Source organism: Crinia signifera, chromosome 4, assembly GCF_055691185.1.
Source record: "Crinia signifera chromosome 4, ASM5569118v1, whole genome shotgun sequence".
Classification (NCBI taxonomy): domain Eukaryota; kingdom Metazoa; phylum Chordata; class Amphibia; order Anura; family Myobatrachidae; genus Crinia; species Crinia signifera.
Window position 1 is genome coordinate 260,870,152 of NC_139220.1, and position 72,089 is coordinate 260,942,240.

Genomic DNA, 72,089 nt, shown 5'->3' on the forward strand with positions numbered 1-72,089 from the left:
CAGCACAGCCAGCCCCCCCCCCCCCCCCTTCCCCCTCCATAGATAGTAAGAAAGTAGTAACTTTAATTTATATAGCGCACTTTCTCCAACAGGACTCAAGGCGCTTTACAGACATTATAACAATGCACACCATACAGAGTACAGTAACAGACAAGTCACAGACAAAATAAAGCCTTTAGCACACAGTCAGCATAATGCAGGAGTGGTGCAGCATTTTGGATAATAACTTCCATGGGTTGTGTACTCCACCCTGACAAGGTACCAGGTGCGGCAGCCATTTTAGGCGCTCTGCGTAGGATTACCCTGGGTGGAATAGATTAACCCTAAAAGAAATTACTCAAAAGGGGCATGGCCTGATCAAATGAGGCATGGCCTTTAGTGGGAAGGTGTGACCTTAAGAAACAGCCCCCATTTTCTTAAATTTGTAGACTCTGGGCAGCCATTGGCTCTTGACCTATTGCCATCAATGGTTATATTGAAAATACCATCGATGGTAGCATTATATGTAATGTATGACCATTTATGGATTTACCTATTGATGGCCATCCCTTTTATATGACTGACTGCCCGGAGGGTCAATCAGAACCTGATGGCGGGGCTTTACAGGTGTCAGTGGCTGAGCGATGCTTTCGTGTCCCAGCCCATTGGGTAAAAAAAAAAAAAAAACCTATTCGATTAAGCTGTGCCATCAATGGAGGAAAACTACCTGGTTCTGCCAATCCATGGCAAAACAATTATACATCGGTCATAAACCATTGATGATTGTGAATCATTGATGGTCATCCCTACTGGGTGCATTTGCACAGCATCTATTCAGGTATCACCAGCTGAAATAGGGAGGTATACATATATACATAGGAAGCAGCAGGCATACAGTAATCTACAAGCAAATAAAATGGTAAGTTATTATTTTTTACGTATATGGTGCCAAAATTGTTCCGCAGAGCCTTACAAAGTAAATAAGCAAGACAAGAATAACAAGGGCCTACACAGGACAATGGGGGTCAAGCCAATTTCACATGAAGGATGGGGTATAAGTGAGCAATAAGAGGTTAGGATGAGCGTTGGTTGGGTTTGATGACGTTAAATGACGTGTGACTTTAGAGCCCATTTAAAGTTTTGTAGAGAGGTAGAGTCTGACGTGGAGAGGCAAAAAAACTCCATAGCCAAGCTGAACCAAGGCCACAAACAGGTTGAATCCCATTTATTGTTTATTAACATTACTTATACCGCGTCAGCATGTTCCTGTGATTTTTGCAATCGTTACAATCTCTATATATTCCTGTGTTGGAAATGTAGATGTGGCACTAGAGCGATTTGACAGCCTCCTGCTGCCTACAGCGATTTTGATCACCTGCCGTCTGCAGCTGCTAGTGATAGCTACCGGCTACCGCACGGAAAATCACAGCTCTACCTCTGTATTACACAGTGATGATGTACGGTCTGAAGCACCGCCCAATTTTGCGGCTCATGCCTCACTCTGGAAGCACTTCCAGCAACTGAGGGGTGGGACTTGTGCACACCTTCCCGAGAAGGTGTTATTGTCGCCTTCTGATTCGCCCTATCGAGGAGGGGAGAAGCCCCACGTGAATGACGAATCACTACACCCATTGGCTGTGTGTCGTCCTCTCTCTGGTCTCTGATTGGCTGTGACGCTTTCTCGCTGTTTCCCCCCCCCCCAGGAGGAGTGCGGCTGGATCTGGGAGCAGAGGGCCCGTGAGACGGAGGCGAGTCCCGGCGTAGAGAGCAGCAGACCATCCCCGTAACGAAGGTGCGTTTGACCAGGCTTTTACTTGTGATGCATGTCGTGCGCGGCGATGTCTCCAGATAACGGGGAGGTGGCGGCTGCGTTAGTGCCGGCGTTATGGCTGTGTGTATGGGGAGATGCCACTGTAACTGTGGGGCTGCAACGACTCCAGCATATCATTGCACTTTGTGGCGTCCTGTAGCTGGTCTAGGGGCTGTGATTGTGCCAGTGCCATGGTCCCAGCTGTTATCTGCTAGTGGGGGCTTATCTGTACACCCCACTCAGCACTGTGCCCCCCAACCACTCCCCTCGTTGGAGATGACCTGTTGCTGGCACTGTTTGTATGAATATGGTGCTTCCAGTTGGGCATTCTATTTATCAGTACAAGGTCTAAAAGCGCCTGCGATTGATTCATCCAATGAGAATGCTGATGTACGTTGAAACGTGCAATCAAGCTCTACCACCACCACATGACCAATTGTAAAGCGCAATAGAATATGCTGGTGCTATATAAGTAGGCTTATCATTCCTTTAAAATAGCATACTCATATGTTAAACAGGTTACACACTGTACCTGAATTACACAAGGTAATATGCAGGCTTAAGGACCCCATCCTCTAGTCAGATTTGGCCTGATTTGTCAGATTCAGATGCATCTGACAGACCGATCTGATGAAAAAAAGACCAAATCTGAACTCTCTCAGATCAGATGTGCTGCTGAGTCTCAGATCCATCTATGCGATTTGTGCCCGATTCACCTGATTCGGATTGATCAGGTAGTGAAATCGGACCAATTTACATGTCTAGACCCCCCGTCCCGTGCGCATCGGGTTGGAGTCGATTGCGATTTATCATATGCAAAACTTGGCACATCAAGTGCCTAATCGTGTGTCCCCCATCCCCTGGGGGCTGCCAGGGAAATCAGGTCCGACTTGTCCTAAGACGTCGGACTAATGTATGGGGGCCTTTACGCGCTGCACCAAAGATCCATCTGATCTGAAGCTGTCAGGGGTTGACCAGATTTATCTCACGTGAATACAGTGAAAAATTACCCCAGTGTCAGATCAGATATCTGGGAGAGTTCAAGAGAAATCTGAAGAGATTTGTAACTTCAGATATGTCTGCGTAGTGGATGGGGGGCTTTAGCTTCAGCCAGCCACAGAACCTGTATATTTCACGAGTTTCCCGGTTTAGAAGGATGGTATGGTAAGCCTATATATGTTAACCAACTTTCTTGCTTGCTTCCTTGTCATCAGGTTGGCACTGAGGTACAGCAATGGCTATCTATATATACTGCATATGTCACTCCATCACTGCATATCACATCCTTCGTGCTAAGCAGAGTCTCCCATTATGTACGTTAGACTGTCATTTCTGCTTGTCACATACTGTTGATTGGCAATCTTTCGCCCGCCTACTGAGCTGTCAATCACTGCTGTCTCCCGGCACGGCTGTATAGGCGGATAGTGGTTTGCCTGTACACACAGCACGATGCGCTTATATAGCTTTATTTATAACTGGCATCAGCTGTGTTTGTACAGCTGATGCGATTATATATCTGAACAACACCGTTCACAGATATATCGCTCATACACACTGGCCGATGGTGCATCTATTAAACGGCCTATAGATCAGCCAGTGTGTACTCACCATAAGGGAGCAATTCAGTTGTTTTGTGGGTGCCCAATTATTTCTGCTCGCTTGCAAGCAGAAATATGCTACAAGTTGGGCTTTTCGCATGCTTTCCCTATTAAACCCAATCTATGTAGATGTGATCAGTGAAAAGGAATAGGTGCCCAGCACCAAAACAATATTTGTTTAACACCCTGTCTAAAATAATGGGCGATATTGTGCTACAGGGCTCACTTAAACAATTGCGGGCGGGCAATTCAGGTGTTTATCCATTTGGCTGATGTTCTGTCGTATTGATGGGCTGCTTACCAGTTTAACATTTCAATACCATCTGTTGTTTACATGTATATGTAGTAGATGTTTTGTATCTCTTTTTTTGGGAACACAGCATTCAGCGGGGCATATTCAATTAGCTACAGGTTGTATCATGCGGTCTCCTCTCAGGTAAAATGCCTAGAATTATTCATTAGAGACCAGCGATCAACCCTGAGGCAGCTGTTAGTGCTTATTTCTGTCCTGTCCGTCAGTAGGTGTGAGCAGAAATGTTTTCCACAATAATGTGTTCCACACAACCCACAGCTAATTGAATCTGCCCCAGAGACTTCCGAAAACAGAAAGTAAAGTACAGATACAACTTTCTTGCTTGGTGATCACATAATTTTTCCATTCCACAGTCTGCGTAAATAAGGTAAAGTGGAGGGGACCGCTGGCCCCAGTGTGAGAACAGGTACTTATTTTCCTATGTGCGATTCTCCTTGCTATGATTACACACCTTTAGCAGAAACCTTAAATCCCAAACATTTCCTAGTCTAATCCTTATTCAGCCATAGGACAATGGTGTTTATCTGTCCCTCCTGCCCGCAGGTAGTCTGCAGTGTAAATACCATGTTCCTGTCACAGCCGCTCTGATAAGCCCTATGAATGCTGCCTGCGGGGAAAGCACCAGTTTGCCACTAACCCTTATCCTCATTGACAGCAGCTAAAGCCGGTTGATATATTGTGTGACAGATAGCCATAGAGGAGATGCATCACAACAAAACAGTGCCTCAAAACTGATCATAAGAAATGCCCTGAGACGTTCAGTGATAAGTAACGTTAAAATATTGTATTTCAGTCTATCTTCCCTTTAGACATGTGTTTTCCTGTGTTTTGGGGCCACTAACTTTGTATTCTAGAAGGTATTTAGGCATAGGTTGCCATTGATTTGTAGTGCTGGACTCCTCTTACAACTAGACCATTAAGTTACCCTAATTCAGTATCGCTTAACATGTCGGTTACAGTATTAGATCAACATTGCACTCATCCAGTGATGCTGGAATTCATCTGTGCTCAGAAGTGAATTGATTGGTGTCACAATACTGGACTTGCTGACCCTGTTTTCCAGCCAGTAAAGAGTGCATTCCTTTTAAGCAGAGAGCGGTTGCCGATCATTTCCTTCGGGTTACCCTGGCAACCTTCACTCTACCTGACTTTATTACTTGTACAGAAAAGATCACACTGACATGTTTGAAAACAAGGTTTATTAAACAGTTCACCAGTGAGGGGGAAATTCAGTTCTCCTGATGGATGGGATTTGCAGTTTGACAACAGCAAATCACGTCCATTTGGGTCGCAAGTTTTGCATCACACCCCATAGAGGTGAGCAACAATGCCAGGACTGCCATAATTGGCTAATATGTGTGCAGCTGGGCATGGCTGCCATGCCTGGCAGCACATCATGCTGAATTTAATCCCATTCTGCAGTAGGGAAAGGAGTGGGCATTGACTGTTAGCTGTGCTGAATAAAAAAAAATATAAAAAATGTACAGTTCTAGAAATGCTCATGTTTGCGTATAAAGCTAGGTACTCGCTGTCAGAAATGTCGGCCATTTAATTGAATGGCTGATATACCGTGAGCAGGTATGCGGTGGTTACATCACCTAATGCGTCAGTTGTGCAGCGTTAATGTCTGTGTGCGCAGGCACCACGCTGACTGCCCAAACGCTTTCTGCAGGGATCGCCAACACAGCATGATGGGCATATTGAAATGCCCACCCAGCTGTTGCATCAGAATTGGCCGATCAGTAAGTGTGTATACTTCCCTAAATCGGCTGCTCGCTCTGTCAGCAAAACCTCGAGCCCGCAGACATGTCAACCTAGGCCCTTATTCTGGTTCACTCGCAAAGGCAAATTCCTTCTTAAATGAACAAAACCATGTGCGCTGCAGGTGGGGCAGATGTAACTTGTGCAGAGAGAATTGGATTTGGGTGGGGTTTTTCTTCAGTGAGATCTATATTGCAGTGTAAAAATAAAGCAGTCAGTATTTACCCTGCACAGAAACAAAATAACTCACCCAAATCTAATTTTCTCTGCACATGTTACATCTGCCCCACCTGCAGCACACATGGTTTTGTCAATTTGAGAATGAATTTGCCTTTGCGAGTAAACCAGAATAAGGGCCTAGTGTGTCCCAACCTTAAATGTCCCTGCATAGAAACTTTTTATCTGCAGATGTTTCTGCTGCAGCTTTTCTCTACCAGTAATGCTGCCAATTCAATTAGTCACAAGTCTATAAATTTTATACGGAGCCGGTAATTTTCTGACTGGTGTGGCTATATCATCAAAGTATATAGCATCCCATCTTTTCAAGCCAGTATTTATCTCTGTATCAGGCTATTTACTTAGCTAGCTATAGATCAATTCGATTTCAGATGCAGTTGGGCTTAAACAATGTTAACTTTATTTAAATGGATGTGGTTTACAGTATCTATCGACGTATCCGACCTTCTGGGCATTTTCATGGTTAATTTGGTCATTCTTACCACTGATCAAGACGATATATGTATGATGTAATGTCTGCTTAAAAAAAGGTGTGTGGGAGAAAATTAACAATTATATAAATAGGTCCCCATTACTTTACTTTATATTAGTACTTGATATGGAATCCGGTTACAATGTTGACTTTCATAATATTGACAGGTTTCAAATCGACATCCTCTGAATGGGAAAAATCTGAAATTTTGCCATTTCAAAAGCTGACATTCTTGTAATGCTGGTAGTAGGGATTGGGCATAGGGCAATGGTTCCCAAAGTGTGTGCCGTGGCACCTTGGCATACCTGCAGGTGTGCCTTGGGTTGGTGGTCAAGGACCAATTCTACTAACAGGCAAAACCAGTGCTTTTGGCTTCCAGTCAGAAGTGAATCCTGTCCTTCACCACAAAATTTAATCTAAGAATGACCAATACAAATTAATCCTGTTTTTTTTTTTTTTTCCCCTCAATAATAAACCTTTGGTCTAGGGGTGCTGTAAAAACATCTTTGATTCTTCAGGGTGCCGTGAATCTAAAAAGTCTGGGAACCACTGGCATAGGGGGAAAATACTTACTGGAGTGCCACTGCTTGGAATATCACCAGAGCTACTTCTCGCATGACCCCCAGGGCCTGGAAGACCATGCTGGAGATGCCTCTGGTAGATAAGACTCCACTAGATCACCAGGGATAATTTGTAAACCTATCCTTATAGACAGGGCTGTTGATATATTGACCATGTTGACATTCTCATGACAGCTGTCTATCAAACATACCAGACCCCTTGATAGAAGCACCTTTAGCTGTAGTTACAGCTGTGATTCTCTTTGGGTTATAGATATATTAAAATAAAGACAGTTGCAGAAAGTTATCCAATAGGGTACAAAGACCTGAAGACCTGTTGCCATAGAAGGTTAGAGAAATGAATCCCATAACAATGTACATTGCAGAAGCGCTGATTAGCCATGTAAAGCAGGTACTCCCATCTAAAGGGTTTGGGCAGATTTATGCTTGGATAAGTTTGCAATGAAGGATGGGTGATTTTGCGTAGTGTTGTCACAGGATGTCAGCCGCATGTCCCGTTTTTTACATCGGGACTCCGCAAGTCTAGGTCAGTCCAGACTGACTTAAGGTCCATACACTTTGGGCTACTATGCCCAGCGTGTATGGACAGCAATGACCACGGTCATTGCTGCGGGGAAAGCCGCTCAGTGCATACACACTGAGCGGCTTTCCCCCTGCCCGGTGCCGACGGAGGGGGGGGGACTGCGTTGCATAGCTCAGCGCTATGCAAAGCCGTCCTCAAAGCTGCTTATCTGCTGGTAATACCGATGGCGATGATGCGGGAGCATGCAGCATCACTTATCGCCAGGCCATACACACTGGGCGGCTTTTAGCTGAAAGCCGCTTAAACCTGCTGTTATGAGCGACTTTCAGCTGAAAGTCGCCCAGTGTGTATGGGCCTTTAGTCTTGCTAGTACGGTAAAAATCATTTGATGGCTGGCGACCATCGAATGGTTTCGGCCCTGTACTCTATTCTGGGAACGGATGTATATTCCAATTGTAAAGCGCAACGGAATGTGTTGCGCTATATAATAAACCATAAATAAAATCAAATAAGCAAAGCATCCATTTGCAAAGCAGCGAGGATGTGTGTTCCGCGGCGGTACCGTTACCAGTATACCAGTATAGTGTTTCATTACTGACTAAAGCTGGTTACACACCAGGTCGATGGCTGATCCACTGACCTGTCTAATGATTGGGCAGATGATTGGTAAGTATATTTACTTACCAATGTGTTGTGCCTGATGTCACTGCTGGGTGGCATTGAGATGTTCCCGCCCAGATTGAGATGTCAGTCACCACCTGTCCCTGCAGGCAGATGCACCGATATATCTGTTCTCTGCTGCACAGCCATTGCAATACATCTTTGAACAATGTCCGTCACAGACATCTGGGAGCACACCTACCTGCATGTGGTTTGTCACTATATTTTGATAAAGCTGCCAAGGTGTACCCAGCGTTACTAATGCTCTGGTATTTTCTGAACCAAATTCTTGTTGCTTTAATATTGGTTACTAACTGGCTATTGTATGAAGGCATTATTGATTGAATAAAAATCAGACAAGGGGGCATATGTAATACCCTGCTTGGGAATTCCGGCGAATATGTCCGAATCTTTAAAGTCACTATCAACTTACAAGGCAGAACCAGGTTGGTTTTCCCTTGTAAATGATGGCCGCTTTAAAAATATAGACACTCACCAGAATACAGTCTGCATAGCACAAACTATTACATAAGCCCCAAGGTCGTGTTTTATGTGAAACAAAATCTTATCAAGAAATGTAATAAATGTATTATTTGTTCTACAACACACAAAGTCCTTGTGAAATATGCCTGAGGACGCATCATTGGTTCATCTGCAAGCGCACTGGACATCTGGGGTACCCTCAGGTCAACAAAGGACACGCACAACATAAACTGACATGAATAAAGTTCAGCAATTTTGGCACCAACCTCTGTATTTTAGACAGTCTTGTATAACCCCTTAATCTGTATCTTATTTGCACAAGGTGTACAGTTAATGTACACCTTGTGCAAATAAGATACAGATTAAGTGGTTATACAAGACTGTCTAAAATACAGAAGTTGGTGCCAAAATTACTGAACTTTATTTTTAATTATTCATGTCAGTGTGTGTGTGTGTGTGTGTGTGTGTGTGTTTGTGTGTGTCCTTTGTTGTATCTGTGTGTGTGTGTATATATGTGTGTGTGTGTGTGTGTGTGTGTCCTTTGTTGTATTTGTGTGTGTGTGTGTGTGTGTGTGTGTCTCCACCTATAAAAAAAAAATAGATACAAATAAAAGTTAAGTATTAATACAAAAGACTGGGGATTTGTCCCTTGTCTGTAATGAATAGAGATCAGTCATACTTTGGACACAAATGTGTATAGATTTCTATACTTGAAAACCTATTCCATTATAAGAGTGCCCCAGTAAAAAGAGAGGGTACTTGTGTATTATTAGGGCGCCCATTACGTAGTTTACATAGTGGTGTATTGAGAATACCAATACAGCACTATGCTGGCTACGTAAGTGGCTCTGGAGCCCTAAAAATACACAATGCTTAATATCCACTATCCACGTCATACCCCCAGTATCCACGTCGGCGTGGAGTTGATTTTATAAAGGGGGCGAGCGGACTAAGCCCGAAGCGTAGCGTGTGGACACGCGTCCCCTCGCAGGGCTCGCCGCTCGCCACACTTTATGAAATTGACTCCACGCCAACGTGTATAGTGGGGGTAAAATGGCTGGTCTATACTTACCCTCCTCCGGCCCGGGCACCGCGTCGATCCCCACTGACTCCCTGCGATCCACGGTGACTCCCCGGCAGTCGCATTCAGTCCCCCTGCTTCGGCACTTACCACAGATGCTGTACGCAAATCAACCAACATATCTTTACGATACTAACCTGTTCCCTCTTCCCCCCCCCCCCCCCCCCCCCAGGCATGCATGCAGTACAAAATGCTCACTGTCAATCATGCTGTGGCTTAGGGCAATGTGAACTTCCTCACATCCACTGATCTGCACATTTGCGCTGCTGATCCTGTGCAAAAGCAGATCAATGACTATCAGAGATGTATGTAAATCCATTGAGGCTCTTCTCTGATTCAGGCCCTTATTGGGCCTGCACACAGAGCGATTTCAGGGCATTTGCTAAGTGAGCTCATAGGATCGCTTAGAAAATGCCCCTACATCTCTCCGTGTGTAAAGGCCATAGTGATGCGTGGTCCTGTGCATCGCTATTGCCTGGCGATTTAATATCTAGCGTGCTGGATATTATTCGGTCAGGGTCAGTGTTCTCACTGAACCCTGGCCCTGACAGATTGCTCAGCACACAACGCTGCGTGTTGAGCGATCTTGCTGAGTGATCTAGCATAGCTCAGAACGCTCAGCAAATCTCCCCGTGTGTCGGCCCCTTTACTTGCCAGGTCTATACACTTAAGTTAACTGTTGCTTATGACACGAAGACTTTTGGCTTGTCCTGATTGGAAGATCCCTGATGGAAGATGATATAATACTATATATTTTCCTTAATATTTTTGATAGCTTTTGGATACACTTGACCACACAGAGTGGGTGCAAACTTGACTATAGAAGTTTCCTGATATAGGGACAATGCCGATTTCTGAGCAGAAAGCCAGGGTAACCAGAAATGTCAGAGCTGGTGGGAAGAGAAATATTGAGCGCTAATGGAAAGTAATCACAGTACTTTCAGACGTTGCTGTTTGTCATGAATGATATGTTCCTACTAATTGCTGATTTCAGACAAACCTCTCGGTTTTGTTCTTTGGCAGAGTGTAGGGGCCTGTAATTCATATTGATTTTTTTTCTGATTGATGGGACATTCTGGGACATGTTGATTCCAAGTGATATTTTACGCTCTTGCCTTTTGCTGGAACGCTAATGTATTTGGCCATTTTATGTATGTAGAATGGGGGGGGGGGGGGTGTTTGAATCTGCAATAATTGCTTGCTAGCCTTTGCCTGTACAGGCTAATGAGTCTGTTTTGAATTGTGAAACAATTAGAGCTCATTCACACCCCTCTGGCTTTGTTTTGTGCTGTTTATGCAATGGTGCATTATAGATATAGCACTGGTGAACCATCAACTCTTGCTATGTTATCACAGGTGTGGATCGTTTGGTCGACAAGCATTGGGTCGACAGGCAGCAAGGTCGACAAGGGACAATGTCGACATGGGTTTAGGTTGACAGGACATTAGGTCGGCATGGGGTTTTTCACAGTTTTTTTGACCCGAATGTCAAAACTGTCGACATGGACACAGTTTGAAGTGCACCGCATCCCCTCACATCACTCGCTTTGCTCGCAATGCTTTGGGCACTATTTTATTCTACCCCCACCCCCTAGTGGATGGTAGGGCATGAAATACTGCACGTCGGCTCAAAAAAACAGTGAAAAACCCCATGTTGACCTTTTGACTTTCGACCTTGCCCATGTTGACCTAATGCTTGTGTCAACCTAATGACCTGTCGACCGAAACCCATGTCGACCCAATGCTTGTCGACCTAGTTGCTGTAGACCTAATGACCGTATCCTGTTATCACTACATATAAAGAAGAATGTAACACCACCTATGTCTTATGCTTTATTGCAACCTACAGGCACAAGGGTATTGGCGGGGGCTTAGCATACATGCACATCATGCGTTTATAGTTAATTCCCATGGCATGTGTGCGGAGAAGTCTTCAGGTTACATGAGAACATTAATCATTCAGTCAAATTCCAGATTTATATAGGTAAACCAATTACCTGCCTCACACATGTCAGGTGTCAGTGTATCTATTTATGGACAAATAATCAGTATGTTTAGTACCGGTAGACCTACATGGTTAATAACAACAATATATCTAGAGATGGGTGGTAGGAAAGCCTATTGGAGACTATAAATAAAGTGACTATAGGTAAAGTATTAGTGCATATGCACTTACGGATGCTGCCCATGAGGAGCAGGGTCTGTGCTGCTTTCCTGGAGGATGTCGCTGAAGATGTGTGGGAGTGCGCAACATTGTGCACACGCACTGTACGCTATTTACATCTTATCATTCAGACCAGTAGGTATCTGCTGAATCATTCGTAATGGTGTCCAGTGTGTACCCAGTAAAAGAAAGTATTTTTCCACCGCACTGACTCAACTTCTGTGCACCCAAAGACAATGGGTGGACTATAAAAAGCTGGCCATACACTACGGGGATGTATCGTAGCAGTGTATGGCCATCCGATCCCCCACGTGCCGCCCGGGACCTTCCTGGGTGACAGGATCGCATGAGATACGTCACATGTGGTCCTTTCACACGTGAAATATTACATGTGATCCCTGTTCCCCGCCACTGGGAGGAAAGGTCCAAGTTGAGGTCAGACCTGCATGCAAGTCCAACCTCTGACTTTCCTCTGACTTTCCCAGCTATTCCCAATTGATAAAGCCGCCTGAGCTCGGCGAAACGCGTCTTGAAAAGGAATTCCTGCTGCTGGTTGAGACCGAGGACCCGGAGAACCTTTCACCCAGTGTGAGCTCCGACAACTCTTCACACCCCGGTCCCCGCCAGATCTCACCAGCGCAGATACGTAGTGTCATTTCGGACGAGACACAGCTCACCTGCCATCCCGGCGGCGTACGGCAGCAACGTGCACGAGACCCCCACAGAGAGGACGTTTCCGCCCGCCGCAGTGTTCAGCGGCTCACACCTGGCTTGCTGGCCCGTGTAACCGCTCCACACCAACCAACACTGCAGGCGTGTGACGGATAAGTGCACCCACGTACCCCGACTGGGACCTGCCGAGAGCCCCACAATTTACAATAAGGAGGCTTATCACTGTGGTCCATACCAACTAAAGGTAATAATAAAGTGCCTACTCCGTATTCAACTTCTCTGCTAAGGAGCTTTTAAGGAACTTTCCTGTGGATTACAATTCCATGTTGGGAGGACTTACAAAAAATCCACTGATTCCCCCCCCCCCCCATTGTTGTCCCCCAATACAGCGCTGGGAATTCCACCCATATTATTCAGGGCACTAACACATGTTCTATATATGCGCATAATTGAGCAATCAACCGGGACCTGATATATATATATATATACCATTTTTAAACAGCACTTTATTGATGTACATGTTTTAAATTGTTTCTGCATGCATTCATAATATTTTGTGTATTTTTATTTTGTAGGTTATCCATTTTTATTAATTACATTGTAATATCTTGTGTGCAAAAGGCGCCTACTGGTACTTTTCTTTACCATGCAAGTCCAACCTCTGACTCTGGTCCGATGCCCACGGAATGCGCAGCGTACCCGATGTGACATTTAACGCATCCGATTTGGCCCGATTTTTCTTCCTGATCCGTCGGAACGGCCCAAATCACAGTAGTGTATGGGGGCCTTTAGTAGTCACTATCACCAGTGCTAACGAGTTTTCGTTGTTGATGTAAACACTTTTTTTTTTTTAAATACCAGCATTTTTAATATGGGTGTGGTATATAGTCCCGACAGTCCCTGTCGTCGGGATCCCGACTGGCCGGAATCAGACAGCGGGGCAAGCGCAACAAAGCCCCTTGCGGGTTCGCCACGCTGCAGGCAAGGAGCCTGCAGCGTGAATAGCCGGTGGCTGTTGGGGTTTTGACTGTCAGAATTCCTGACTGTCGGGAAAGTGTCCGGCACCCTTTTATTTTGAGCTGTTGATGTAATAGTGGGTACACACGGTGCGATTTTGCTTGCAATCTGATCCCAATTCGATTAGGATCGAATGGTACGCAAAATGCATTCGATTTGACTATATAGTACAGATATGTATTATATAGTTTTGCCTGCCAAGACTATTTTTCTATTCGATTTACACTACATGGGAGCGTGCATTTTATTTAGTCTTTTTTTTTTTTATGATTTACTTTTTATTTTACATAGAGCATCGTGAATCTGTGCCAAGTGCAATGAATTGGCTAAATACCCTTTGATAGTCATCCATTCCCAAATAATTTCTAATCCCTATATATGACGTGGTAGCTGAATAAATCTACATTTTGTCTAGCTCCTCCTCTAATTCCCCTCTATGTGAAGGAGCCGAGCAGAAAGCAGAATACATTAGCGAGGCAAGCTTGAAAAATGGCTTTAATATTTAAACCTTTGGAGTGGAGTGTCTGGAGACTGAGTTTTAATCCTTAAATATTTAATGTTCCAGGCCAGTCTGGCAGGCTGGGTGTTTGTGCCTTTTATTTTGTGTTTTGATTACATAATGTGATTCTCCAGAGTCTGAGATCCTCCTGTCTAGTGACATTGGTATTGCCATCTAAAAGCTGTCTAAATATTTGGAGGACATGGAAAAAGGATTTTTATAACCCCTGTGTATCTGTCTGTGGATGTAAGATGTTACTGGATACCAGGCGCATCCTTAACCGCTGACCTATTCTCCGTCTCAGACAGAAGCATGTGACTATATGGATAACTGAGTAGTGTATGATGATAATTGTTTATATAGCGCACACATATTCCGCAGCGATGTATAGAAAATATTTGAACATTCAAAGTTTATAATCTATATTCAAAGCTCATAATCTATATTCCATACCACCATGTACACACACACACACACACACACACACACACACACACACACACACACATATATATTATGCAGGGATAAATTACATTTATTTATTTAGGCACACATTAGGAAGAATTTCAGTTGTTTACATGAGTACCTGTCCCAGTCCATCCGGGATTCCGACTGTCGGAATGTCCGGACAGTCGGAATCCCTGGCAGTTTTCTCTTTACGCGACTGTAACTCGACAGTTGGAATTCAGTGTTCCGATTGTCGAAAATGGCAGAAGATTCGACAATCCACAGACGTTTCCAACAATACAGACTCGCTTTAAGGGCTCATTCCAATTAGCGCAAATGATCTTGTGGCCGCGGCTACACTTTACTGCATCCTGAACTCTCGCCAAAGCCATAGGGGTCTGAGCAATTTGGTGTAAGTTTGGTCAGAAGGACGCGAGATCGGCTGCCACTGCTGCTGTTGAATCCTTGCACCCTTTATGTACAGCTAGATTGACCCAAAAACTGTCATGGCACCCCCACATCACTCCTCCCAAGGAGTGTGAGCCACATGCAGTCACTGCCCTCATAGGATCACTTTGGATCTTGCCGTTTACATATGGCCAGAATATAATTCTAGACCTGACTTTTTATAAACTCGGCGCGTATGTTTATAGAGCAGAAATCAGTGTGTGGATGCTCCACGTGTCTGCAATCCATCTGTGCCTCAAATGCTGTTTTTCCATTCACTCACTTTTTGTGGTCTGTTTTCTGTCACTGTTCCCCTGAAATCCTGGCGACAGACAGACATGCCTGCTCTTTATCCCAATCAGATGCTAGTGATTTAGATCCAGGCTCTAGAAGTCCTCTTCTTAGAAATATAAAAAGAAAAGGAATTCCTGACATAGGCCAAAGTTCAAACCCACCACCCCCTCCTTTGCCAACCCCATATTTAAGGTAATATGCATGGCACCATGCAGCGTGCCAGATGTGCACTGTTTACAGCTGCTGTTCCCTGGCTGGAAATCTGTGTATAGATTTTATATCCTATGAGGATACCGCTTCACTACAAGTCACTCACGCTGAGCACATGAAGCCGCTATCTTACCACACAGCCAGCTATCACTTTGTGATGACAGACACAGCCCGAGGTCACATTTTCCTTTCTTGGTTCTCACACACTGTGTTCTGGATGTTAGTCAGGTAGATAGATTTCTCCAAATAGTCCTGTGTACCCAGACAGGGAATGTGATCACTCTGGAGCTGTAGTTGTGTGATTTTCATAAAGTAATTGCCAAGAATGTGTTTCTTTTTCTGTATGTCTTTCTCTCCACTTGGGAATTCAGCAAATTTGTAACTTTTGCCAAATTAATTTCATATGTTGAGTATTTGTACATGCTTGTTAATGGAGATACTTGTGGGTCAGTTGAATTAAATGTGATAAGCGCAATATGCCATTCCAGAGGACACATAGACACTTGCCACATTGCTAGTCTTTCCTCACCTCCCATAGGGCCTTATTCTAGTTCACTCTTTCTGACAAAATTCTTCTTAGATGGACAAAACCATGTGCACTGCAGGTGGGGCAGATGTTACAGGTACAGAGAGAATTAGATTTGGGTGAGTTATTTTGTTTCTGTGCAGGGAAAATACTGACTGCTTTATTTTTACACTGCAATATAGATCTCACTCTGAAGTAAAACCCCACCCAAATCTAATTCTCTCTGCACAAGTTACATCTGCCCCACCTGCAGTGCACATGGTTTTGTCCATCTAAGAAGGATTTTGTCAGAAAGAATGACCTAGAATAAGGCCCAATGAGAGACAGAAAAGTCTGGTGATGTTGAGTAACTATAATGGACTTCAATATACGCAGCTGAACATCATTGGTGACACATTGCCTTGCATTAAATCCGCCTCTGAAGCCGTCCATACATGGTGTAACTGGTTATAAGTGAAATATATTGGATAAGTTTCCACATTGTAGTCAAGTAACATTTTACTTTTTAATAAGTAAATTTTTTTTTTCTCCTTTCAGTTTTTGCAGAGTAATGTCCTATTTGGCTCTTGAATTCTATTGTGACACTCTTCGTACGCTCCCTTTACAATCCCCCAACTCCCCTTTGCTTCCCCTTTACATAAACAAGGCAGGATATTTCATGGGCGCAGCCAGTTATATAGTTGGCTGGAAGTGTCTTACTCATTTTACAGAATCATGCAGTAACCATCTGTTTCACAATCATGGACATATTGTCCCTATACAGTGATCTCTCTGCATGCGTCTATGCCATAGTACCTGTATTATCCATAATGCTTCTGTCTACGTGTACTGTTCTTCTCCTCTAGTGATTTGTGACTGCATGTTACTTAGGGGTGCTGTATGACTCACCGACAGTCGGGATTGTTGTACAACATCAGAATCCCGACTGTTGCAAGCCCGACAGTCGGGATCCGTGCTTGCCAGGCCTATTTTCCATCGTAGGCAGCAAGTGTACGGGCAGTTAGATGCACCAATATATCATCCGTCTGCTGTGCTGCAGAGCCCTAACCCTTCAGTCAAATCCTTGGTACCCACCTGCTGACCCGCTTACCATATGTCACTCGGTGTACACTCAGCATATGTGTTTGTGATTTTTATTAGCCAAGTCTCATATAAACCAAGTAATATCTGTGTTGCTTTATGCTGGTTACACACCTGACCAGCCAACTAATTTGGTAGGCTATACACACTAACCAATCAGCCGCACAGTGTGCCTGGCCAGACAACAGATCTTGACAGACCTTTATATTTGCGTGCCCAGTTGTGATATCACTGTAAGCAATGGGACCGTTCATGGAACACCAGTACATACAAGGCAGGTATCAGCATACTGTGCTGCAGGGCTGACAAGATAAATCCATCAATGCTGTACACACAAGCCGTTGCACGAACGATAGAAAGTATAGTGTACACCAATTTATTATTTACTTCTGTGGGTACATGACATGACTACAACTTACACCATTTACAGGCAGCCTGCTCTGTAATATCGTCTGGCACTGCTCATTATACAAAGTCATTCCCTCATGCTCATCAATAATATCTATTATGTAAACAGCTCTGAATGAGCGTGCATCAATTAGGTGGCCGATAAGCTCATTTATCACATCTTCTGATGACACTTGGCATCCTTCTTGTCAGATGTCCTGTTCTCATTCTTCACCCCCCATAGTAATCAGGCTGGCAGCAAAATTCAAACAGAGACCACGCTGTGTTAATGGGATGTTATACTGATTTTTATATGCCTGGCTGCTTCTGACCTAGGGCCCGATGCACTAAGCTTCAAAGGTGATAATATGGAGAGTGATAAACCACCAGCCAATCAGCTCCTAATTGCTATGTCACAGGCTGTGTTTGAAAAATGTCAGGTATGATCTGATTGGCTGGCTGTTTATCACTCTCTGTTTTATCACTTTTGAAGCTTAGTGCATCTGGCCCCTAATCTTAATTCTCAAACTTGATATTGTTGCGTTTTTTTACTGAAAGACGTATAAGTGTAGGTAGAAGTCGCACATAATATCTGCATCCAGTGTGCTGTAGCCAATCCTAGCATAGCGGCTGGGTTCCTAATGTGTGTTTACAAAGTTCCTACATTGACGATTCGCCGAAGATTGTGTTCAGCAGCCAGCCAGATCCGTTATAAACACATGCAAAGCCTGTGAGAAGCAAAGGGAATTTACCGCCTACTCCACAGAGTGCTTCTGACAGGCGCGTCGGCTGCTGAGGGTGAGAGCCTGAATTATTAAAGCTGCCTTTGTTTATTAAATTCATCCTGAGGCGTTGAGAGCATGTGTGATTATAGAGAGGAGAAAATATGGTCTTCATTAGATCTCTGTTCCAATTTGAAGTCTGTCGGCCAACAAGGACACACACGAAAGAACCGAGGTATGGGGGAGGGGGTGGGTGATGTGTACCACATACATGATGTAGCCTTTCTGTGGGTTTGTGTGTAGGCTCTGTGTGGCTGAATGTTGTTCCCCTACCCCTTATCACCTCTCTGCAGGTGAGCTGCACTAAAATAGAACACGCTCCTTTTTATATTTTAGAATATAAAGCATTTACTGCTGGAAATCTATATTTGTTAACGTCTAATCCTCTTCTAGAAATTCAGTGTTTGAGGGAAGATTTGTTGGGGCTTTTATACTGTATCTCACTATTGGTAATAGAAATATAAGACTTCAGACCATACTCTATTTCATTATGTTCATTTTTTATTATCTGCTGGATTTTCTTTAACCAGGGGTTCTAAAACTTGGTCCTCAGGACCCTACACACAGTTCACGTTTTCCACGTCACCCGACAGGAGCATTCATTGACACATTTTAAAAGATCCACAGGTGGAGCTAATTATTTCACTTGTGATTCTTGGCCAGATGTATCAAGCTTCAAAAAGTGATAAAATGGAGAGTGAAAAACAGCCATCAATCAGCTTCTACCTGTCATGTTGTAGGCTGGGTTTGAAAGATGACAGGTAGGAGCTGATTGGCTGGTTGTTTATCACTCTCCAGTTTATCACTTTTGAAGCTTGATACATCTGGCCCTCTGAGGAGACCTGCAACACATGCACTGTGTGGGGTCCTGAGGACTGGCTTTGAGAATCTGTGCTTTAAGCCAATGCATATTAGAATTTCAGCCACTATGTACCAGAAGCTGACACAACGTTCTACGTCGCTGTAAAAACCCAGCGAGGTGGAAACGGCGTGTGCAGGGGGTCAGTTGAATACTGACCGTGTGAGCTGCGACAGCAAGCAGTCAGCACTTCTCGCTGTCACATCTTATAAAAAGCATTGCATATACACCATGGTGTGGGAAAGGGTTACTCGGTTAGATAAACTTTTACCCACACCTAAAATCTGGGATTGCTGTGTGAAAACTCATTTATTCCACGTACACTACAGAATCAATGGATGAACCACCAATTTTGCATTTTTTTTCTCCGACTTTCTTGCACAGCACTTGAAGCTGAGAGGAATAGTAGAACCCTTGGATATTCATGCACAGGTGAATAATTGAATTGGACAGGTGTGGTGATTAGAAGCAAAGTAAACCCTGCGGCTATCTGAATATGCCCCTTAAGCTGGGTACACACTAGGTGACATGTTAAACTAATATGCTGATAATGACCATTAATTACGACAAATTCTTAAATTGCTCAGTGTGTATTTTGCTAATTTGCTAGCGATGCACCCCCCCTAGGTTCTCTAGCGATGCCTTCTGTCATCTGTACATGCAGTTCAATCTGAGGACATTGTCAAGGAGCATTTACTACTAGATGTTGCCACTGAGGATATTTTTGCAAGATTGCACATTGTATTTGTCCGGGAGTTCCAGGGAAAAAGTGAGTGACCTCATATGCAAGTGAGCATTGCAGTGTGGACAACTCACCAGTGGATCTGGGTCGACCAAATTTAGGTGGACACCATCAAAGCGTACCGCATTTCCTCAAATGGCTTGCTGCGCTCGTCATGCTTTGGGCACAATGCTGTAGTAAGTGGTAGGGCATGAAATACACTGTCGGCACACGTCGGCTCAAAAAAAACAATTTGGACCTTTTGACTGTCGACCTAATGCTTGTGTCAACCTTAGCCATATCGACTTCAGCCCTGTCTCGACTTATTGCATGTCAACCTTTTGGGGTAGACCTATTGACTGTCTAGCTAGACCAGGCATGGCCAAACTGTGGCCCTCCAGCTGTTGTTAAACTACACATCCCAGCATGCCTTGCAATAGTTTTAGCATTCCCTAATAGTGAAACTGTGGCAAGGCATGATGGGACTTTTAGTTTCACAACAGCTGGAGGGCCATAGTTTGGCAGTACCTGGTCTAGACACTGTCTATCTAATAATCCACAACCGTTGAAAACCCCTGACATAAAACATGAGTGAGCATCTCCCACACACCTACACAAGATGTGAGAAGCATGTTAGAGATTCTGAATGACATTATTGGATTGGGCCAATCTGCAGAGTCTGATGTGTAAAGGAGTGTGTGATGTGTATGTTATTTCCTTCATGCCATTGGTGGCCACTGGGACAGTGGGAAGGGGGCGGAGCCATGGCGACAGGCACCAAGTAGCTAACACTTTAGTGGTGCAGCCCAGGCCCCTCCTTCCCCACACTCCATCCTAGGTCAGTTTTTTCTTGGTGCCTAGGAGCACAGGCACGTTTTCTAGTAGCTGCTGCAGTTTTCTGCAGCGTGTGTTTTAAAAAAAGTTTTTTTTTTTTTTTTTTACACTTGCGGTGAGCAAGCCGGGTGGACCACCCAGGCTGCTCACCTGCTCCGGAGCCAGCTCGTCGTGAACTGCCACGGACCTGCAGGCTGGGTCCCAGCACAGAGGGACCGTGCGCCACGGAGCAGGTAAGCCGCACTTCCCCCCCTCCCTCCCCACAGCACGCAGCGGTATCGCGGCTGGGGGAGACGCGAGACAGAGACGCTTCCCGATGGAAGCTTGACTCTGTCCCGCAACGGTGACCGCAATGAGACGCGAGGCAGAGAGGCTTCCCGAGGGAAGCTTGACTCTGTCTCGCAACGGTGACCGCAACTAGGCGTCTAGATGTAGATGCCGGAGGGAGGGAGCCCAGCGCACTTAGCAGCCGGGGGTTGGTGCGCTCCCGGCGGTTTCCTGGCAGTGACACTCGGTCCCCACAGGGGAAACCGAGGCCACTAGACCACTAGGGCTGTTTTTTGTAGCGGTGGGGGCCGCCATATTTTTTTTTTTTTTCTCAGCCCTGGCAAGGTTCCAGGAGGGGGGGAGGTCCCTCACCTCCTCCCCGCCCAATCCCCGGCAGGGAGCCTCTATATGAGTTCCCGCCGGGGACTGCCAGCATCCTGTCCTAATGGAGGCTTGACTCTGTCACGCATCGGTGCAGAGGAGCAGCAGGAAGCAGCTTTTGTGTGTGGACACTGTGGCACCCTTCCTTCCCCAGTCTTCAGACGGGTCAGGTTGTACTACATTGACACTGCACCCTTGAGGTGTTCAGTGCTGTGTTTTCACACCCCTCTCTTTATAGGGGTTTTTTCTGTGCAAATCTCTCTATTCACTCTGTCTCTTGTATTGAAGTGCAATAGAGCATAGCCATGACTTCTAAGTCAGGCTCAAAGTCCACAGGACCCTCGCGGTCAGGGGACGCTCCTGCCCTGAGGGCCTTTAAGTGTGTTAGGTGCAAGGAGAATTTTTCTTCCACCTCGACAGACCATGGGGGTGTGTGTACACGCTGTAATGGTGGGGACTCTGTGGATTCGGCCCCGTCACAGGCATCCCATTCCGGGGAACCGGGTTGGGCGCAGGCCCTGACGACAGCCATGAGGGACCTTGCTGAACAGCTAGCCGCTTCCCGTTCACACCCTCAGCCCCCACCAGTGCTGAGTCAGCCTTCACAGGCGACTCTTCCACCAGCTCAACCGGCTCCGCTCACGCAGTCCCAGCCTCAGTTGCTGGCGCCTGAGCCTGTTTGGGTACAGGGCCTTTCTTCCTCAGTGCAGGGACTGGTTCAGGTTTCTTCTTCTCTACAGAACCTGCTGGGTGCCACTAGCAAGCGCAAGAACCCCAGAGCCCGCACCCAGAGAGCTGACTCTACGGGGACGGATACTTCAGAGGACGACCAGGCGGACACAGATGACCCTGTTGACCTGGATGACCCGGACGACCCTGACGAGGAGGCTACTTCCCAGGACGAGGTTATGACCCAGTCCAGGGTAGATGCGCTGGTGAAGGCGGTCCGCTCTTGCTTAAACATACAGGAGCCAGACCAACCCCCTGCGGAGGAGGCACCCTCGTTTAAGCGCAAGAAGAAGGATCCGGCTGTGTTCCCATCTTCAACGCAGCTGGAAGGAGATCTGGCAAAGGCCTGGTCTGCTCCTAATAAGAAATTTACAATTTCTAAAAGGATGGTTTCTTCTTATCCCTTTCCGGCAGACGGGCGCACGAAATGGGAACGCCCGCCTCAGGTGGATTCCCACATAGCCCGGCTGGTAAAGGCTACTACCTTGCCTATTCCCACTGTGGCGGCTCTAAAGGACCCCACGGATAGAAAGATGGAACATGTCTTTAAATCTATCTTTACTCATGCGGGTACGCTTAATAGGCCAGCTTTGGCCTCGGCCTGGGTGGCTAGGGCGGTAGGCAAATGGGCAGATATGTTGACGGAGAACATTTCGTCAGGCATACGCAGGTCGGAGCTGCTTTCTCTGGTGGACCATATCAGAGAAGCCTCCACGTATTTGGGCGAGGCGGCCCTGGACACGGCTACGTTAGCCTCTAGGATCTCGGCGTCTTCGGTTGCAGCCAGAAGAGCCTTGTGGCTCCGCACTTGGAATGCGGATGCAGAATCCAAAAAGGCCCTGGAGGCCCTTCCTTTTGTGGGCGATATGCTTTTCGGTCCGGAGCTGGACAAAATTGTGACTACGGTAGCCACTTCCAAGACAGCCTTCCTCCCGTCGGCACCCTCTAAGCCGAAGCAGTCCTTTCGTTCCTTTCGGCCGCAGGGAAAGCCGAGGGGACAATCTTCAACAAGAAGCCGTCCTCCCAGGAGGGAGTCGTTTGGTAGGAGCAGACAGTCCCAGTCTGGCAAACGTCAGCCTCCTAAGGCCCCGGAGAAGGCCTCCCAATGACTCGGGGACCCCTCAGGTCGACTCCCTGCCGGTGGGGGCTCGCCTCCTCCATTTTGCCAACAGATGGAGGGAGACGACATCGGACAATTGGATTTTGAGTATCGTGTCGGAAGGATACTATCTCTCCTTCAACAGGCGTCCGCCGACCCGATTCTTTATCACGGGCCGCCCGGCCTGTCCTCTGAAGGCGGAGGCTCTCAGCGCCTCCGTTCAGACTCTTCTCCAGTCTCGGGTGATAGAAGTGGTTCCTCCTCAGCAGAGGGGCCACGGCTATTACTCCAATTTATTCCTGATCGGGAAGCCGGATGGTTCATTCCGACCAATCCTGAATCTCAAGGATCTCAATTGTTACTTGAACATTCCGCGGTTTCGCATGGAGTCCCTCCGGTCCATTATACAGGCAATGGAGCCGGGGGATTTCATGGTATCTCTGGACATCAGAGATGCATACCTGCATGTTCCGATACATCCGGATCACCGCAAGTACCTCCGGTTTGCAACCAAGGATCTTCATGTCCAATTTCGGGCTCTACCCTTCGGAATCTCTACAGCACCAAGAGTCTTTACGAAGGTGATGGGAGTTATGGCAGCCTTCCTTCACCTCCAGGGAGTGCGGATTCTGCCTTATCTGGACGACCTTCTGATTTTGGGACAGTCCAGAGAACTACTCCTACAACATCTAGGCATTACGCTGGACCTGCTCCAGGCTCACGGTTGGCTAGTGAACTGGCGCAAGTCCAGCCTGGAACCCTCCCAGGAGATGATACATCTGGGAGCGCGTCTGGATTCCCAGGCCCAGAGGGTCTATCTTCCAGACAAGAAGCGGCTGGCTTTGCAGGCCCTCTTACGAGGGTTTCTCAAGCACAGGAGAGTCTCTCTTCATCTATGTATGAAGATTTTGGGCAAGATGGTCTCGTGCTTCGAGATGGTGGAATTTGCCCAATTTCACTCTCGTCCGTTGCAACACCAGATCCTCAAGTATTGGAACCGTTCACCACAGGCTCTGAAGAGGCAGGAGATAGTACTCTCTCAGGAGGTTCGACTATCGTTGCTCTGGTGGCTCAAGCCACGTCACCTGTCCATGGGACGGCCCTTCCTAGTCTCCGACTGGGTACTCTTGACGACAGATGCCAGCCTCAGGGGCTGGGGAGCGGTGGTGGAGGACCGATCCTACCAGGGAGTTTGGTCCCACCAGGAGTCGGGGTTGCCGATCAATATTCTAGAGCTCAGGGCGATCTACTTAGCCCTTCTCCAGGCGGCCCCCCTGATTTGCTCTCGTGCAGTCAAGGTACAGACAGACAACGCCACGGCGGTGGCATACATCAATCACCAGGGGGGAACTCGGAGCAGAGCAGCTTTTCTGGAGGTACAGCCAATTCTTCGTTGGGCAGAACGTCACCTCTTGGCATTGTCGGCAGTGTACATTCCCGGCGTCGAAAACTGGGAAGCAGACTTTCTGAGCCGCCAAGAGATCCACTCCGGAGAATGGTCTCTTCATCCAGAGGTGTTTCACTCTCTAACCCTCCGTTGGGGGAGGCCTCAGATAGATCTCCTGGCATCCCGGTGGAATCACAAGTTGCCTTGCTACGGGTCCAGGACTCGGGATCCAGGCGCATTTCTGGTCGACGCTCTGTCGGCACCTTGGCCGTTCGATCTGGTGTACGCCTTCCCGCCAGTGGCTCTTCTTCCTCGGTTCCTAAGAAGACTCAAGCGGGAACGGGTAAGGGTAATCCTGGTGGCCCCAAACTGGCCACGCAGGGCCTGGTACGCCGATCTCCGGCTCATGGCGGAGGAACCTCAGTGGCGGTTACCTCTCCGGCCAGACCTTCTGTCTCAGGGACCCTGTCAACATCCCAACCTAGCTCGTCTCGATTTGACGGCCTGGCTCTTGAGAGGGAGATCTTAAGAGACAGGGGGTTCTCAGATTCGGTGATAAGAACCATGATAGCGGCCAGGAAGCCGTCCTCAGCAAAGGTCTACTACAGAATCTGGAGTTCTTTCTTTCGCTGGTGTGAAGAGCACGAGAAGAATCCAAGGAGGTTCTCGTTGCCCAAGGTTTTGGCCTTCTTACAGTCGGGAGTGGATTTGGGCCTTCAACATTCCACTTTGAAGGTTCAGGTCTCCGCGCTCTCGGTTCTGTTTCAGAGGCGCATTGCGACAAGACCGGAGGTTCGCACTTTCCTCCAAGGGGTCATGCACGTGACTCCTCCCTTTCGGAGTCCCGTAGTCCCGTGGGATCTGCCTTTGGTTCTGAGAGCTCTTCAGGTGGCTCCGTTTGAGCCTCTGGAGTCAGTGGAGTTGCGTTGGCTTTCATGGAAGGTGTGTTTCCTTCTGGCAATTGCGTCAGCTAGGCGGGTCTCGGATTTGACCGCTCTATCTTGCAAGCCACCGTTTTTGGTTTTCCACCAAGATCGGGCAGTCCTCCGTACCAGGTTGGGTTACCTGCCAAAAGTGGTATCCAGGTTTCACGTAAACCAAGAAATCGTGGTTCCTGCTTTCCAGGATTCAAGAAGTGGAGGGGCTCTCGATGTGGTTCGGGCCCTTCGCATCTATGTGGATAGGACCAGGGAGATTAGAAGAACAGAAGCTTTGTTTGTTCTTTATGATCATCAGAAGCGGGGTTGGCCCGCATCTAAACAGTCCATTGCCAGGTGGTTGCGGCTTACGGTTCAGCAGGCATACCTCCTGGCGAATAGGCCGGCGCCAGCAGGGCTCACGGCCCATTCCACTCGCTCGGTAGGATCATCGTGGGCTGCGGCTTCAGGAGTCTCCGCAGAACAGCTGTGCCGCGCAGCCACATGGTCTTCCATGCACACTTTTATACGCCACTACAGGTTTGATACTTTCACCGAGGTCGACTCTGCGTTCGGCCGTGGCGTTCTTTCTGCAGCTCAGGAGCGTTCCCTCCCGTGAGGGGACAGCGGTGGGACGTCCCACTGTCCCAGTGGCCACCAATGGCATGAAGGAAATAAGGGGATTTTTGTCCTTACCTGGAAAATCCTTATTTCTGAATCCTTTGGTGGACACTGGGCGCCCGCCCAGACGCCCCTGATCGGCTGATGGGTTGGTTTTAAGGAATGCTCTTGTTCATGATAATACAAGATCTCTCTTTTTCTTTCTTTCATTCTCTCCTTTCCTGTGCTCCTAAGTCCGGTGGTAGTCTAAACTGACCTAGGATGGAGTGTGGGGAAGGAGGGGCCTGGGCTGCACCACTAAAGTGTTAGCTACTTGGTGCCTGTCGCCATGGCTCCGCCCCCTTCCCACTGTCCCAGTGTCCACCAAAGGATTCAGAAATAAGGATTTTCCAGGTAAGGACAAAAATCCCCTTTTTATAGCTTTCCACAGGTGCGAATGAAGTACATAGCATCACCTGTGGTACTTTATAATTGGGCTAGTAATGCATACACCTGTGCACCTGCTAGGGGATCTGTAATACAAACACTGTACAGTCACTGGGGACTTTACTTATTCTGCACTGCATTGTAATATATTTTGTTAGCTGCAGATCTTACCATATCTTAAAAAAAAAAAAATACCGTTCAGGGTAAACCGTTTTTAATTACACACATTCCCGAATTCTATATGACAAGAGCATCTGACCGCAATCAAGCTACTTTGTCGGCACTTTTAGTTTATACTCTGGTTTATATTATACACACAATTTACACTATAATCCTGACACATTTTGTCATGTACCTCAGCAAGAGGGCTGGCAATAGAGGTGGCACCATAATATCAATTAATAGTGTCGCGTTATTAGCCATTACACAGCAGAAATAAGAAAAAAACTAATAAAAATACAAATCAAAAGTGCACAAATTTAAATAAAAAATAAAATATATATTATGGGGATATTCAATTGCAGGTCGCGACCCTGTCCTGTTTTTGGCCGGCGGGATTCAATATACTGAATGCTGAAAAGCGGGCGTGGCCGTCAAATACAGCCATGGATTGTCAAGCGGCGGCGGGGACCTCGACAATCCACCGCCGTTCTCGGCAGAACGGGCCCAATTGCTTCTAAAGTCGGGTCCGTTCAGCCGAGATCCCTGTTCAATACTGTCGGGAAAGACAGCATTAAATAGGGCCATCACTATTCCCCCGTCGGAAATAGCGTCAGGAGATGAATACCCCCTAAGTGCATTTTTGATCATCTGCAAACCATGGACAGGTGAAGTGAATAACATTGACTTGTTACAATTGCATCTGGCAAAGGTTGGGGTATATTGGGCAAGGGAACATTCCATTCTTGAAGGTGATGTGTTGAAGGCAGGAAAAATAGGCCAGGCGCATAAGGATCTGAGCAACGTAGTCAAGATGACTGGTTCTTCAAAACGGCAGGTTTTCTGAGGGAAAAAAAAATTGGTGAACAAGCTGCAGGGTCATGGGTGCCAAAGGGGGATTGAAGGCTTCCCTTATGGTCTGACCCCCATAGAATAGCCATTCAAATTTCTAAAAAAGTTACTGATGTCTATGATGGACCAGTGTCAGAACACGCTGTGCATTGCTAGCTGCAGGGACTGCATAGCTGCAATACTCACCTTTGTTTACAACCAAAGTGCCTGTAATGAGCATGTGAGCGTCAGAACTGGACCATGGAGCAATGGAGAAAGATGGCCTGTTCTCACTTTGTGTGTGTTTTACTGTGGAAGAGGTGGCACCATATTGCACTGTGGGAAGAAGCCAAGCCAGCCAGCAGAGGCAGTTGGCTGCTCTGGGCAATGTTCTGCTGGGAAAACTTGTGTTCTGGCATTCCAACTGTATCTCCTGGTGGCAGTGGCCTCTTTCATCAGGATAATGAGGAATGGTTTAAAGAACATAACAAAGAGATAAAGGTGGCCTACAATGTCCAATCAAGCAAGAAGTCTGAGAAATTGGGGACCCACCTTGCAACATACAAGTTTTAAGGATCTGCTGCTAATGACTTGGTGCCAGATACCACAGGACACCTTCCAAGGTCAAATGGAGTCTATGCCTCCAAGAGTACACACACACTCTATATATCCTTCTCTCCCCCTCATATGTTGAGCAAATTTAGTATTAAACTTTTTATAAGCTTTTATTCAAATCATCCAATCCTCCCTAATGAGTATAATGCTGTGTACACACTGTGAGATTCCTTTGCTATTCGGCTAGATTCAATTGCTATGCTGTTTTTGCTAACTCGTGTGCTATTTTCATACAATTCATACTATATACGTTCAATCTGCACTATATAGTCATTGCTGCACTGTCTATTTGGCTTTTCGATGTCAGCTGAACAGGAGCACGTATCGGCATCAAATCGGGATGGAAAGCATAAAAACATCTTCTATCTGCATTCGATGTCTATGCAATACCAATTCGATTTTGACTATAGTCAAAATTGACTGTTCAATCTTACCATGTGTACACAGCATTAGTGGCGTGAACATTCTCATTTCCATATACCTGAAGCCAGCTCATTCTTACAAGTTAAGGGCATGCCGCGCTACCAAACAGTGTTTTATTCTCCCTTTCATTATGTTTTTTTTTTTTTTTTTATTCTCTCAATCTAAATTTGTAATAATACTAACCGCAGTCTCCCCTTTCTTATTTGGATCCACTTATTACATTAGAGCAGTGTGTTCAGTACATTACCCCTTTAATCATAGCAATTTCTTCCTTCAGCATGGTCAGCATAGTTAGATCTTGCTTCAGGGTTACTGAATACAGGGGCTGTGTATAGGTTGTACGCCTGTCTGTGGCCTCACATTTCATTTACCAATGTAAAAATCTGCAGGCAGCCCTGTAATTTAGCCCTGCATGTGTTCCCTATGGAGTTATTGAACAGTTAGCCAGATTTCCTGCTTTCTCCCTCCAATGTCGGGAAGCTTAAGCTACTGAGCAGTAAATGGGTTACAGTCTGGCTCCAGCGTTTCTGTTTGCAGCAGGTGGTTGCTGCTGATAAGCGGCGCAGATTGTTTTAGGCCTGGAGGAAAAGTAGTTACTGCAACTTTTGCCAACTGGTAGAGTTTTACATTATTAATGTTCTGGGTCAAGTTGGGAGAGTTGCCCAGCCACTAGGCTGGTATACTGGCTCAGACATTGCCGGCATAGTAGAGCATTATTCCTACAGGGTGAATGGGCAATGTTTTATTTAATTTGAGCATCTCAGAACTTCGACTGCTTGGATGTACACAAGTTTGCATAAAGTCAGAGACCAGTGTCTGCCAGTAGTCGCTGCTGAGTGCAGTACTGCATCCAAATCCATTTCAAGGGGTGTGGTTTATTAGGTCGACAGTCAGGCAGGGTTGGTCAACCGCCGGAGTGGCCGTGAGGCTCCCGAAAATCGGGTCTTCCTTCCGGGCCCCCCGAAAAGGTGGGCAAGCCTTCCATGTACACGGTAATGTCTTTAATACTTTGTACATGTTTTCCTTTTGTTATAGATGCTATTTCTAACATGCATGGAGCTTTGAAATTTAAGAAGCCTGTGGTTCATCCTCTATAGTGTTATACAAGTCCCAGCATGCTATGCCTATCTGTTGGGGAGAATAGTTCCATGACAGAGGCCTGTAGCTGGGTTGCCACCTCACTCTTCTTCGATTCCTGGAGATTCCCACCTCCAACCCTAATGCGTGGCCTATTGACAAGTGGACGTCGTGTCTAATACATAGTTACATTTAAGAGGCTGGGCAGGGCTGGGTTGCTGGCAGGCCGGGGGGCAGCACAAGGCAGAGAGGCTCCAGTTCGAGACTCACCACCACAGCCATCGTCAGTGCGTCACGGCGATGGCGGCCGGCAGGCAGCACGGGGTCCAGCAGTGGAGGGCGGAGGCAGGGCACACTGGGAGTCTGGGACACTGATCACCAGACCAGCGGTGGGTGGGCTGCAGATGATGATGTCATTGTGTCTGTCAGGCTGCAGAGGCAGGCCTGGCATGGGCTGTTGCCGTTACTATGGTGGCAGGATTCTGGGGACGGGGGAGATGCGTCAATGGAGGGCTGGAGGCATTTTTAGACACCCGCATTCCGGGAGAGGTGGCAACCCTACCTGTAGCTGTCTGAGAATGTCAGCATTCACAGTTCCACAACCCCAGTGCATGGCGTATTCTTGTTGTACAGAGGCATTTCTGAAGTCTCTCTGTTGCAGATCTCTCCCCACCTGTACAAGCTGTCATCCAGATCTCTCCACTTTCCACAAATAGCTCTTCATAATTTATAGAGTATCAAGCAGTCAGTACACCATGTACCACAGACACAACATTATTTGTGCTGGCCAGTGAGCTCTGGCTAATGATTATATGGCTGTACTGTGGATCCAGAGAGAGAGAGAGAGAGAGAAGGGTGCAGCAGTCCCCTAATAATAGTACGTGGCCATTTAGTGTATGGAATATTTGTCGGAATGGAGCGGACTGAACAGTGAGTGGCCCTCAGTGCTTTTTGCTGATGTTTTTTTCTCTGTACATTATATTGAAATGTAGCGGTCTCTAGAGTTTAATTACAGAGAACAGCAAAGGATTTCTGTCACTTTGTTTTTAGCCATAAATTGTTCATATTCAACTTAAATGGCAGCAAATACTGATCCTAATCAACATCTTCTGAGCATCGGACATTTACCGCCACTGACTGTGTAATTGGTGCCCTGGTTGAACAGTGTATTTTTTTATGTCTACATTTGAAAGACTTCTGAAAGGAAGGGGAATGTACTAAACTGCGGGTTATGTAATCCCAGTGGGAATGCAGCGTTTTGCCAGCGGATTCTGCCCATCGCAAATATCAATTTACTAGCAGTCGCTGCCATTGGAGTAAACAGATGCATCCTTATTGGTTGGAGCATAGGAGCTTACATTCATGATTTGATAAACTTTGTGGGGTGCAACTCGTTCATGCCTCTTAATAAATAGGGTCCTTGTTGTAATTGAGCCTATGACCCTAATGCTATGATGTAGCAATGTTCGCCACTGGTGTGATTTGGCGACTTTTCATCTGATACCAATGGATCGGGCAGAGAAATCTGATAGTGACAAATCGTATGAGTTTTGTCTCTGGTTTCAATGTAGTTGCGCGTTCCCTTGCAGGATCAGAGATCGGAGGTAATACACGCGCAATCTGTCGGATCAGACAGCTTCCGGCAATGTTATATGGGATTGTATACAATATATCATATGCGAAAGAACCGCATACGATATGTCGTCTGTTCAAGGGGGATTGGGTGTGACTTGTGTCCTCGGGGAAGTCACAGTAGTGTCTGGGGGCCTTCATTTGATTTTTCGAAAAAATAAAACTCATTTGACTTCTGTTCCTCTGAAAATACAGTAGGTCATGGTGTTTGGCAGCAGTCAGTGGACTCTGTGCTGTGCAGTGTCATTACTGGACATTTTTACTGTTTTATCCTTTACCTTCTTGCCCTGAGCAGTCTACAGCCAGCCATGTTTTCAGCGTGGGTCGCTCTGTTCCAGCTAAACATCTAGACACCAGTGCAATTTAAATCACTCTTCTGGAATTTCACAGTCTGCTTGAAACTGCTTTGTCAATAGGCTTACGTTACTGAAGATCAATATGCCCTATTTTGGCGAGTGATTTAGAGAGTCATTCTCCCCCTGCGCAGTACTAATGTTGTTCTGTATGAGATTAATGGCTGGATGCACAATGCTTGTCACTTTTAGCTCTGATTTTCTGATAGATGCTCATTAGATTAACAACGGGGTGTAAATTTGTCTGCAGAGTGATTATTTTACATTTAGCTCAGGAATATTATTTACAACGTGTTGGGAGGAGGGGAGTGTATAAATATGGATGCTTTGTCTGCAGAGACCCTTTCCTTCCACAGACAGTCTTGGAAGATGAAAGAGGGGGTTCTGTTTAATTTTTTTTCTTTACTTGCATTATTTTGTGTTGGTTTTGTATAAAATTGGATTTAAGAATAAGCGATTTTGTATAAAGGAGATTTTTTAGGAAGATTCTGGTAGATGGAACTCTGAATCCCAATTTTTCAGCAATTTATGGGTATTCGTAGTTATTATCAGAATGCGTGCCTTTGTCGTCATCTAGCACTCACTTATGTTTTATGTAACTAACCTTTGTTCGTGGCTTTGCTTGCATCGCTGCCTGTTCAGCGGAATGAAGATAGATGGAGTGTAAAGTATCTATTTCTTCCTTTTTTGCTCCTCTTGCTGATATCACATTGTAGGTCTGTAAGCTATTCAATAATTCAGTGGTTCACAACCATGTTCCTCAAGTACCCCCAACAGTGCACGTTTTTCCAGGTCTCCACACAGAATCACAAGTGACATAATTAGCTCCACCTGTGGATCTTTTGAAATATGTCTGAATGAGTGCACTTGAGGACCAGGGTTGGGAACCACTGCAATAGTGAATACACCATCTAAACTCATTTTTAAAGTATATTTTTCAAAAACAATATGTACAGACCCAACCCTTACCGTTTTATTATATGTATGGACTTAATTCATATATTGAGAGGGAGTTGAAAAGTGGAAAACCATACTTGCCTACCGTAGCTTCAGGAAGCTGTGGGAGGCTCCTGATTTTTGGGGTAGTCCCCTGCAACCTCAGTGGGGAAGGGGACTCTCCCACATCCTGTCTGATTACTTGTAAAGTGGGCAGGGAACAGATAAAGCAAAGAAACCACTTTGCAAAGGGTATAGGCCAGTGGTTCCCAAACTGTGTGCCTAGGCACCCTGGGACACTTGCAGGAGTCCCTTGGATTGGAGGTCCGTGACAAATTCATAATAGCAATGGGCAAATCAATAGGCAAAACCAGAGATGTTGGCTGCCAATCATGAAATATATGAGTAAACAAAAGCTTATCTGGTTCCTCACTACATAATTTGTCCTAAGGATGACCTATAATCATAATTTACCTCATTTAATATTTTTTTCTAAATTTATCAAAAATAAACTTTCGACCTAGGGGTGCCGTGAGAAATATTGTGATATTCTATGGTGCCGTGGTTCAAAAAGGTTTGGGAACCACTGGTATAGGCTAAAAGAGTCCAGCCCCGCCCCCGAAGTGATGTGATGCTTCTCACGGAAAGGAGAAATTTAAAGTGGCTAAGTAATGTAATAAATTGTTACCTGTTTAGTTTCGCTTGTGATAAGCGGTGCTTTCTAGGACAGATTATTATAGAGAGTCTATTTTAAGCTTATTTTTTAATCTAGGTTTGGTCCACTCATAAACCATACTATGAAAGACTAACTCTGGACCCTTTCACCAGTCTTCCCTGTATTGTATTATCCTCTACCAGGAGTCAGTCGGGCAGCACTGCCTGCTCCTATGGTAGCGGCTAGATCCCCTTCAGGAACTTTCCCATCATGCACTGGGTCCACGTCATCTTGGAGGGGGAATAGTAACCTGTGGAGAGTGAAGCGAGCTGAAATAAAAGAACATAACCTACATTTGAGACAAAATAGAAAACGCAAACAACTTTTGATGTCACATCCTGGTCCTTTTACTGAAGGGGAACTAGTCACAACCCTGCTCCTATGTTGTAACATTTTCCCATCAAGCACATGTTGTTGTGTTTGTATACAAACTAAAAGCATCCTGTTCTCCTTCCGGTTAGTTCCTGTTGCCCCCACCTAGTGTCTATGTTAAGCGTGTGACTCTGCAGCATTGTAGCTGGTTAAATACACAGATGACTCCTGACCTGTAACTCTCCTTTCAGACATTGGAGCTGGGCCCTGACTCTGGTAAAGAGCATGGTCGGGGCCCCAGGACTTACGCTGGCTATACACTAGGTGACTTCTCTGAGCGGAGAAGTCGCCCATGATCCTCCCCTTGAACTTCCTGGGAACCAGCTTTCACATGCCAAAACCCGGGATTTAGCTGCATGTGTGAAATGGGTAATATAACTGTAGGTTCCTGAGGGTGACCTCCGATTCCTCCTATTCTACCTTCCCTTATGAAATCCCGATGTGAGACTCTGAGCAATACTTGATGTTATAAAATAAGCAGCATATTGTATAAATGAGTCTGACTACATTTAGATGCAGGTACCCATGCTCATTTCCGTGCAGCTTGGCACCGAACTATGGTGGGTAAGGGTCTCTGAATGGAATGTCTTCACATACAAAATCTCTAATGATCGATACAACCCTAAAGAGTCCTGTTAGATGTATTCTCTAATGATCTGAGTCACTGATGGCTTTGTTATAGGTCACATTTGTGATTCTCCTTGGTGCGACGAGACCTGCGCTGTGACTAGCCTACCAGGCTGAGATGAGATGGATCTTTGCAGGGCTGATCATTATCCAGGCTGTGTGATTGTAACAAATGTCATTCCTGCTGATTGTGTGTCTCCCCACTGTGTGCGGGGGCTGCAGGAAATCTCCTGAGGACCTGTGGGTGCTGGCAGCAATCCCTCCTGTGTATATACCTCCAGCATCCGAGTAATGCCAGTCACCTTAGCAACACATATGCCACCAAGTCCAGAGTATTAGATGCACAGATTCGTTCACAGGGATGTGGGACATTTGTATCGTGTGTGTGTGTGTGTGTGTATCTATGGGGTAGATGTATGAAGCAGTGATAAGGGAGGAGAAATGCTTAAGTGCCTGGTACTTTATCACCGGCCAATCAGCTTCTGACTGTCCCTTTTTAAACCCAGCCTGTAACTTAACAGCTAGGAGCTGATTGGCTTATCACTTCTCCTCCCTTATCACTGCCTCATACATCTACCCCTATATGTGTGTATGTATATATGTATGTATACATACATACATACATACATACATACATACATACATACATACATACATACATACATACATACATACATACATTTTATCAAACACAGCCTGTAACATGGCAGTTAGTAGCTGATTGGCTGGTGGTTTATCTCTCTCCATTTTATCACTTGCCAAGCTTAGTACATCTGGCCCTATAAGAAATGATAGGCAATTCAGTTTAACACCATTTAAGTGGCATACAGAATGCGATCCTGGGTGTACTTGTTAAGCTAAACCTGTTGTATAATGCAGTCTGCAGTAATTGCAAGGTATTTCTCTGCCTTGCATCACCTAGCCTATTCTTCTGGAACCGGTAGGTATGAGTGCACTATAAGCTGGCAGGTAACTGGGCACCTTTCTTTTTATGTCCGGCCGGCTGATCTTGCATGTAACTGAACCACCGCTTTCTGAGAAGTTTTTGTATCCCTTTGATGCTGCACGGTCCTCTTACAACCACGTAGGATTGTGGTCCCTTATTTCTCTTGTACAGTGTTCAAAACCCTGATGTTTTACCCATATGCATCTGCGATGGAAATGTACCTGGGTGTGGTGTGCAAGTATTGGTTAATATCCAGATGAGCTGTGAATTGTTCTCTGTAGGCATATTGCACCAGATGTGTACAGCACAGAGCATACTTTGTACTAGTGTTTATGAGTGGCTCTGCTGGTAAGTGCTGGTAAGTGCTGGATAGTAAGTATTGGAGAGTTAAGTATTTACACTGCTACTTGATTTAATGGTGTGATGGTTAAATGCTTGTGATGCAGATGTATTCCATGATCTCTAACCTTTATTTTCATCTTCCACATTTCACAACACAGATTTTCTGTGACAAAAGTAGAATTCCTTTTTAGTGTGATTTATGTTTTAAAACCACAATGAATAGAGTCCCCACCCGTGTCCTCATATTACTGCTGCTGCTTGGGTACACCAGGCGAGTACTGATGGCGCGGATTACATAGGAGGCTGGCATTCTGAAAGTTGTTGGGGAGTTTCTTGCAGTCAAGACTGAATTCAATTAGGGTTGAGACCAATTAGTTTGCATTTGTATTCACATTTCACAGTGGAACGTTGCTCTTTCTCCCACTCTCGGACAAGAAATGCAGCGAGGACAGTGGCAGCCAGCGCTGTGTGTGGCCTCAGGGTTTATAGCAGAAGCTATGTACTCGTCAAGGCTTCGCCGCATACTGGTAGCAGGGAGGATGTACTGTTAGGTGGTGATTAGGTGGGGTACCTGCACCTACAGGGTACGGGGATAATTCCGTGATCTGTGCATGGGAGGGGACATTGTTACATGTGCTTGTGATGGGAGTCTGTGGAAGCAGCTGACGTGCAGGGTGTATAAGGATTGTGCAGATGTATGCAATGCTTAGATAATATATACACGGTTCCTGAGCAACTGGATACAAGTGACTGTTCACAATACATTTGTGAGTTCTAGAAATGCTGTTTATTATTTATTTACACTTTCTTATATAGAACAGCATATTACATTGTGCTCTACAATTGGAAACAACGTTGCTAAAACAAACTGGGTAATATAACAGACCACCTATAGAGATAGGAGGGCCCTGCTGTGGTCATATATACATATATAAAAAAAATCTGATCTTGGGGGACACCTTATTGCTTGTCTGTAGTGTTCATTCTAGCACCCACTATCTTTGAAAACCCATGCAATTCCTGTTCCCTGCCTGGGGTGTCGCTGTCTGCTGTGGTGTTTCTAGCACAGGTCTGATTTTCATATCAGTGCTGATATACAGACCACACTGTACTAGAAGAACTACAGCAGACCACGACACCCCAGGCAGAGAAGGGGAACTGCATGGGTTTTCAAAGATAACAGGTGTTAGAATAAACACTAGTCGGCATCCCTTATATAGTCTGTGGCACAGTGGTTAGCATTGCTGTCACACAGTACTAGGATCAATTCCAATTATTAGGGCATGATCTATATGGCATGAATATACTGTGCATGGATTTCCTCCCGTACCTGCTAACAGAAATGTTAATGCCCCTGGTGTATGTTTGTGGCAGGCAGTTTACACTCTACACTGATGGGTGTAGGGCTAGGCCCTTAAGCCCTGTACACACACATCGATTTGCTTTTGATTCAATGTTAGATTCGATTCTCTATTAGATCTGGCATTAGATCTTTCCATTCGATTTGGCATTAGATGTGTACTTTTGCATTAGATATAGAATTCGATATCCATTCATGGTACATTGTACACATTCGATTTAATAGATCGAATTCGATATTTCCTTGGCTGCACAGTAGATTTTTCTGTGATTTTGGAATCGAATGTGATCGCATGGAATCGAATGTAGATCGAAAGGGACACAAAAAACATTCGATTTCGTTTAGGATTCGATTTTGCTTCTATAAGCGAAATCGAATCGAAAATCTGGAAAAATCGATGCATGTGTACAGGGCTTTGTTCAGATCTGATCACAGTAGAAATTTGATCAAAATGAGCAAAACCATGTGCACTGCAGGTGGGGCAGATGTAACGTGCAGAGAGTTAGATTTGGGTGAGGTGTGTTGAAACTGTAATATAAATTGCAGTGTAAAAATAATGTAGCCAGTATTTACCCTGCACAGAAACAAAATAACTCATACAAATCTAACTCTCTCTATACATGTTACATCTGCCCCACCTGCACTCCACATTGTTTTGCCTATTTTGAGAACAAATTTGTACTGCGATCAGATCTGTATAAGGGCCAGTGTATGTGTGGGTATAGTTATTGTGTGCTGTAAATAGCATTAGCTGCTTATGTGTTGATAGATACTGTATAGATATGAACACGTTTTTATGTATGCTTGGTACCGGGAGGTATAGATTTACACTCTATACAGTATGAGGCACACTGGTCTATTTGCAGTATGTAAAACACTGTAGGACACCTGTTCTGCTGATGCGTGTGGGACTAATAGATTAAAAATGAGGGCTGCAGTATTTGTATAGATGTGCAGTGTGTCTGGTGAGCCACATCCTTATTCAGGCAGAGCTACAGGAACAGGTGTGTACGTGTTGTTATTCAGATGGATGATGCTGTGTATTGTGCTGACAACCCTGCGAGAGGCTGATTTAATAGACACGGCTCTCTGTGTCTTATCGCGTCTGTCCAGTAATGCCGCTACTGACATGGAGCATTTAGTCAGCTGCTGCGGTACCATCTTTTGGCTTACCTTTATCATTTTACAGATTTAACAGCACAACCATCAGCAAGTAGTACTCTCTGGGGAAGGCTTATTATTATGGAATATACATGATTAAACTGCATGATTTGTGAATTGAATGTAATTTGCTTACTATTCGAATGAGAGGCTATGCTTCTATTTCTCTTGCTGATCGTACTCATGACTCTTTAGAAAACCCTAGCATTTGGGGACTTGAACAGTGTTTTATATAGGGTCGTTCCACTTTGTACAGTTACTGTATGTGCCGTGTCCCACCAAATACCCCGTGGTTCCTGTTAGCTACATTCTTATAACCACAGTTGGAGCTGGGAATCTCTGAGCCCGTTCTCCCTGGCACCTCTCTTCACCCAGCTATCGGACTTGGTTGCAAGCTTACCGGCGAGGTCCCTGACAGAGATGTGGCTAACCAGCAGGGTTTTCTGAAGGAAATAGTCATTTCTAAAATCTTAAGTGCTGATTTTTACAGGACTTTAATGCAAGAGCCACTTTATTAGGCAACTCCATTGTCCTATATGAGACATTTGTATAAGTTTCTCTGTTATGCCCAAAACGGTCACAAAATGTAGTTGTCACGTATGTTGTATGGGACAAGTGATTCGTAAAGGAAACATTTACTTAGTGATTCCTCTCAACTCCAAATTAAGAGCCTGTGTCGTTTTTTTCATGAAAACCTATGTTATAATTTGACTTGCTAACATGTTGAAGATACATAGCTACAGATGTATGGTGTCCCATATGGGACATCTTTGCTCATTTTCATGGAATGTCCCTATTGTGGGTTACATATGATTTCCGATAGGGACTCTAGTAGTATATAAGTTCTCATTTGAATTCCTCTAGTTCGGTCATGTCCAAACTATTGCCCTCCAGCTGTTGTGAAACTACAAGTCCCATCATGCCTTGCCATAGTTATGCTCGTGAGGAATGCTTAAACTATTGCAAGGCATGCTGGGATGTGTAGTTTCACAACAGCTGGATGGCCATAGTTTGGACATGTCTGCTGTAGTTGTATCTCCTCCATTTATTTATTTATTAACCGTTTCTTAAACAGCACAGTAAAGTTCTGTTGTGCTTTACAATTGGAAATGGCGATAAAACACACTGGTTAGTTACAAACAGTCAAAATGGTAGGAAGCTTACAGTCTTCAATTACAATTTGATAATTAATAGTACTTAATTCCGATTTGGTTTCTCCTATAGGTATGGTCTGAACATGCGTTGCTTGGCAGCTCGGGTCAACTATAAGACGCTAATCTTCATCTGCTCCCTCTTCACCCTGGTGACAGTGTTGCTGTGGAACAAATGTTCCACCAATGACCATATTTCCACCCTGCCTTGGGCACCAGAAGCAGGTCTGCGAGTGGATAGTCTGGAGAAGAGGGCAGCAGCTTCAGAGAGTAATGCGGCACAAGGCCAGCCCAGATCTGAGGAGGCCTCCCCCCAGGAGCAGCAGAAGGCGCCACCGCTGGTGGGCAGTAAGGGAACAGGACTGAAGTATGAGGAGATTGACTGTGTGATCAACGATGATCAGAGTGTGCGTTGCAGGAGAGAGGGGAATGAGGTCTACATGCCCTTTTCCTGGATGGAGAAGTACTTTGAGGTCTATGGAAAGATTGCTCAATACGATGGCTTTGAAAGATTTGAATTTTCCCACAGCTACTCCAAAGTGTATGCACAGCGTGGTCCGTACCACCCAGATGGTGTCTTCATGTCCTTTGAGGGTTATAATGTAGAAGTCAGAGACCGGGTGAAGTGCATCAGTGGAATAGAGGGTAAGTTTGTTCGATACCATTCACTATATGGGACTGTGGCCTATAGCTTAACGTTGGATGCACCGTGACCCAGCACATCTTTTGCTGTGGTGCATCTATATATAATGCATTATCTTACAACAATGCTTCCCAAGTAGTTATTTGAAATGGCCACATATGCGAGGGGAATCTCTATAAAGGCCGCTTGGCTGTAAAAAAAAACATATTTTTTTTCTTTTTAAATACTCATTTATCAATGAGTGATAAAACTCATTGTGTCTGATAAATGGTACCCCAGCCAATCAGTTTCCAACTGACATATTTGAAACACATGAGCTGAACACATTACAGTTCTGGGCAATTGGCTGGAGCACCATTTATCATTCACGAGTTTTGTCACTTGTTGTACTATTGTACTCTGGGGTTCACTGAATGTATAGAGCTGATTGCCATGGACTGTATCATCAGGCATGTTCCTCATGCATCATGCAAGTGCTTAGTTAATACTAAGAAAAGTCAAAACACTGCAAGGGTTGATGTTGGGGTTTTAGTGTACATGTCTGAAGGGAAATGGTGCTATGATAGGTTAGTGGGCAAAACTCTGAATATTGTCCATTTCTTTCTTCAGAAATTTAGAAAGTGGCATCATTCTTTTCAATACCTTTTTAGCATTACACGGAAACATAAGAACCTCTTTTTTTATCCTTTTAGATAACCTTAATTCGATTTTCTTTGTGAGGGTATTCATATGTCTATTTCAAGCATGTTTACATTGCTCTACAGCTTTAGCCTCTACCACCTCTGAAGGGAGGCTACTCCACTTACCCACTACCCTGTCTATGAAATAATTGCTCCTTAAATTTTCACTGAACCTACAGCTCTCCCGTATCAGTGCATGTCCCCTTGTACTAATGCTTCTCTTCCTCGTAGACCTTGTTAAACCCCTTGTTTAATTTGAAAAGGGTCTCTCGTGTCCCCCATTTCCTTGAAGGGGTTAATGCTACTCCCTCTTTTATTAATACAAAGCAACACTTCCAGCAAGGAGGTGAGATGTTTGATCTCCTAATATTGCAGTCTGAAATTTTTGCCTGAGCACAGGGGGTGAAGACATTTTGTGCTCTAAACATGTATTTGTGGCCCTGAGGAATCACTAAGACCTGGACAGGCGCACTCTGCTTACTCCACACTGCAGCTTCTCTATTAGTCCAACATTTGGGTATATTCAATGTGGCTGACAGGGATCGTAGAAAACAAGCGATCCTCGCCGTTTAACCCCCGCGCAGGCCGCTCACCCTATTCAAGGCTCCGGGGGAATCCTCCCTGTAAGAGGACGGCGAGGATTCCCCCCAAACAGGGAGCCTGCTGCATTTAGCTGTTTCTGTGCAGGGTTAATACTGGCTACATTATTTTTACACTGCTATTTAGATTTCAGTTTCAACACACCCCACCCAAATGTAACTCTTTGCACATGTTACATCGGCCCCACCTGCAGTGCACCTGGTTTTGCCCATTTTGAGAACAAATTTGTACTGCGATCAGATCTGAATAAGGGCCTATTTATGACCATCTTTGTGTTTTACTGTAGTATGTTTTGGACATGGAAATGCTGGAAGTTTTGTAAAGAAATAATCAATGTTCTGTATCTGTTCTCTCTTATCAGGTGTTCCATTATCCACCCAGTGGGGACCACAGGGGTACTTCTACCCAATCCAGATTGCCCAGTACGGGCTGAGTCACTACAGCAAGAACCTGACCGAGAAGGCCCCCCATGTGGAGATGTACGAGAGGGCAGATGAGAGTGATGACGGTGTGCTGGGCACATGGACTGTGCCTAAAGGGGCTTCTGTGACCTCTGTTTATGATAAGGCAAGAGGCAGCCATGTCAGACACTTTGTTGTGCCAGGTGAGTAGATGGTCTTTGAAGGTGTTGTTAGGTAATGTTATGGGTTGATCTTTTACCAGGTATTTGTTATGTTCATTCATGTAATACACCAACAAGCTAAAGTCCAAAATACTTGTGGGCAGATAACTTGGAATCTGTTTTGTGTATTGTGAAGAGGTGTTTTTTTTGTGTGTTTTGTTTTTGCTAGCCATTTTGTCATTTAACATGTTCATTAAAGTTTTTCTACAATTGTAAGCTTGAGGAAATTTGGATTGTAGCTTTTCTAAGACCACAACGCATTCTAGTGCAGGTTCCAGTATGACTTCATTGTTTTACTCACTTTACTGTTTGTCTCACTTGGTTGCTCACTTTGGGTAACACTCGGGATAGCCGGAAATTCACTCTTCAGAAGTTGGTAAATCTGCATTGGAAGGTGCAAACATTGGCCACGGAACACCCACAAAAGGGAGGTGGCACGTTAGGGATATGATTAAAGGGCACTGCACCCAATGTGCAAAATACGCTGATCAGATATTACATTTATTCTAAACCCCTTGAATGCCAACATCTGTTAGAGATTTGCAAAATAGGCTCTAAAAATGCCAGCGTTGCTGACATTTATTATATAAATTAAAATAAAAAATGTTGAGTAAATAAAGATCATATTTCCTATATAAGGTACATACTACAGGTCCTTATGAAGAATAAAAATGTTTGCTTGCCAAATTTCACATCTATTTTGACAAATGCACTTGGCATTCAAAGGGTTCATTAGATCCTCATGAAAATGAATCTGTTTTCATGTGTAAGAACCTAACAGCACTGTGGTCATGGATTTTTTCAGTTTTACCTCTTTATTAGATTTTCAAAACATACAAAAAAGACTACAAAAACAACATAAATTCGTCGTTATTATACTTTCTTAAATCTACGTGTCTGCTGTGGGAAGGCCCCCGCACAATCTATTCGTTTGTTTATCTTTTTACATTTATTGGGTCCCTCTAGCAGTTATTTTCATTAAAAGCGAGGATATTTATTCAAGCGACATCTTGACATTTACACACAACAAAAAAGGGAAAAAAAAAAGGGATAACCCCGACAGATTCTATCCTATATATTGAACACGTCCCTTTATCCCATAGACAACTTTTCCATTACACCCAGTATACAAATTCCTTTCTGTTTGGTAGCTGCCCCCTTTTTTTCTTTATCTTTCTTTTTTCCATCTCCTCCCTCCTCTCTTTCCATCTTCCCTTCCCCTCCCTTCACCCTTCTACTCCTCCTTCCCCTCTTTATATTTAAATTGTTGGTTGTGCAATATTCGATTGCACAGAAAATACTCAGTATCATATCTACCCATGTGTCCCTAATTTATTCTACAGCTACGTCCCTTTTTAATTAACCCTTTTTATCTACCCGTGTCTTCCCCCTAGGTTCTACCAGCCCAGTGTATTTAATTTTTTTAACTCATTCTTTATTGTATTGTGATCGTATCCACACTCCCCATATATCATAAAATTTTGTAACCTGCTTGATTGTTACGTAAAAATTTCTCTCGTGCTCAATTGTGTACTTAATCAAATTAATCCATTCTTGAAATTTAGGACCATCGTGTGCCATCCATGACCGTGCAATAGTGACCTTGGCCAGTGCGCATAAATTATTCATAAGTATTTTCTGTGCAAGTGTTAGATTGCCTTCAGGCCATATACCCAATATCAAGCCAGCCACATTCATATTTTGTTTGGAAATACCTAAGTTTTCTATTACGGTTCTAATTTTCCCCCAAAATTCTTGCAGATATCTGCAGCCCCACACTAGATGCCAAAAGTCACATCCATTATTAACCCCCCCCTTCTCCACATTTAGGACAATCTAAGTTTTGTCTTTGCGAGAATTTACTAATTTTCGCGGGGGAAAAATAAATACGGTGTAATATATTAAATTGAACTTGCTGGACCCTTATGGAGTGGGTGACAGAGCATTGAGTTGTCAAGGCCTTATTCCAACTCTCGGGTGTTATCTCCGGGATATTTTTAGACCATTTATTAATCAATTTCCCCATATCCTCCTTTTTGGATATACTGTTGACGAATTTATGACACTTAGAGACTGCTTTTGATCTTTCCAATTTTTTAAGAAAGCTCTTTAGCGGGGATTCAGCGATAGTTAAACAATTTTGCTGTACATGTTTATTCAATGCACTCCTCATCTGCAAGTATCTATAGAACATTTTTTGCGGGAGCTGGTATTCCTCTCTCAGATGGATAAAGGATTTCAAACGTTGCCCATGATAAAATTGCCCCACTGTTTCTATTCCATAGTGAGCCCAGATTCTACATCCCTGATATCGAAAAATTTGTTTTAAGGGTTCCAAAGTGAATAAATTTGTATCTGGATCTAGCCCGGAATGATCTGATCTCTTTAATCCCCACTCCCAAATTTTCTTGGCTTGTTTTAATATAGGTGGGATTTTACCATGTTTCCCCATGTCTAGAAGTGCTTGGCATGGAGTCAATCCGTGTATTGAATTGCCTATTAGTGGTCATGGATTTAATTCAATTTCCCACCATGGCCCTAACTGTATGGACTTTGTTTATTCTCCTCGTGCCAACATAGGTTTCCCCTGGGTACTGGGTGTTTCCAAAAATATATATAATGTTCTACATCCAAAATGTTATTGCTGTGTCTGGCACATGTGTCCTGGAAGATTCAGGTTCCCTCTAATCACGTAAGGCCTTGGGCTAAGGTCAGATACATAGAGCGCACTATAAATGTTTGTAGTGGGAATATGAAACGGTGAATTATGTAATTTATTCTGCACTTGCCTGAGAGACGTTCTCCTGTAAGAGTCGTCTTTTCTCCAGTGCTTTGTGTATATGTTGACATTTTTCCCAGCTCCCTGCCTGGAGGCAGAGCAGTTTTCAGGTCCCTGATTGGTCACTGACAACCCAATTTGTCAGCTGTGCAATGAGTCTACCATGCATTTATTAGCAAAGTAGAAGGGGGGAGTCTGTCCTCCTCCAAGTTTATCCTCTAAGGGCTTCTTTGGAAGGTGATGACAAAAGTGACTTCATTGTCTCCCGAAGTGATTGACTCGTTAATCCTAATGGGTATTGATTAGCGGAGCCGCAGTACGTTAAAGGCTTGTTAAAGAGGCTGACATGGGGGAAAACATTCTTCGTAGGACTCAATAGAGGAGACTTGAGAGGATGATAACTGGGCGCTCTTTTTGAGGCATTTGTATCCTTTCACTTGCTTATGGAACTACATGGGGTGTGATTTATTTTTTGCAGTATCTATGGCAGGGGTATTCAACATGGGCCATACAGATGCTGTTCAGCTACACATCCCAGCATGCCCTGTCACAATTACAGCATACAGAAAAAAATGCAGGGATGTGGTGTTTAATAGCAGCTGGAGGGCCCACGTTGAATAGAGATAAGGTAGCCAAAATCTGACGAGCTGAACTGAGATGTTTACGTATTCATTTAGTGGGGTGAGGTTAAGTAAACATATATAAAACCTAATTCGGTCCAGGGAGCTAGTATGAATATTTCTAGCTATAGTTAAATATCGGTATATATCGAAATCACAAAATACCTTTATCACACACTAAAATAGCAATAGATGCACCTCAAAGTGGAACTTCATAGGTACCAAACACATAGACAAAGGATATGACCGGATGGAGCTGTAATAATCACCTAACTAACATATAGCTATGGTTCAATCAGAGTTCATATCTGATTTCCAAATTTAGACCGGTTGACTTGAGGCTGATTTATATGCCAATGATTTTTCCACCAAAAGGATTGAGATCCAGGAAACATCCAAAGATGATTAGTGGGAAATCTGTAATATACCCCAGGGTTCGCAAAAACGCGCTATAGCGCGTATTTTACCCCAAAACAGTCCCCGGGGACTCAGTTGTCAAAACTAAAGGGGTCCCCGAGGATGCGCTGTGCAGATTCTGTGACTGAGACGCCGGCGTGAGCCGCTGCGAGCCAATCACTGCAGCGGTCGCCGGGACCCAATCATTGTACAGTGGCCGCCTGGCAGCCAATCACTGTACATTTTACAGGTTGCTGCCGCTGCGCACCCTAAAGCCGTGCGCCCTGCAAGTCACTGTGCGTCCCCCGGGCCGCCCCCCGCCATGTAAGTCCAATACGCTGCTGAAAGCGCGGGGACGACGACAGGATGGGATGCGGCTGTAACAGCCGCTCTCAGCAGAGTAGGTGTCGGTGACCGGGCTGTCAGGATGACGGGGGACTGGATGTGGCTAAAACAACTCAGAGCAGCGTGTCAGCTATTCCAGCCACATCCAGTCCCCCGCCACGCTGATAGCCCGCTCACCTACTCTGCTGAGCAGCATGTCGCTTTTCCAGCCCTTGGGCAATGACCCCCCTCCGTGGCAAAAAGCAAAAAATGCCCCCCCCCCCCCCCTCCACTGTGGCAACAAACCTAAAATGCCAACCCCCTTCCCACCTCATGGCAACCAGCATAAAACGCCCTCTACCCTGTGGCAACCAGCATAAAATGCCCCCCCAGCATGTAACCCCTGCAAGGAGCATATAACCCCTAGCAACAAGCATGTAGGTAAGCAGCACTTATGTGCTATAATATATACTTGTCATAAAAGTGTGTACTATAATGTGTACTGGGCATATCGTTGTGTTCTATAATGTGTACTGGGCATAACGGCGTGTACTGTAATGTGTACTGGGCATAACGGCGTGTACTGTAATGTGTACTGGGCATAACGGCGTGTACTGGGCATAACTGTGTGTGCTGTAATGTAAATTGGTACTACTATGTGGCCACACCATTCCCCCCCCCCCCCCCCAACAAAAAAAATGCCCTAAATTTTTAGCGCGCGCATTCGGCGCACACTGTCCCTTTTTTCGGGTTTATATAGTTTCTAGTGTATACTGTATGTATCTTTATGCGAGTGGGCCAATTGATACTTCCCCCCCCGACCCACATGTGCCATGCTAGGGAGAAGGGGAGAGGAGGCTTTATTCCGTTGGGACCCAGAAAAGGTCAGGTAGGACCCCAATTTTTAGAAGTGAAGGGTCCCCGGGACCCACTTTTTTGGGTGGTTTTCGCGAACACTGTACCCTCTGATCAAAGAATCCCCCCCCCCCCCCCCAAACATATGGTACAGAGCCTCTCATTAGTTTAGTACCAGAACAAATTTATTTGGCGTGTATCATTTCTTTTCATTCACAACAGGTGTCACACCACTGCACAACTTGCTGTTAGTTCCCACCAACACCCTACAAGCTGTGAACTCAAAGGTGGGGGTTCAAGAAGCGTTGCAAAGTGAACATAAAGGAAACCACATTTTGCCTTTAAAACTGCATCAATCCTTTGGAGGGAGAAGTCACATAAGAATACTCTTGAACCGCCTGGGAGCTTCACTGGCCGCAGGATCGGATGCGGTCCTTTTGCATGTGATCCCATTCCCCACTGTTAGGATGATGCCTGTGTCTTCGACCCAATGGGCACGAGTACGCGCATCGGATCAGATGTCTGACACATCCGATTTGGCAACTTTCCACCTGACTTCTCAGCCAGATCCACCGGAATCGGGTGAAAAGTGGCCAAATCGGACAAGTGTATGGCCATCTTTACGAAAATCCTACTGTCTGATACTGCATGATGGATAAGTACCTGCCTGTATTTCACAGCATTAATTCTGACAAAATCCCTAACTCCATTTGCTTAAATGCATCCCCAAACTTGCTAGGAACCTCCATAATGTCCACTGGGGCAGATGTATTAAGCCTTAACGAGATAAATGCAAGTGTGATAAGGAGAGATAAACGTCCAGCCAATCAGCTCCTAACTGCCATGTTACAGGCTGTGTTTGAAAAAAGTCAGTAAGGAGCTGATTGGCTGGACGTTTATCTCTCCTTATCACACTTGCATTTATCTCTTGTTTTGGCTTAATACATCTGCCCCACTGTTCCCTGCAGACACTCATGGTTGTACCGCTCTCCACCACTTCGGCAAAGTTACAGCCAAACATTTAACATTTTGTCTAGACGAGTATCTGCTGCCATATTTCTGCACCACAGTTCCTGTTTTCAGGGATAGTTGAGTCCCTTGGCCTTGTTTCCACACCAAAGGTATGGCACTTTGGCTGCAGTTCTTCCATGAAGACTACATCTGGACAGATTTTTTCAAATAGTAAATGGGTGTACATGGGTCCCACTGGTTACTGCCAGTTCTAAGCTGATGGCACTGCTGGGCATCTTCCAATTTTGAAGGGAAGTGGAATTTAGCAGTTCCTCACCCAGTTTTAACCCTCCTACCCAGTGGTTTCTGTTTCAGTTAATGACCTACCTGATCATTATCACCAGTTTGGTAAAATCGGTTAATTATACACCTGACTATAATCCTACAAAATCCCTGTGCAAGTGTACCTATAAGAATTGATTCTGTTTTGAAGACAAAGGGCAGCCACACCAAATATTGAGTTATTTTCTGTTCATTAACTTTGCCTTTTGTTAATTGATAAAAACAAACTATTAACACTTCCGTTTTTGTATTTAGAACCTTATTACTTTGAAGCATTTGATTCTATGCCTGCCGAAAACTTTTGTGCAGTATTGTGTGTGTGTGTGTGTGTGTGTGTGTGTGTGTGTGTGTGTGTGATAAATAATGTCTAGTGTCCATTTGTGTGTCTCTTATGCACTGCCATCTGTTGGCAGTGCGTAAAAGTACACCTTTCTCTCTCACTCATGCACAAACACAGGCAATCTCAAGGTATCAGCCTAGCTTTCGAAGCATTTGCTTTGAGACGGCTTACTAGTATAGATATCTAGTATGTGTGGTATATCCTAGTCTGATGTATGTACTTCTCCTAAATGTAATACTTTTGTCATTTCCCCCCTCATACAAGTCTTTGTTTTCTTTTGCCTTTCGTACAGAAAATTCTGAGGGTGCGTTGCTACCGCTGGGCAACACAAGAGACTTCATCTTGTCTCTCGACTTGAAGTTCCTGACTAATGGCAGTGTCTCTGTGGTGCTGGAGACCACTGAGAAGAATCAACTGTTCACTATACACTACGTGACCAATACACAGCTAATTGCTTTCCATAACCATGACATCTATTATGGGATTGGGTCCAGGGCCACCTGGAGCACACTGACTCGTGACCTTTTGACTGATCTAAAGAAGGGAGTGGGATTATCAAACACAAAGGCTGTGCGTCAGACTAAAATCATGCCGAAGAAGGTTGTCCGCCTTGTGGTAAGGGGAAGTGGTTTCATGGATAATGTCACTATCTCAACTACTGCACACACAGCTGCCTTCTTCGCTGCCAGTGATTGGCTGGTGAGGAATCAGGACGCCAAGGGTGGTTGGCCAATTATGGTGACCCGAAAACTTGGGGAGGGGTTTAAATCTCTGGAACCGGGTTGGTACTCTGCTATGGCCCAAGGACAGGCAATATCTACATTAGTCCGTGCCTACCTGCTCACAAAGGAGCAGGTATATCTGGACTCTGCACTCAAAGCAACTGCTCCTTTCAAATTGCCCTCAGAAAAGCATGGTGTGAAAGCTGTGTTTATGAACAAGTATGACTGGTATGAGGAATACCCTACTACACCTAGCTCCTTTGTCTTAAATGGCTTCATTTATGCTCTGCTCGGTCTCTACGATCTGAAAGAGACTGCTGGGGAGAAGCAAGGCAAAGAGGCATGGCTGCTATATGAGCGAGGCATGGAGTCACTCCGCGCCATGTTGCCTCTTTATGACACCGGTTCTGGAAGCATTTATGACTTAAGGCACTTCATGCTAGGCAGTGCCCCAAATCTTGCCCGATGGGACTATCACACTACTCATATTAATCAACTGCAGCTACTTGCCAGCATGGATGGATCTCCGATATTTAAAGACTTTGTGCGCCGCTGGAAGTCCTATCTAAAAGGAGGCAGGGCCAAGCACAACTAGAGGGGGGAACCCAAAACCAAAGGCTGTCAGGATAAAACAGATGCCCAGGTCTCTCTCCTTCATGCTTTGCAGATGTGGTGACTTGGGGCTCTCCACCTGCTGTTGCATTATGGTACAACACCCAGAAGTCAACTGGCAGAGTAATCTAAGCGCTGTGTTACAGCAGTCACGTACGGCATAGGTTCTCTAATGTGTGTTAAACATACTAGTGTTTTATTTAATATTCGTTTGTCTTTGGGAAGCTGGAACCAGATTTAAACGTGTGATAGGGTTGGTCTTATACTAGAATTTTGTTTCTAACTTCATTCTGTGCCTTCTGTCCTTATGATGTCATAGAAAAGGAGGGAGCAACTCTTGAAATGACATTAGGATAAAAACCCTAGTGGAAACCCTACGTTATCTGTTACTGGAACTGGAGTGGTTGGAGAAATGTATTCCTAGTATATATTATATATTGTGTTGACAATCATACAGGTTAACTAATTGACTTTCGATGACATCACGGACCGAAATGTGCAGTGCTCCTATATCCTTCTTGAACTTTGTGTCGTCGCCCCCCCCCCCCCCCCCCCCCCCCCCCCATTCCAACTTATATTAGCAAAATACTAGGACTATACTATTCCTGATGAATGCACTTTACTGCCCCTTATGGTACAAGAATATCCATACAACGTTTCCACCACTTACTCCTGCCTCACTTGGGGTTCCAAAGATTCTGCCCCAAAGTGTGTAGTTCTCCCTAACACGGTGCTAAGCGTGTTTCTGTTAGACATGTCAAATATTCACTTTAGATCCTGTTTTAAAATACATAGTTTTTATACCTGTCAAAAGAAAGCAGAATAATTTTATAAAAAGAAAATGCTTATATTCTGTATTACAAATGTATTCTGTTTAAAAAGAGATTTATGAGGATAACCTTTGGCGATCCCCACTTCCACCCCTCAGTTTGCCTGCAGAACACTGTGACAAGATTAACATTGTAGGTACAACCCAACTGTATCATGCAGCTTCCCCTCGGAGTATCGGGTGTGTTATCCTACAGAATGCAGAGTGTGTGCTATATGTTCAGATTATTACATATAGGATAAGCAATGAGTCCGTTAAGTTAGTTCCATTTGAGGTCTATTGGTTATTTTTATGTTTATGCATAGTTATTATCTGTGATTATTGTGTCTTTACGGCAAGACATTTCACAACGTCTCATGTCATTGATCACTATGTGTGCACCTGACTGGTGTTCTATAGATTGTGATTTTGTAGCCCTACAAGCAGACAGGACCAGTCTGCTCAAAATGAGCGCTGACTCAATGATCCAATTTGGGGCCAACTTGGATGCAATCTAAAATGTACAGTTCTTGACTGGGCATGCAGATTTTTTCAGGCTTGCATTAGGACTAAAGATGACCATACACAGGCCAGTAGCGTTCATCTTCTATTCATATTTTCCAACGAGTGCCGTGGTCACCGGATATCTGTCTATTACCTGGCATAGTGCTGGATTTGAGGCAGTAGAGACGGTAATGTTGCACTCCGTGGACCAGGAGAGTCTCATCAACAACTTGGATGTGTGGTCTGAGATTTATACACACTGCACAATAAATGCTTCACATAAACCTATAGAGGTGCAGAAAAATCAAACCGTGCTTTATTGTCCTATTTTAGACGTTATTTTATATATGGTTTGTACTGTATATCAGAGTACATCCAGGTGTAGTATATACATGTATAAATGGGATCTCCAAAGTACAAGTAAAGTAAACAGCCACTATACTAGGGAAATTACTCAAACCAGACTCTGTGCAACAAAAGGACTAACCGTTCTAATTACATTGAGGGGAGATTGTGATACCCCTCTAATCCCTCGATCACCTTGCACTGTACCACTCTGAGTGTAGCCCAAATGGCCTTCAGTATGGTCTGTTGAAAGAGTAACATAAAAACTTTGCCTGGTTTCAACCAGGCAAAGGTTTGTCGGGTGGAACAGATTACTCCTTTGTGTTTGCTACCCCCTAGTATTGCTGCTTAGTGGTTGGCTGCACATAGCTGTCAGTATCCAGACCACCAGGCAGAGTTCACCAACTCACATTTTCAAAGAACTGCACATATACGGTCCAAGAGCTTTAATTTGGTAAATGATGTGTCCTGCTCAGGCAACAGCATCATAGAAGTAAGCTACTCATAAAAATCACCTTTATGCAATGAATCTATAGATTAGGAGATTACCATATGCTCCTCCCACTAGTGATAGCTTGAAGCGATTGTACTGCTCTACAAGTTCTTATGTTTTAAATGTAGAATGATTAATTCCACTTATATGTTTTTTGGGTATTATAGTGTTTTAACTGTAATATAGAGCACCTGCTTTATTCATCATTTTGTTATCTATATATCTACATATATTTAGCTTTGTAACTGCTTAAATAATGTAATCACTTGAAAACGAAAATACAGATTTTATTTCTGCACTTCACAGCTCTTGTTCTAACAATTGTCTAATCGACTAAATATTCTCTTGGTCCAGGACATCCTACTAATATCATATTTTGTGTCCGTTTCACATGTTCCACTCATTTCACTCCACTGTATCCCCTCATTACTAAGTCTCCACTGTAGCCCGATTCCTCGCATGGGCACAAACAACCATCTAACAGCCTGTCCTAATCAGGCATGTCCAAACTCTGGCTCTCCAGCTGTGGTGAAACTACACATTCCCAGCATGCCTTGCTTATAGTTTTAGCATTCCCTAATAGCGAAACTGTGGCAAGGCATTATGGGGCGTGTAGTTTCTCAACAGCTAGAGGGTCACAGTTTAAACATGTCTGCTCTACATGCTGAGTTATCGCCTGATAGATTGATCAGATTACAATCAGGCATCACCGGAGCCTCTCTGCTGTATTGGCCAATTTTCCAGTATCTGCTTTGATATCAAAGCATGTGTGATTTGCATACATTCGATCTGAGGCAGCCAACCTGACAGTACGCTACCTGTCTCCACTTAGACTATTTGTTTTTGCAGATACATGCAGCTGTCCTGAACACACACAACTGATGTATAGCGCTACAGTTAGTTAGTAGAAAGTCTGTTACCGTCATTGTCTCATTCAGTGAGCACATAAACGTCCCTGTGTTTCTCCTAGTTCTTAAACTTTAAATGGTCCCTCAACCCTTCATGCCCAAAAGTAACCCATTCCTTCTTGTAACATTAGAGATGTAATAATTGTACTAATACACAGCAGAACAACACTAGAATCATGTGGGTTTGGTGCAATATGAATAAACAGTTATGTAGCCCGATAGTGAAACCTGCCACCAGTGACTGGGGTATAGGGATCTGATCTACAGAACAGGGTATGGGAGCATCACAGCAAACAGTACTGGCTTCTCCTTACCCACTGGTATTTGAGGGTTCAAACTATGTGTTGTGTTTGTGGATATCACATTCTGACCTTTGACATATGGGTGTATGCCATGTGTTTTGTGAGCGTGTGTGCATATATACAGCATGTGCACACACCTATATATGCAATACTTTGTTTACCGGATCCCTTGTGGTGAGGCGGTCCTTCCGATTGCTGTATAGACTTTGCATTTTAAGCACAATGTGCACATGATAATTTTATACACAGATTTTTTTGCAGAGAATTAGAGGTACCTGTTGCGCTATATATATATATATATATATATATATATATATATATATATATATATATGACAGGTCAGTCATGCTTCAGTAAAGCTGCTTTATAAGATTGTAAAATAAAGTTTTTATCTTCTGAACAGATTGTGGTGTTTGTCTTCCTTTCTGCGTGATGTAAGGACAAGAAGACTGTGCATGTGTGTGCACGTACTGCATGGTGACAAGGGCAAATATGCAGGCCTGGCATTGTGCCCTAGAGACACATGCACTTTCTCAGAAATGGCTCCTGCTCTGAAGTCTAAATATTGATTTCTTTCCTGATTTTCCAACAAGCAATTGGTCAAATCTGTCAGATCTGCACTAAGCAGGCTGTAATGCGTGTGCGGAGATGGATGAGCAGAATCTTAGCTTGGTTTGAGGTAGGAATCCCCGCAGACTGAGCTCACAGCTGCAGATGGTATGTCATGGGAATTCAGATACTGACGTGTAGTGGAATAATCACACCGTTATGCACACTAATAATAAAGTTTGTTATGACCCGCATGATATTCTCAAAGTGGATGGAAGAATAAAAGAGCCTTCATTGTTAAATGGCAACTAAATGCCATTGTACTTTGTCCATGAGACTATTGTATCTTTGGAAGTGTATTCCCTGTGAAAAAAAGCCATTTGCGCAAGCCACCTGCCCAGTACTCATTCATTACTGACTGTAGCATAGGTAATTTCACAATGGTAGAAATGTTTGCTCTACCTTGTTGTGAAAATTTTAAATAAAGATTTAATGTTGAAAAATAAAAAATGAATGCTCTAGGAGAGTTATCCCATTCAGTCAGTTGGCTACCATACCCCTGGTGCATTCCGAGTGAGTACAGGCAGTACTATTTTTCTGGGAAAATAGGTCCAGGAACTCCAGGTCTGGGGGTGGATCAATTAAATAAAAAATATGTATAATCGAGAAGAGTGAGAGAGAGATAGCTGTATATATTGTATTTAGAAACCAAAGCACTCGCAGGTGACTTTAAAATAAAACTTATCTTACGGAAAGTACATTTTCAGTTCCTGATGATGTCATATTTAATTAGAGGTTCAGGAACAGAGTTTCTGCAGAAAAATAGCACTGAGTACAGGTGATAACTGCATCATGATGATAACAAATTAGGGACTTGTTTAGTTTCACGGCGGCAGATATATCGTATGCGATTTCATCCGATATTGTACCTCTTCATAACCCCACTATCCACTACGCATGGCCTGAGCCTGAAGCACGGCGAGCGGACGCCGATTACTTTACATGTATTCCGTGGCGAGTGCAGCGAACCCCGCAAGGGGCAGTGGAATACATGTAAAGTAATCCGTGTCCCCTCGTGGGGCTTCGGGCTGGGTGGCTTGCTGAGCTTGCCACACTATATAAAATCAATTCCATGCGTAGTGGATAGTGGGGTTATGAACAGGTACAAAATCGGATGAAATTGCATCTGCCGCCGTGAAACTAAACAAGTACTACAAATTATTATCTTTCACTATTATGCCTAGCTCACTATCAATAAAGGTGTTTTAAGATCAAACAGTTTGCATTGTTCCTGAAAATTAAATGCTACGCTGTGTCCACGACCCTTATTTACTCGCGTACATAGATGTTACTGTGTCTGACAAAGTGGGCTGGAGCTGTGCAAAAATTGGCTCACATTAATGTCCTTTTACTTTTAAAGTTGTCTGTATGAGGAACAGGATTCAGCTACATGGCTAATGTCAACAGGGTTGGAAGGTCGACACAAGCATTAGGTCCACAGTTAAAAATGTTGAGGTTTTTGGACCCAAATGTCAACATAGACACTGTCAAAGTGTGCCTCATGCTTTGGGCACGGTGCCTCGCTGCCCTCAGTGCACTATTTATTCTCCCACCACGCCGTAGCGGATGGTAGGGCATGAAATACAGTCTGTCAGCTCAATGGGGGGAAAAAAACATGAAATACATGTCGACCTTTTGACTGTCAACCTAATGCTTGTTGACCTTTCAACCCTGTAAGCATTAGCCACCTTCAGTGGTTGACACAATGCACGTCGACCTAAATAGGGTTGACTTATTGACCGTATTCCCTCCTTTATTTATTTGTTTCTCAACTCAGGACAATTCTGACCAATGAGGTTGCCAGAACAGCTGGATCCTCCATATTTTCCATGGATGACCAGAAGACATCCCACCACACTGAAAGTGGAGGGATAAGTCTTCCTTGCTTTTATTGGGAGAAATATATATATATATATATAATTGCAGATAAGCGCACACTTTTGATTTCGGTTGGTTTGCAGGTGCTGGAGCATACACAATAATATATTCCACAGGATCCAATCCAATCACGGCATAGGACACAAGAACCAGCACACCACCATTAAGAATGCAATAAAAAAAACTTTAGTGTTTCATCTTCAGAGCCTTAAACATCATTTAGGTTCACAAAGAGTAGGGTACTTATCGATATCCTAGAGGGGCTGAATGATGACAACAGCTTAACCCCCGTGGCCCTTATCGCCCGACAGCTGTTTTGGAGGTCCTCCTCCTTCCTCAAGTGCCCTTGATGATTGAATGACAAAATCAGAGTTTCCCAAACAAACACAGTCCTCATGGGACCCTAATGGTCCAGGTTTTAAGTATATCCATGCTTGACCACAGGTGACTTAATTAGTACCTCAGTAGATTTGATTTCATGATCTGTTCTGAGGTATGGATATTTTTTAAAAACTGGACAACGACGATTAGTTATCGACTATGGGACCCTCTGAACTAAATATATTGAGTGATTTTATTTATGAACACTAGTTAAACAAATTTATACCCGCTTTATTACCAAAGTCATGAGTCCAACCCAGTTCACTTATGTGTCACAGCAGCGTTTGGAGAGGACATCAGTAAATGTCAGTGATCTGCCTCCATGTTTAACTGGAAATGGATTGGTTGACCCGGCTTATTCTCACACAGCCCCTTAGGCTGGTTTCACACTGTCCGGCTCCTGCCGGACGGGAAATTACCGCACGGCTTAAAAGCCGTGCCGCCCCTACAGTGTGTAATGGACAGCTATGTGTCCATTCACACAGGACGGCCACGGCACGGTTACCGGGTAGCAGCCGGATCTTTCCACTGCAGTGTCCGGCTGCCGTGCCGTGGCCGTCCCGTCCTCACAGGTCAGTGTGTGCTGAGGGCGATGGGGGCCTTTCACACACACCGGTCATTTGGTGTCCGGTTTTAGCTCTCCACCGCCCCCAAACTGACGTCACTTCAGTTTTTACCCTCTAATTTACATAGCACCGGCTCACTGAGCCGGTGCATGTGAAAGAGACAACTGTCAGGCAAAAAGCCGGACAAAATGTGTCCGGCTTTTTGCCTTCCGGACAAAACCGGAGTGTGTGAAACCAGCCTTAGGCTGGTTTCACACACTCCGGTTTTGACCGGACGGCAAAAAGCCGGACACACTTTGTCCGGCTTTTTGCCTGACAGTTGTCTCTTTCACATGCACCGGCTCCGTGAGCCAGTGCTGTGTAAATTTGAGGGTAGAATCTGAAGTGACGTCAGTTTGGGGGCGGTGGAGAGCTAAAACCGGACACCAAATGACCGGTGTGTGTGAAAGGCCCCCATCGCCCTCAGCACACACTGACCTGTGAGGACGGGACGGCCACGGCACGGCAGCCGGACACTGCAGTGGTAAGATCCGGCTGCTACCCGGCAGCCGTGCCGTGACCGTCCCGTGTGCATGGACACATAGCTGTCCATTAACCACTGCAGGGACGGCACGGCTTTTAAGCCATGCGGGATTTCACCGTCCGGCAGGAGCCGGACAGTGTGAAACCAGCCTTAGTCCGTGGGCTGCGTCCTACCCAGGACAACCTTGCTCGCTAGCTGGGCAGGATCCAGGATATTTTTCACTGGCTCGTTAACACCAAGCAATGACCCAGATTAACCCGGCAATAACCAGGGGTTTTGCGACAGTGTGTGAGGGATGCCAGGAATCGGTAGTGTAAAATAGTTTTGTCTCCATACATTTACAGATAAAACTGGTGAATCAGAACAAGACTTTATTCCCATAAATTCCCATTAGATTTCAATAATGTCTGAAGAATAAATGGAGTCTCATGCATTGCAGATGCTTGGCGAGCAGACGACTTAAGGTCTCCATACACTAGTCCATCTTGTCCTAAGGACCAGTTTGCCCATGAGAGTTCCCCGAGAGGCTCGCTTGCAATTTGGCACTTGCTGTGCGATTAATTGCATGTAAATCCCTGGGAAATTGCTGTGGTGGCGGGCGAGGGCAGTGATGGCTGGGAAGTGTCGTCCAGGCAACAGGGATCCGGACAGCTGGGAGTTTGTACCGCTATTTGCGGGGTGGGAAGTGCTGCTGAATTTGAAAACATACTTTGAAAAGGTCAGCTGGACGCTGATTGGCTGAGAGAATTCAGCCAATCAGCATCCAGCTGGTCTTTCCAAAGTATGTTTTCAAATTCGGCAGCACTTGCTGCTCGGCAAATAGTGCTACAAGTTCCCCGCTGCCTGGAAGCCGCCGCTATCCGGATCCCCAATGAAACACAGCTGACACACACCTGCAGATCGGACCAACACAGGTGGTAAAAAGGACCCACAATGTGCCACTGATGGGTCCGATAGAATTAATGTGTAGCCCCTTCAACCTCCCCACTCGGACCCTGATGCTTGGCGGAGGGGATGTCAAACATCCGATTTTTCGGCTCGATCTGGTGAACTTGGCCCAATTAGGACTCCTTTTACTGACCGCACAATCACAAACCAAATAATGCAGCTCTTGGATTTAGGCAAGCCAGAGCCTGCAAGCACATGATCCAGTTGAATCTGGGTCACTGTGGGCAGATTGTAAATCAGTCTGATTCAATAGTCCATGGGCCAAAGAACATGGGAGATGCTGTAGTGCATTTCAAAGCTGTCGGTTATCATGGGCCTTGTGTGGCACCGCTGCAGCGCAAGTTTGTTTCTCGTATCAGCCAGGAAGTGGAGCGGGTCTATAGTGCCTAGTCCCGGAGCCGCCTAGGGGCCAGTGTACAGACTCGCAAGATGATGATGTCATCATCTTCTGAGTCAGACTCCAGAGGCAGCTCCGCGCGGCGCAGCAGCCATGCTCCTGCTCCAGAGCATCGCGTCACATAGCAGTCCTACTGACCCCCTTCATGTGTGAAAATTCCGGTAAGCCACAAGGACACCCCCTGGCCATTTCCTATATCTCTGCAGTTGTGGGCAGCACACTAGCACTTTCCCCACTTCATTAAATTCCGTTGCACCATGGTGGGGGGACACAAGACAGACTCTGTATGACTCCAGCACACAGCTGCAGGGTCTCTGTCTTTACAGTATGTCCCCTCCTCCTCTGTCCCTATGTCTTCGCTGCCTCTGTCCCTATGTCCCCTCCTCCTCTGTCCCTAATTCCCAGCTGCCTCTGTCCCTAGGTCCTCTCCTCCTCTGTCCCTAATTCCCCGCTGCCTCTGTCCCTATGTCCTCGCTGCCTCTGTCCCCTCCTCTGTCTCTATGTCACCTCTGCCTCTGTCCCTATGTCCTCGCTGCCTCTGTCCCTATGTCCTCTCCTCCTCTGTCTCTGTCCCATCTGCCTCTGTCCCTATGTCCCCTCCTCTGTCTTTGCTGCCTCTGTCTCTATGTTCCTGCTGCCTCTGTCCCCTCCTCCCTCTGTTGTCTACTCCTCTGTCTCTATGTCCCCTCCTCTTCTGTCCCTATGTCCCCGCTGCCTCTGTCCCTATGTCCCCATGTCCCCGCTGCCTCTGTCCCTATGTCCCCGCTGCCTCTGTCCCTATGTCCACGCTGCCTCTATGTCCTCTGCTTCTCTGTCTGCGCTGCCTCTATCCATACATCCACACTGCCTCTGTACCTATGTCCCCTCCTTCTCTGTCTCTATGGGCCTTATTCTAGTTCACTCTTTCTGACAAATTCCTTCTTAGATGGACAAAAACATGTGCACTGCAGGTGGGGTAGATGTTATTTGTGCAGAGAGAATTAGATTTGGGTGGGGTTTTACTTCAAAGTGAGATCTATATTGCAGTGGAAAAATAAAGCAGCCAGTATTTACCCTGCACAGAAACCAAATAACTCACCCAAAGCTAACTCTCTCTGCACAAGTTACATCTGCCCCCCTGCAGTGCACATGGTTTTGTCCATCTAAGAAGCATTTTGTCAGAAAGAGTGAACTAGAATAAGGCCCTATGTCCCCACTGCCTCCATCCTTATTACCGCTGCTTCTGTCCCTATGTCTATGTTCCTGCTGCCTTCCACACTAAGTTAGGGGGCCCCTTAAAAAGTTTGCTAGGGGGCCCACAAAGCTCTAGTTACGCCCCTGCGCTAAAGTGCAAGTTTACTTTAGGTACTTTAGGTTTTAGTTTTTTTATGAATTCTTTATTTTCATAAAGACGTTTTCACAAGAGGAAACAAAAACAAATCTTCCATCAGCCAATAACAGAAATAGCATAAATCGAATAGTTTAGGAAAACTTATTAGAAGTATAGCATACCAACGAAGCACAAAGATGACAATCAGTACAAATCTTAGGTATAAATAGTCATAAAGACGGCATCATCTATGACTTTGCGGCACCGAAATATAATAACAGTAAAACATTTAAACATATAGATGAGAAGATACAGGACATAGAACAAGACAGAAAATACAGAGGGGAGAGGGGGTATGTTCGTCGAGAGGTGGTCTTGGTCTCTATCCAGCTGTCAGGTAAATCAGGGCCTGGTATAGCAGATCATAAGGCCCGTTTTGCCCAAGACTCCCCTGGCGCAACGTTTGTTTTATGGGTTCGGAGGTAGTGGGCTTTTATATCAGGAGGCGTTTTTGAATTCTATCCAGGCATTCCGCATATGTGGGGAATTTCTCAGGGGTGGAATAGTAGATATTATCCATTGCCATGTAGAAGTCCATGCGTTGGCACCATTCGCTCAGTGTATGGGGAGCCATCGGACCGGAAGCACTGCCCTAGCTGCATTATTAATGTGCCTCAGTAAAGACTTTTTGTACTTAGATATGGGTATGTTTGAATGCGATAGGAGCCAAAAGTCAGGACCGATTGGGACAGGGTGGCCCAATATCTCAACAGACAATTTCTTTATATTATCCCAAAATGGAACTATTAAATGGCAATCCCACCATATGTGGAGTAAGGTGCCCTGTTCTTGTCCACATCTCCAGCAGAGAACTGACAGATTTTTGATATGTGTGTTTTTTGAAATGTGTGTTTTAGCCCCTGAAAATCCTCTATTGTGAGCTATTTTATTAATACTGATATTTATTAATAATAATAATTAAAAAAAAATGATCATCTGTAAAATTACCTTTTTTTCCGCCTATTTGGATGAAAGCACAAGTACTATCAATTGGATCTTGGCTGCCACCCCTTGTTCAGTTGGAGAATTACACATTTTACATAATTGATATGTAGAATTGTACATTACATTTTATATATATTTATTATTATTTATTAACTGTTTCTTATATAGAGCACACACATGGGAGAATATACAAACTCCACACAATTAGGGCTATGGTGATATTCAAACCCATGACCTAATTTCATTGCTGTGAGGCAGTAATGCCAACCATTCGTGTTAGCTGACTCTTTTAATGCACTATGAAGCGCCCTTTCTCATTCTCTTGCATATGCTGAAATGTACAGTATATGAAATTATCAAACTGCACAATATTTTCTATAATGCAGTACTCTCTCATAAGTTTATAGCCCTTCTATTTAGATGGCAGGGAACAGGCTTCTCATGAGATGCTCAGATTCCCTCAAGTCTCTTGTTTCCTAGTAGCTTTCTCCTGATTACTGAGCATGCACACACATGACATACCTCCCAACAGTCCCGATTACAGCGGGACAGTCCCGAATATTAGGGCCTGTCCCGCTGTCCCACCCGCGGTCGGCAGTGTCCCGCGGTGAGGGGGGGCTGTTGGGAGTCCCCCTGTCGGCTGCAAAGCAGCGGGGAATAGACGCTGTGCGCATGCGCACAGCGTCTATTCCCGCAGCCAGGGTGCTGGGGGCATGGCTAGAGGCTCACAGAGCCTCTGGGTCATGCCCCCATAGCGGCAAAATGGGGGCGTGGCCTCGCGGGAGAGCCGCGAGTATAGGTCATGCCCCCCAATTAGGCCACGCCCCCGAATTTTCCCTCCTCGGACTCCTCCAAAGTTGGGAGGTATGACATGATGATTTCATTAATGTCGCAGGATTTGTAGCACGCATTAAAGTTGGATACACATTAGTACAGTGGTTCCCAAACTGTGTGCCTAGGCTCCCTGGGGTGCCTCAGGACACTTGCAGGGGTGCCACGGGTTGGTGGTCCAGGACCAATAAAAATTATTTGTGATCAATTATTTATGGACAAAACCAGTGCTGGTGCCTGCCAATCATAAAGGGCAGGATTTGGTTCTGATTGTACATATATTTGACCACATAACTGAACCTAAGAAGCACATATAAACACAATCTACTTCATTTAAAATATATTTTTCTGGGCCTAGGGGTGCTGTGGAAAAATTCTGATACTCTAGGGTGCCGTGAATCGAAAAAGATTGGGAACCCCTGCGCTATTAGATATATCTACAGACTGATTGGGCAACGTATACTCTATACACGATGTCCGGACATCTGGACTGCAAATGTGTCCATCATAAAAGGATGGACACATTTGCATGCACCTGCCCACTGAGCTGTCAATCACAGGCAGCTCCGGGTGAGTCTGTACGAGTGGTCGACAGATCACCCGTACACACAGCAGAATGCACTGATAAATATATCGGGCATCGGCGTGTTGCACAACGCCATTCTCAGATATCGCTCCTACACACTGGCTGATGGTGCATCGATATATCAGCCATTTAATCAAATTGCTGATATATCAGTCCAGTGTGTATGCACCTTAACAAGTTCACAGCAACAGTTAATTTAAAATGAGAGGAAGCCCCAGCCAGAGACACCTTGGACCGATTGTTTGTATCCAGTCTACATTCTGAAAAGATCGACACACCTGCAATACCTTCTATTTCCTCCAACACCTCCGGTGACCTTGAGAACTCCAGAGAGTACGGGTGACGGTATCTTCGGTGGGAGAGACACCCCAGTCCCTCTCACACAACGGTGACAGCAGGGAGATCAAGAACACAGCCCGGACCATATCATCACAGGTCCGCAGCTTCCGTGCACTCTCACTGATTACCCGAGCCCTTGTGAGAGAAGCGCCGCCGGTAATAACAACTACCAGTGAGAGTTCCCGTGATGGTAAGAGCAAAGACCCCACCATCATCCCCGTCGGTCAGCTCCCCTCCCCGCACCCGTACCGGAGGGACACTCAACGGCTATAACATCACCCGGAGTCACAGCGCACGGAGGCGCAGGTGAGAAACGCCACAATTGGCGCAGTATAACCCACAAGACTGTGCTTATTACAAAATTATTATATTTACAGCTGTGCATTTATTGCAAATTACAAGTGCAAAGACTTACCATCGATTGTCTAATTGACAAACAATCTTTTCCAAGGTGTCCTTATATTCTGATTCGAAGTGGATAAATATTTTAAAGATATAGTGTGTTTATTAAACAATAAATTTATTTTAGTGTGTATAACATTATTGTTGTATTTAAAGGTGGCCACCTGAATAAATTTTTAAACAATAAATGTTGATGATTTACAAAAACCATCATTTCAAAAATCAATCTGTGTAAAGGTGTGTTCTTACATGGTGCCAGACAAATAGCGCAGTTTTTCATATTTTTGTTAATTTAAAAAAACTGCCTTAGGCATTATTTAACAGATTATGTTTTCTCTAGAACGATATGTGTGCTGAAAACTACAATAAAGCTATTGTAATAAAGCATTGTTAGATTTTCCACAGCTACATGATGCTTGTTAATAAATTGCACAGTATTGTCACGTTATCATCATTTAATACTACATGTATGTAACAGCACTTGAGCGTTTTAGTAATGCCAATTTACCAGGTGTTTACTTTATGTCTCTTCACCAAATCCATTTTGGCATAGAAGGGTAATTTGGGCATGTATGATAATGTACCAGATTAATAACCGCAATACACTGCAGAAAATACACCATAGTCCTGTGCAGCATAAGGCAACATATGTGCATATATATAATTCAGGTGTGCTTTCTGCGGGATGCGGTTAATTTCCCGGCGGTCGGGATCCCGGCGGTCGGAATCCCGACACTGGAATCCCGACCGCCGAAATCCCGAAACTTTCTCCCTCCGTGGGTGTCCACGACACCCATAGAGGGAGAATATAATAGCGTGCCGAGCGTAGCGAGGCACCGGGCCCGCTGCGTGGCGAGCGCAGCGAGCCCGCAAGGGGGGGCGATCCATGTCCCCCCCTTGTCGGGATTTCGGCGGTCGGGATTCCAGTGTCGGGATTCCGACCGCCGGGATCCCGACCGCCGGGATATCATATCGGATCCGCTTTCTGCAACCTGATCCCTAGAGGATTAGCTGGGCCCCGGCATTGGGGTTTCCTCTGTGGTCCAGTCCGACCCTAGCTGTGAAGTTCCAAAGTAACTAATCCCTGTTTCTAGGTCTTATTACTGTAATGCCAACATCACTTTATGTGAGCAATATTATTCCTTACCACAAAAGAAAAAGCTTAGTGTGTCCCTGGGGGCTGGTATTCTAATATATCGGAATCCACAGTTTTCCAGGTTGTTTAGGCCCGAGACAAGAAACAAAAAATGCAAAAAAGAGTGGAGTATTATTCCTTAAATCATCGTTTGGTAACATAGCAGTGATCAGTGTGATTGGTAACGGGATACCGTCGTTAGGTTGACACTATGAGGGTTGACATACAATAATTAGGTTGACCAGTAAAGGTCGGCAGGACTTGGGTTGATACATAAAATAGATTGGCACAACCATTAGTTCAACAATGGGAAGGTCGACATTACTTTTTCAAATTTTTTTGAGCCGACTTGTGCCAACAGGTGGTATTTCATAACCTATCATCCAGTGGCATAACTCCCGGAGGCAATGGAGACTTTTGTCGCTGGGCGTTAGCCATTAGGGGGGCACTTGTTTTTTATGTGCTAAGCGGTCTCCACCGCACTACATGGTCAGTGACACAGCCCAGGGGCTGCAACCGCTGCTTTTATTATATTTAAGAGAAACAGTGTAGAAGACTTCTGGTTCTGGTCCCGATGTAGGCGGCCACGGCACAAGTGACTTCCACTGCAGCCCCGGTTCTCACTGACTCTCCAGCCATGCACACCTCTAGAACCGGCGCACCTCACTCCCAGCACTCTAGCACGGCTCCGGTGGTGGATGGAGAAGTTTCCCTCCCTGCATATGCCGAGAGAGACACAGAAAAGCCACGCTGCCAAACTGCAGGCCAAATCCAGCATGGCCACCGCGCCTGAGCCCCAGCATGTCATGCTGTCCCCAAGCACAGCATACCACTGATGGCAGAGTGGGGGAACTTTTTCATGATGTTTCCAGACTTAAAACCTCCTCTTCCCATCTTCAAACTTCATATGATTATCTACAGAATTAGATTGACAATTTGGAGAACAGGTTGAGAAGATTGAAACTATAACTGTCTCAGACCACGCTCTTTGCTGGCTGCAGCTGTTTACATGTATGTAGATAAGGGGCCTGTCCGCCAATGGCCGTTCCCCGCCTACCTCTCTAATTCCATCGAGTTTCGGTCTAAGTTGGAAGCAGCATGGATGGATTATAAACACCATAACTTGCAGTCTGAAAAAGACAATCCTTTGCTATTTTGGCAGACCTCCAAGAGAGGCGTCATTATCTCTTATTGTAAAAAAAGGGGAAAAGCACTGGATTCCACATATCTGGAGGCTCAGTCCCAATTGACCCAGTCCTTCCAAAGTTTTAAAACCAATCCTACTGTGGCTTCAAAAATGAAATATTATATTATAAGGACAAGGCAACCTTTGACAATATATTGTAGGCCATAGAAGCAAAATATAGGTTTCACAGGAATAGTGCATTCCATCAGTTTGGAAACAAGGCCAAAAGGTTACTGTCCCATCTGCTTGTGGGCAGACGACCCCTGGCTATTGTTAAATCTGTCCGATAGGCCCACCTGGCTGCTTTGTTCAACACAAACATGTCCTGTCTCTATTTCAATTCAGCAATTATTAGAGTATTTGCAGAAGCTGGGCAGAGACCCAGAGATCCCAAGCTCTTATAGGCCTATTTTGCTGTTTAACACGGGTTAGAAGATTCTTACGAAAATCCTTCTATTGTACACCCGGATAAATCTGGCTTCATCTGGGGCCGTCAATTGATAGTAAATTTATGTAAGGTTTTGATGGTTATGGAGTGGCTCAGATCCCATCCTAATAAGAAGACAAATGTTGTTCTCTCACTGGACGCGGAGAAGGCATTTGACCTTATCACGTTTGAATCTTTGCTCAGATTTGGTATTCCAGAAAAAAATATTTCACTTATATGGCTCCTATACATTGACCCGGCCACCCAAATGCTTAATAACGGTTTTCTATCCCAGCCCTTTTTCATTCAACGGAGGACTCAACAGTGTTGCCCATTGTCCCCATTACTCTTTTGAGCCTTTGGCCATAGCCCTGAGATCATTCCCGTTGTATATGGGCATCCGGGTTGGCAAGGAGGAAGCCAAGTGTGCCTTTTTCACTGAAGATCTTTTGCTATTTGCTATAATCCTGACCAAATGTATCCCTGCAATAGTATCCATGATTGACCGTTTTGGGTCCTTTGCAGGATTCAAAGTCAATTACACCAAGTCTGAGCTAATGATCCTCACTGATAATTCTGGACCTGTCTCTTCTGACTTGACTCTATCTCAATTCCCTGTGGTATCCCATTCATTGAAGTATTTACACCCCCCCCCCCCCCCCCCAAAGGAATGATTAAGCCAGAGATACTTACAAGCATTTTATTCACGGATGCATACAATGCCTGGGTATTCACTAACAAGAAGCTCCAAAAGATCCCCTTTGGTCTCTCGCTTCATTACTTTCTGGAGCAACCGTCAGTTCTCTCCGGGAATGGACAATAATCAGTTCTTATTATGGAAGGAGAAGGGTCTATCTGCCATCAGAGATGTATATGACCGGGGTGGTCACCTTCTGTCCTTTGCAGACCTAAAAGAGAAATATGAGCTAACACATGCCCAATTCTATATGTTTCTACAAATCAGACACCTAATCCAATCTCTGCCGCCTGCTATGTCTGCTGACGTGGGCACAGACCCAATGGCTACTCTCATGTCTATAAAGCACACTGGTTCCATTATTACTATACAGTGTCCATGTCACACTTCACGACAAAAAGTGGGCCAGGTCAATGACGGCTTGGGGCATTGACACACCAACCCTCCCAGAGAGAGGTGCTGTCTTGAAACACTGCCAAATGACGTTAAAATATCTACACTCTGCCTCCATTCAGGAGGTACATTTGAAAATACTGTACAGGGCCTATGTGGCGCCTATTCAAAGGGTACACATGATTCAAGGAGAACCTGATACCGGTGTTAAGTGTGGCCAACATATAGCCACTTGTTTTCATAACTTCTGGCAGTGTGGCAAGATAGCAACGTAATGGAACAAACTTATTTACCTTATTAACAATATTTTCTCGCTAAAGGTATCCAAGAAACCCACTGTGTGTTTGCTCTATGTTTTTAGTGACTGGGATCTAGATGGTCGCAAGAAATTCCTCTTGCCTATCTTGACGGGTATTATGGGGGTGGCGAAAAAAATTATTCTAACACATTAGATTAAAAGTACAGCCCGGTGAATTCTAGAAACCAAAAATATGCTACTCAAAACACTGTATATGGAAAGACAGGCCACTTTACCTGATATAGAAACAGTGGTGACACGATTCTATAAAAAATGGGGTCCATACATTGAAACCCTGCCCACCGATAACCAAACACAGATATTACATCTATACGAGAAAACCTCATGGTACCTGATAAGACAAATACATAGTGCATGAAGTATGTTATGCTTGTTTCCCCAGGGTCTTGCCTCGTTGATTATGAATCTGATACAACCATACCGTCACGCAAGATTAGGACTCGCCCTGATTTGTATAAATATTAATTGGATGACACCCTTTAACCCTTGTCTTTCCCCTATGATCTCCCCCCATGTATTGCCTGTTTGTCTGTCCCCCTTGTTATAGTTATTTCTTGATTATGTGTTATTTGCACAAAAAGTAATTATGTTTTAGATGGTGATGTCTATGTAGAATCTATTCTGCCTGGTAATATTATGTGGCACCAGTGTCTATGCACTAGTCATGCTTACAATCAGTTTGTTCAATTTATATGGGACATTTGCACGACTGTATGACTGTTCAGGGGCACTCTACTTGATCCAGGGCCGGCGCCACCACTAGGCAAATCTAGGCATTTGCCTAGGGCGCCGGCCACTGGAGGGCGGCATTTCGCCCCCCCTGTCCTGCGGCTGTGTATATAAAGCTTGCGGCGGCTTCTGTTGCGGAAACACTGGCCGCACGCTGATTGGCTGAGATTCAGCCAATCAGCGTGCGCCGTGCGGCCAGAGTTTTCACAACAGAAGCGCTTCCGCGTAGCCAGGCGGATAGCGCTCGTTTTTAAATTCTTATTGACTGCAGGGACCCCCCGCTGCCGCCGCCACAAGCTTTATATACACAGCCGCAGGACAGGGACAGGTACACACCCCCCCCCCCCCGGCACTGGGGCGCCCCCACCCCGACTCGCCTGGGGCGCTCCGGTGCCTTGCACCGGCCCTGACTTGATCACTATTTGTCTCCTTGAACTGTACTATTGTGAATCTTCAAATAAAATGTGTTAAAAAAAAAAAAAAGAGAAACAGTATAATGTAAACGGGGGATTCAAGTAGCCAAGGTAAATGACTGTGGGTAATGGATCCCAGGGGATAATTCATTTGATGTCAAAAAGCCGGCATTATTGTGGAGACACATGTATCTGCACGGAAATTGATAAGTTTTTCCAGTCCAAAAATGGGCATTAACTGAATTGCCTGAAAAAAAAATAATTGGAAACCGTGTAATATCTTTGCGTAAAACTTTACTGCAGAGAACTGAACCCCCCCTCCCCCGACAATACTTGCAGTAGTTATCACATTAAATTAAGTGTTAAGAAACGTAAGCATTTGTCTTCAGTAGAGACACACTCACACATATACAGTATAACCTCTACACAGCAAAACCCTGGCCAGACTCGGCATAACCATAGATACACAGCTATAAATTTAATTTTTTTATTTGTTAACAATTTGTTATATTGCGGCGCAAATTTAGTTTATGATTGAACTAAAGGCCTGATTCTGGTTCACTCCCAAAAGCAAATTCTCTCTCTCTAATGAACAAAACCATGCTGCTCTGCAGGCGGGGGCAGATGTAACATGTGCAAAGAGAGTTATGCTGCTTTCACATTGCCTAAACGTTTAAGACCTGGTATTTCGAAACGGTATTTAAAATGGGTCTGAGCCACTAAACCCCTTTCCCATTGCAGTTGCAAACCGTTTTAAATAGCATGTAATACCATTCACACATTCAACCCCCAAGGAACACGTTTCAAGCCATAGAAATAGAGCCGTTCACACTGCCAAATGGGTAGAACACTGCTTTTTAACCGTTTAACAAATACCGGTATTTGTTAAACGGTTAAAGCACCCTGGAGCTTTCACACTGCAGCTCTACCCATTTAAAGAGGCTAAAAAAACCGGCAATTTACCGTTTAAGAGCTGCAGTGTGAAAGGGGTATGAGATTTGGGTGTTATTTTGTTTCTGTGCAGGGTTAATACTAGCTGCTTTATTTTTACACTGCAATATAGATATCAGCTTGTAGTACAAACCCCACCCAAATCTAACTCTGGTTTTGTCCATTAGAGATAATATGCTTTTGCGAGTGACCCAGAATCAGGCCCTAACAGTGATAAAACAATATGGGCACAAACAGTCAGGACGGTTCTGCCCACCGGCTTACATTCTTTAGGGAAATAGGCATTGATACACAAGGATAGGTGTTATCTATTGCATACTGGTCGACCAGATTCCAAATGTTCTTGGTGGGCTGTATGATACGGTGACCCAGCACCCAGCAATATTGGACTTGGGCCAGAATGATGGGAAATTGAGAGAGGAAATAATTGAGGATATGTTTGGACTGTACCATATGGATGTAACTGGATAGGAAAGATTTCAGAAGGTTATGTAGGTGGCTCTGGAACTTGATGAGCTTTCCTGAAGAGGTGAGTTTTCAGCGAACGTATAGAGACGTGTTGGGCATTCCGTAGAGTGGGTGCAGCACATAGAAAGTCCTGTAACATGATAGCTGAAGGTGCTCTTGCTCCTTGAAAAGTGGGTGTGGCCTAAGAGGGAATGCCAAATCCAAAAGATCTTCATTTTCATTACTCTGGGGGCATGGAGTACAAACAATAACTAAGGCTAGACAAGTTAAGTCCTACCTGCCTGGTGCCCCCCTTACAGCACATACTTCCTCCCTCACTGCCCACCTCCCAAAACATCTCCCACTCCCATCATACGAGCTGCCGCAGTGCTTCCCCCTGACACAGCTTGTTCCCGACACTGGTCTTCCCTTATCCTTCATTCAGCGCTTCCCCTACGACACAGCTCAACCGCTCCAGATGCCTCCTCAGCAGCAGCCGCCTAACTTGCACCTCCTGGCCATTCTGCCTTTTCTAATTCCCTCTCCCTCTTCTTCACCCAGCACAGCTCCACTGACCTCCCCCTCATCAGCAATGGCCTCCTACCTGCCTGGCCAATCTCCCTGTACCCAAAGAATAGATTTTGTAAAGAGCAATTGTTAATGGCGCAATAAACCAAGGCGTCAACCACACCTCAGAAAATGCTTGCAAAAAAAGAAAACAAAAGGTTGGGGAGAACACTGTTCAGGGTGCATAAAATGGAATTTTTAGTTTATATAAAACTTCTTTATTAGAGATGATTCTTTTTCCAATAGTTTTCCTCCTTCAGGAGGAATTTCTTGAGATGGTGAAATCTCAATAAAGATATAAACAGATACAAAACTATGTGTATTAATGTCTTCTTCCTAAATAAGTAGGAGGTACAGGCCTGGAAGAAAATGATGGGCGTAACCAACTCACAGTATGTTTGTTCGTCTTCAAGCTTATAAAGGTTTCTTTCGTCAACTGTGGATGTTTTCTTCTGTGTGGTCTTTTATCACAATCAAGATCGAAGGTGGTGCTCATAATATAGGACAATTAAATAAGAGCAATACCCAGTGTGTAAATTCCTTTTGTGATACGATAAACATATAATAATAATAATGTAAAAGAGATCGATTGATAGGATTTCCACAGCATACCTCATTCACCAAGTTTGGAAAAAAGATACCTTGATATGTTTTTCCACTGCACCAAAACAAATAGTGGGCATACCCCAACTCACACGAAATGGAATTATTATGTTCATATAATGGTTTCTTTATGGTCCATATGGTTCTTTCCAGACCTCATGGATCGCCACCTGTGCAATACTAGAAATTGTGGTGCATAAAAATAAAATGTGTAGAAATGTATTAATTTTAAAGCTGCCCCACCTGCAGTGCAATGTGGTTCTGGTGCAAAGGGTTCATCTCTGAATCTGTTTCATAATCTTCATGGCCTGCTAATTCTACAATTGGAACCTTATTGTGGTCCATGCGCACCCGTGTGAATTCGCACGGGTGCGCAATGTTTTACAACTGCGCATTTCTGCACAAAATTAAGTACACAAAATTGGCCTGATAAGAAACTGATTACAATGGTAACAGCTCTTTCATAAAGCGTGAAGAACAGATTTTTATCTTATTCAACTGTTACAGATTTATTTTATTTGGCAATTAAGTAACACATTATATATACATTCTTTCCTGCTTGTTTCTGAGACAGCATATTTTTTACTTCCTTTCTATTTTTAAATAACGTACATTCCTATTTTAGCTTTTGTTCCTCTTGTCTTGAACATATTTAGAACACGATGTTCACTGGAGTTAGTAACCTGTGTGTGTGTGTGTGTGTGTGTGTGTGTGTGCACTCCAAGCGAAAATACAGAGAAGACAACAAAAGAATCGTGGTGGATTATATAAATGAAAGTGACCTCCGGTGGCAGGACCACCAAGTCCATGTAGGTGGGACCAACTCAAAGGGATGGGAGAGGTGAAAAACATTTTCTTAGCTGTGGTAAAAAAAAATAATAATATCATATTGGTGCAGAGATGGTTTAAGAGAGGAGAGAGCGCTGGGAACTTGGTGCCCCTATCCACTTCTCTATCGCACAAAGCATCGGGACAATGGCTGCTACACCATTTCTCTAGTGCAGGCATTCCCAACAATGGTCCTCAAGGCACCCTAACAGTCCAAGTTTTAGTGATATCCAGGCTTCAGCACAGGTGACTTAATTAGTATTTCAGCTATTTTGATTTAAACACCTTTGCTGAAGCCTGGATATCCCTAAAACATGCACTGTTAGTGCGCCTTGAGGGATGGGGAGGGGCAGAGCTGAATAGCAGGCAGCTTTTAAAGATATATCGGTTATTCCAGATCTGGAATAACAGATCAATCTTCCAAAAGCTGCCTGCTATTCATGACCTCTTCATCAACCTTCTCACCATCACCAAAACTTGGCTCTTCTCATCTGACCTCCACCTCTCCTGCTGCCCTCTCCCATGGGTGCTTCTCCTTCACCTATTCTGCCAGGCTTGATAACTGCAAAGGTGGCAGAGTAGGCATCTTCCTTTGACCAAACTGCTCCTTTCACGTCATCACACCTGGACCTTCCCTCTCTTACTCCAAGAGGACCACTATATCCATCTCTTCTACCTCACTTACCTCTGTGTTGCAGTTATATACTGCCCCCATCTACCATTCTGTATAAATGCTTGTGCACCACTGAGTACCTCTGGCAGACTTCCTCCATTTTAAGTTTCTCTTATCTTCCTACAGCTCTGCCCCCT

General features: G+C 44.8%; 1 protein-coding gene across 3 annotated transcripts; it reads left to right on the plus strand.

The window, feature by feature from the left end:
* Positions 1 to 1,634: 1,634 nt before the first annotated feature.
* On the plus strand, positions 1,635 to 53,116 carry GLCE (glucuronic acid epimerase). Of its 3 annotated transcripts, XM_083184406.1 has the most exons (5): positions 1,670 to 1,771; positions 4,054 to 4,106; positions 39,038 to 39,609; positions 41,249 to 41,491; positions 48,409 to 53,116. In XM_083184406.1, exons 3-5 carry the CDS (start codon positions 39,051 to 39,053, stop codon positions 49,431 to 49,433), a joined length of 1,827 nt encoding a protein of 608 aa, XP_083040532.1. In that variant the 5' UTR covers positions 1,670 to 1,771; positions 4,054 to 4,106; positions 39,038 to 39,050; the 3' UTR covers positions 49,434 to 53,116. The 3 variants fall into 3 exon arrangements, with proteins under 3 accessions (XP_083040531.1, XP_083040532.1, XP_083040530.1); XM_083184405.1 differs by lacking the exon at positions 4,054 to 4,106 and having other exon boundaries at positions 1,635 to 1,771; XM_083184404.1 differs by lacking the exons at positions 1,670 to 1,771; positions 4,054 to 4,106 and adding an exon at positions 18,088 to 18,198.
* Positions 53,117 to 72,089: the final 18,973 nt, after the last annotated feature.

Bases quoted from the DNA above. Each gene is read 5' to 3' on its own strand.
- GLCE (XM_083184404.1), top strand. From the start codon at position 18,128: ATGGTCTTCATTAGATCTCTGTTCCAATTTGAAGTCTGTCGGCCAACA. The intron at 39,610-41,248 runs GTAAGTTTGTTC...CTCTCTTATCAG, and splicing joins GTGCATCAGTGGAATAGAGG to GTGTTCCATTATCCACCCAG. The intron at 41,492-48,408 runs GTGAGTAGATGG...CCTTTCGTACAG, and splicing joins CAGACACTTTGTTGTGCCAG to AAAATTCTGAGGGTGCGTTG.